This window comes from Scomber scombrus, chromosome 19 (genome assembly GCF_963691925.1).
Source record: "Scomber scombrus chromosome 19, fScoSco1.1, whole genome shotgun sequence".
NCBI lineage: Eukaryota > Metazoa > Chordata > Actinopteri > Scombriformes > Scombridae > Scomber > Scomber scombrus.
This window is the reverse complement of record NC_084988.1, coordinates 16,745,975-16,805,613: the sequence shown is the minus strand read 5'-3', so window position 1 is coordinate 16,805,613 and position 59,639 is coordinate 16,745,975. Positions and strand designations below refer to the sequence as shown.

The 59,639-nt window shown below is 39.3% G+C and overlaps 4 protein-coding genes across 6 annotated transcripts; 2 read left to right on the top strand and 2 right to left on the bottom strand.

Moving 5' to 3' along the window:
• The first annotated feature begins 13,979 nt into the window (after positions 1-13,979).
• chrm5a (cholinergic receptor, muscarinic 5a) lies at positions 13,980-16,413 on the top strand. Its single transcript, XM_062440421.1, has one exon. The coding sequence runs from the start codon at positions 14,810-14,812 to the stop codon at positions 16,388-16,390; it is 1,581 nt and encodes a 526-aa protein (XP_062296405.1). The 5' UTR covers positions 13,980-14,809; the 3' UTR covers positions 16,391-16,413.
• Positions 16,414-16,511: 98 nt separating this feature from the next.
• zgc:194887 (uncharacterized protein LOC571819 homolog) lies at positions 16,512-20,583 on the bottom strand. Of its 2 annotated transcripts, none has more exons than XM_062440423.1 (3): positions 20,316-20,583; positions 20,017-20,177; positions 16,512-18,623 (listed from the first exon to the last, which is right to left on the bottom strand). In XM_062440423.1, the coding sequence occupies exons 2-3, from the start codon at positions 20,159-20,161 to the stop codon at positions 17,929-17,931; spliced, it is 840 nt and encodes a 279-aa protein (XP_062296407.1). In that variant the 5' UTR covers positions 20,162-20,177; positions 20,316-20,583; the 3' UTR covers positions 16,512-17,928. The 2 variants fall into 2 exon arrangements, with proteins under 2 accessions (XP_062296407.1, XP_062296406.1); XM_062440422.1 differs by having other exon boundaries at positions 16,515-18,623; positions 20,017-20,174; positions 20,316-20,581.
• Positions 20,584-20,830: 247 nt separating this feature from the next.
• On the bottom strand, positions 20,831-25,410 carry LOC134000659 (KATNB1-like protein 1). Its single transcript, XM_062440082.1, has 10 exons — positions 24,983-25,410; positions 23,623-23,735; positions 23,501-23,538; positions 23,129-23,405; positions 22,898-23,013; positions 22,754-22,804; positions 22,582-22,671; positions 22,349-22,453; positions 21,947-22,040; positions 20,831-21,169 (listed from the first exon to the last, which is right to left on the bottom strand). Exons 2-10 carry the CDS (start codon positions 23,728-23,730, stop codon positions 21,137-21,139), a joined length of 912 nt encoding a protein of 303 aa, XP_062296066.1. The 5' UTR covers positions 23,731-23,735; positions 24,983-25,410; the 3' UTR covers positions 20,831-21,136.
• On the top strand, positions 24,574-37,812 carry acp7 (acid phosphatase 7, tartrate resistant (putative)). 2 transcript variants are annotated; one of them, XM_062440081.1, is made up of 14 exons: positions 24,574-24,623; positions 25,839-25,975; positions 26,609-26,809; positions 26,912-27,094; positions 28,648-28,673; positions 29,691-29,788; positions 33,801-33,863; positions 34,833-34,947; positions 35,190-35,303; positions 36,032-36,098; positions 36,533-36,600; positions 36,689-36,760; positions 37,251-37,388; positions 37,482-37,812. In XM_062440081.1, exons 2-14 carry the CDS (start codon positions 25,867-25,869, stop codon positions 37,545-37,547), a joined length of 1,320 nt encoding a protein of 439 aa, XP_062296065.1. In that variant the 5' UTR covers positions 24,574-24,623; positions 25,839-25,866; the 3' UTR covers positions 37,548-37,812. The 2 variants fall into 2 exon arrangements, with proteins under 2 accessions (XP_062296065.1, XP_062296064.1); XM_062440080.1 differs by having other exon boundaries at positions 24,578-25,648.
• Positions 37,813-59,639: the final 21,827 nt, after the last annotated feature.

Here is a 59,639-nt window from a genome sequence, read left to right as displayed (position 1 = left end):
TTTAAATCTAAAGAAACCTAGTGCAATAATCTAACTCTAATTAATAGAGCTTGGTAAAATGCTTCACATGATTAGTGCATGTCATCTGCAGTATTGTAGGCAATGATATATTGGAATTATTAGTGTAGAATATATTCAAAATAACTATGAAATGAATCTATTGTATTTCATGCAGTTACGTACAATGTAATACAGAGAAATGTACAGGTAGATACAGTTACAGTAGACAGGAATTTGTGGTATTGTAATACTACAGATATATCATAACTCCACAATAAGACTTGCCCAATTGCCCAGGGTAAGCAAAATGCTATGTCAGACTAGTATATCTAGCCCAATGGCTCACTTGACTGGTCAGGCAATTGGTAAGAAAATAAATCATTTAAAAAAAATAAATAAATAAAATAAAATAAAACATGCTGAATTGATTTGTTTCTATCATTGTCTTAACATAAATTATGTTCTCATTCTCTAGCCCACAGCCTAGCCCCCTCCCCTTGCATGCATCAGAGAATATTGGCATGTGCCGTTGGCCAATCAAGAATGGAGTAAGCTAGCAGTGTGATGCGTGAAACAAACATCCCTCAGGATTATGCGAGCACTGTCAAATAGAGGAATCGGTGGAGCATGTAATTTTTCACTGCCATAAATACTCTTGAGAACAAGAAACATTAAAGAGGGAAATCAGGAAGACTGGAGTAGAAGAAATGAGTCTAAAAAATGTGTTTGCCATCGGGTTAGGGAACTATTCCTTTTCTTTGAAAGAAAGTGGGCTGAATTTAGTGTTTGGTAAAATATAGAGGGTGTGTCATACCATTTTCAATATCCAGGAATGTTGCTGCGTAGCATCTTTGACATCTTTGACACTATATGTTTGACTTGATCTGTTTCATTCACCTTAATAAAATTAAACATGACAATTAACTTTAGTCTGTACTACTGATAAATAAAACAGTTGGGGTGAGTAAAAAATGTGACTTAAGGCAAGTAGATTTCTGACCCACTTATCTGATCAGGCAGGTGGAAAAAAACAAACACTGAACCCTAGATATTTGGTGAGCTTATTAATAAACACAAATTCACTCTTGATGTTATGGTTTTAAAAGTGCAAGTGGGCAGTTAACATTATGAATGCAGACATACCTACATGGTTCAATAAATCTTTTTAAAATTGTTATTATCATTTACATTCTGTCCTTTTAAATGGTGTAAATGTCTTTTCTTCACCACTGACCAAGCAGAGAACATGATTGCAAAACTTTGCCTTGCAGGAGAAAACAGTCAAGCTACATTAGCAGAAACTGTGGCTGGTGGCTTTCAGACGTCCACATTGAGAAATAGTGGATTCATTCACTGTAGCGTGTTTTGCTGAAATATACCATTTGGGATATTGCATGATAAAAATCAGCCCTCGTACTAAAATGAATGTAACGTGTGAATAAAGCAGATTAGAACAATGTCCTGAGGATGGACATGAGAAATCATCTCACCAGGGGTAAGAGTAACACGCTTTGTAAGCTTAGAATTACGGAGCTGAACTGTGAGTAACTTATTTGAAAATAAGTTTAAGTTACAATTAAAATTGAAATACAATTTTCTAAAATTTGAAAATGAAAATGGTATTTAACATTTCAAAGACTTAACCTGCTTGACAGTGAACAATGTTCAAATGCAAACCCCAAAACGGTGCCCACCAGTCTATTGCCTTTATATCTACAAATCACCACGCTCTTTTTGGGTCAAATGAAGATAAAATGCAATTTTCTTAATATTTGAAAATTAAAATGGCACTTGACATTTCATGTGGTCATAGATCACCCATACGAGTGGAACATTTTCATCTTCAAATTTACATTATCATTTAATAAAGTTCCCTATGGACTTCAATACTGCTGTTTTGAAGGATTTTTCTATCTCTCACCTCAGAGAGAGGCAGATGGAAGCATTCAGCGGGTAGTCCTAAATTACAGTAATTAAAAAGACACAGACAGCCCTGCAAAGCCAGCCCAACATGAGAGCAGGGCACTGCCCAGACAGAGAGACAGAGTCAAATAAAGAGAGGGAGAGAAAGAGAGAGAGATCAGATGTTGAACACCCTTTATCAATTATTTTCAGTCTCTTTTCTCTATTTTTCTCTCTGGGGTCAGGCTGGGGCTAGCCTCATTGAAAAGGTTTTTCCTCTTCACACAGTGGAAATTTGGCTGCTGCTGATAAGATTCTCTGTGGCATTGGCCGAGCTCATTTGAAGCCTTCACACCATTTTTGGTGACCAATAATTAAGATGGATGGTGACTGGAGGTCCTGATAGAGAGTCTGGACATCTTGTACACGTCGTCCTCAACAAGATCTGTGTCAATATGCACATTGGTACACACACATATTACGTCCTTGCAACAAACAAGGACATCGGCAAATCAGTGATGTCATTTCCATGAATTAACTCTGGTTGTTGTTTTTACAAATATTCCCATGTGAGGGTGTATTTTTACCCGTGGTGTATGAAATTTAACCTTATCTCCTCCCTGAATTTATCATCCATATTATTATTCTCACACACGCATATAAAGGAACATGAACCACATACACTCACACGTGCTCAGCTCAGCTTTGGCCTTGTCCAGACAAGGTCATTGTTGTTGACGCAGGAATGTCTAAAGAGATGGTGTTGGATGTCCTTAAAGGAGCGCAAACCACAGGTCCACAATAGCGCCTCAATCAGAGCTGCCTACCACCCAATCCTCTTTGTCAAGGCAACATTAAAGTTGTATTGAGTTGTATAGAGAGGGAGAGCTCACGTGCCTCCCAGGCCCAGCTGGTTGGCACATAAAGTAGGTGTCCAGAGCTTTTGGCTCACTCATTTACTGTTTCTCAGTGATATGGATACTGCTCAGACTTTCAAGATTCTAATTTCAGCAAGCAATTATGTATTCATGACCCTAAACATAACAGCTTTGATATAATATCGGGTCGGTTTTTTAAAATTTAAAAATCCCATAATCATCAAAAGGGTATTTGTGCGGTAAATGATTGAATCAGGAAAACCCTGTGTACCTTATCATATGAGAGCTTCAAACAAACCAGTCTGTACTGTATACTCTGGGATAAAAGTGAGCTCCACAGCAGGGGGACTTGTAAATCCACTGAAACAGTACAAGGTATTGGCAAATCATTGTGTCTAAAAGGAGTTGCTGCTTGGGGCTGCAGGGAGACAGAAAAAAATAAAGGCAGGCACAGCGGCAGATAAACATTTGTTGCACATCAAAGCCTAGAAGAGAGAGGGACACCAGAAGAGTCGATTCTTTCAGGCTGTGTGGAGAAATACATAGGGATCAAGTAGATTAAAGGAGGCTCCGAAGTGAGCCATTGATTGTTTCAGGTTATTTTGCTAGATCACTATCGTCTGCTGTGGTTGAAGCTAATCTCTAATTTGTCTAATAACAAATCAAAGTGTTAGAGGAGTGCTCAGCTAAATTAAGGTCATATACCTTTCAGATTGAGCATGGATAGAGGGAAAAAAGAAAGATAAAAGAAAAAATATTAGAATTGCACCATGTAGAGGCAGACCTTTTTGCCAGCATATGGGTGCACAATTGGGTCAGGAGATAAGCAAGCCCCTGTGGACCATGGACAGATGCAATCCATCTCTAGCTGTGTTGATGTCCTCCCCCATCTTGTCTCTCTCACTGGCACGCAGTGATCAGACTGAACTGTGGAGAAACAGCCATGCCTTTAGGATGCAGATGAGCGGAGAGGAGGATGTCTGAATGATAGCAGGCTTCAGTGCATTCCTGACATCTACTATCATTAGCTATTGTTAGGAGCCTGGCAAATGTTGTTTTCCTTAGCGAATGGGACAGGGATGATCAAAATCAGAAAGATATCAGGAGAAAGCACTTGCAGGTTTAGTGAGGTGCATTGGAAAACCATAATTTTGCAGTGTTAAAGGTCATATGCGTCATTTCCACTACTGATCCATTATCAGATTTCAGTATTACATTAACTCTGTCATTATTCTTAATAGACTTTTGTGGTTTAATCAATGACGCACAAATAATCAATATGAAGGAACTTCAGAAGCGGTACAAGCATGACATTTACATGCCTGTGGGTGTGTGCAACTCTGCTTTTGTGTGTGTGCTTGTTAATGTGTGAATTTATCACATAAAAAATATGACTCTGCTGTAAACTTTGTGCAGGTCAGCGATTCAACTGTAATGATGAGCCAGGTGTCTGTCCTTTGGCCAGCTGCCTGGAAATGGCATTAGATTAGACTGTCGGGCAGGGTGGAAGGTGAAGGGGTGTGAGTGGGGATATACTGTGCTTTGTCGAACAGACGTGGCAGGATTTTCATGAAACGCATCAATCATGTCATTGGCATATTGCTCTGACCTAGTAGCAAAATCATTTCAGGGTGAGAGCTGCATTATGACAAATGTCGATATGAAATATAGGAGGGAGCATCATCTATTATCCACTAACCAGCTTCCTCCGCTCTAAACGGCGAAATGCATTTCATTATTCTACATGTATGTGTGCCAACATAGAAATAATAACAACTCATTGGACTATCGCATCTTAAAGGATATGCTCAAACATTTTCAGATCTGTTGTAAAACAATATTCAGGTGGCCAAATGAAGATTGAAAAAGTATTTTTGTTATAATCTTTTAATCATTCCTCCTGTTCATCATTCCTCCTTACAATATAAGTGATGGGAGCACAATCCACAGTCCTCCTTCCACCCCAAAAAATATAGCTAATATGAAGCCTCAGCCATCCAAATCAGTGAGATAAAGAAATACGGTCAGGAAAAACATAGAGGGAATACAAGAGGGAATTTTATACTAAAAACACCAACTCTGGAAGATATCCACTTGTTTTTATTAAGCCAGATGGCTGAAGCATCATATAATCTTTAGATGAATTTTTAAATATATTTTTGCACACAATGTGAACTGTGAATTTTGTCCCCATCACTTACATTGAAAGCACATTTAGAAGGGATCGTTTAACATCACGATGAACAGGAGGAATAATTACAGCAAGCAAAACCTCTTTCAGTGTTCAAATGGGCACCTTATTATTGTTTTAAGATAGACTTGAAAATGTGTGAACCTATCCTTTAATATAATTGTGTGGCCACCAAATCCAGATAGCTGTATTTCAGGCAGTTTGCAATTATTCAATTCATTTTAGTTCAGTAAGTGAGAATAGTGGTTCCCAACCTTTTTGCTAGAAGCAGCCGCTATATGTGACCACTTGTCACAGGTTTATATGAAAAGTTCAAAAAGAGTGATTTCTTTTCTCATATTGTTTTACTTGAATAGTTTCAGATGTAAAAATATCCAGTATGGTATAAGCAAAGTGTAATGATTAGAGAAAAGCTGGAAAAAAAAATCTTAAATGTGATTGAATTTTTTAATTTCCTCATCAACCCGTCACATTTATCCTCCAAATTCTCAGGGGATCCTGATAATCAAGTTAGCAGACTACTTTATAAGACTATACTGTTAATATAACAGATTATATTAGTATATAAAATTATGACAACATTACTATAGGCAATATGATAATCCTTTGATCTTGTGAATGTGAGCTGGTGCCATAAATTAAATGACGGAAAATACCTCTAATCTACAGTTCAACTATATCTGCACTATACAGCAACTGAACTTATTAGTGAATATGTGTGGTGATTTGAGGGGAGCTCATGGAACAGATCAGCACCCATCATCCGGATTAAAATATATGAGGTCACCCATCCAGGACAGCTGCTTAATACTAAGCAAATAATTCCCCAATCAGCACAATGACATGCACGCTATATAGCAAAACACACACACACACACATACATAGACACACACACACACACACACACACACACACACACACACACACACACACACACACACACACACACACACACACACACACACACACACACACACACACACACACACACACACACACACACACAGAGAGAGAAAGGTCCCAGAGAAAAACAGATGTCACTTCAGTAGTCTGCTTATCTGGCCCGGCCATGTCAGTGCTCTCCCATGTGGGCACAAAGGCAGCAGAGGTGTTTTATGTTCTGCAGATGAGTTTGCTGCTAGCCACACTGCCTTAGCCTCAATGCTTTTCAAACACTGAGAGAGCCGGGAACTGTGATAACCAGTGTCTTCTCCTGCCTTTCTGTAAAACACAGACAAAAAACATGCCATTGGTGGTAATTAATGGTTTGTGTGACACACTCATACAACTACACATAAACAACACTTGGCTTGATTGGTCTGACCACCTCCACACACAGACACTCCCTCCCACACTTTCCCTCCCTCCCCCACACCTTCCAAAACGAACCCCTAGAAGCCACCCAGCCACCTCCTTTCCTGCCCCCTCCTTCCTCCCTCTCACACTCTGTGGTCTGAGCTGCATGCTCACTGTCCCGAAACATGATGAACCGTTCACCCCTATGGGAATTTCTCCTCCCAGCCAGCTAGCGTCAGCTACATCTGTGTCTGTCAGCCAGAGTAGATGCAACGCAGCAGTAGCAGTGACTTGGCTCAGGCGTCAGGCAGCCTCTCAGTGACATTCTGCTTCAACTTGACTGAGAGGCAACACAGTTCTCAGCTCAGAGTGGGAGGAAAAGTTCTCTCCTGTCTTCTTTCTTTACCTCCTGAGCTGATTCTTCTCATTTATAAATGACCGAGGAAGGATGCTGTGCAACTTGAGGATACTTTTCCCATCTGGACACACCATGGCTCTTTTGGATGGCTAAGGGTAGAGTGATGCTGTACTCTGCGCCCCTTGAGCAGGGATGACCGAAGCGTCCTGGTGTCCACCCTCCTCCTGTTCTTTGTCCTCTTTCTCCTCTGTCTCCTCCTTTGCCTCTGTGATCACACTTTTCCTTTGGACCCCTCTGGCATGCAAGGGTCAAGTCAGCAGGATTTCTCATCCACCTCAATCCTCTCTCCAACTGTGTTATGATCCTGTCCTCAGTGCCACACTTGACCTGAAGGCTTCCCAGGCAAAACAAAGGGATTAACTATGAACTTTGCTCTAACCAGGCGACACGATCTGTCCTTAAACAGAAGGCTGTGAGAACTGATGAAAGTCAGCTGTAAGTATGTATGTCTTTATTTTTATTTGTATACATTAATGGCTTATTTCACCGTCTCTAGAGAATCTTAAGCGAACGAATATGCACTTTTATATTTATACACAAGCATGACCTGGATTTGAGAGGAAATAGCATCATGTGTGCACAAGTGCATGTCTGAGAGGTCTCAGCATGTATTTTTAATGTTGCCTTTTACCTTAATGAAAGCAACAGAGGCAATGCTCCCAGAAAAGAAGTGTGTGCATCTGTTCTTTTGGAAGACTTGCTATATAGAAAAGTGCCATACATCAGTTGCATATGTAACAATTTGGTCACATGTCAGGTACATTTTAAAGCTCATTAATTATTGCTGAATAACTTGAATAGATAAGCATTTTCTTTGGTTGTGAGTCAGTAAACCTCTTGCCTCCTCAAATGCTCACGTTTCTATTTTTGACTCCATTCTATGTCTCTTGTAAGACTTAATCTCAGATTCACATCTGCTGTGATTACGTTCATCCATCTTCCACATATTTCTATGACCACTCCTTACCTGTCAGTAGTAGACGAAATATTATGGCACAATCATATTTTTTCCACACACTGTCTCCCCTCTACTACTTCTATCTCCTTTTAGAATTGTATTTGAAATGTGTGATAATATCATGCAAAATGTTACAGTGGCATTCTTGTTTCTACTGCATGGTGCTAAAATCCTGCAACACAGGCACATATACACACACACTCAAAAAACTATATTTTTCTTCAAAGGCTGTAGCGCTAGGCTCTCCACCACCCCCCTCCTTTCCTTCGATTAAGTGGAAATGACAAAACAGGGAAGGATTAAGCAGTGAAGCATGATTTTAACGAGTTCATCCAGTCCCCACAGATCTTTTGAGGTGTTATAACAATTGCAGAAAGGTGCCGATGTGCTTAAAAATCCTGGAACAGAACAGTAATGATTTGGTGGCTTTGCAAAAAGTCGTGACTAGATTGTAGACCAGTTTACCACGAGATCCCTTTATTAAGCAATAAAAAATCAAATTCTTTTGTCAGACCTGGGCTTAATTTCCTCTAATTTCATTGTACAGTCAACAAAGGTAGATGTTGAGCATTGGGGAGAAAAGAGAATAATTTGAGTACACAGATATGTGCATTGTTTTGTGTTCCCTCAACCATCCATATATGCTTAACTTCTACCATCTGTTGAAAATTAATATTTGAACAGTTATAAATATTCAAACTACAGAATATTCAAACTAATATCTTTGTTTTTTTTTTTTACAAATGTCTCAGCATAGAGAAAGCTGGGTATGTTACATGCTGGAATCAGACAATCTAGAGGCACAAACAGACACAGACACATGCTCATATCTAAAAAAAACTCTTCACACAAGAACACAAATGAGCCAAGCCATATCATTATCTAAAAACAGGGCATTAATGACATGTTCTCATGAAGTGGAACTCCTCGGGGCATTAAATATTATCATTTATGCCAGTTAGCAGTTGCCAAAACCATTATGGTGTCCATAAGCAAATCATAACATTCCTCTAATGCTCATATTCATAATTTTTCATCAGAGCACAGATGTAGTTTAAGTTTGCTCTTGTTTTAAATCAAAGTGGAGAAATGTTATGGATTGAATAAACAAAAAAAAAGGAGACATACGTAAGAAATACACATTTATACACATCTATACTTGACTCTGCCGTAATACATTCCACTTTGATTTATATGGTTGTATTCCAACCTTGGGCACCAACATAGACACACTGATGAATATTTTAGATTGCATGTTTTGGAACGGCTTTAAGCACCTCCTTCATAGGAACATTAGCAATCTGCTTACTTTCTTCTTCAATGACCAATAGGCTATGCATAATGATTCAAACATTTCCTAGGTGCTCTTCCAGAAGGCTACATACATGTGCAGAAATCTTAACCATGGGTCAGTGGACTGTCTACAGGATGCACAAACCATTGTGCCAAAGACCTCTGGGCTGATTTGCTCATCATAAATACTCCCCACGCAGATACACGGCGTCCTTTGCCTCATTTGCTTTGACTTGTCTCTCTTTTTCTCCCCCCTTCTTCTTCTGTTGGTTTCTCATTTTCTGTCTTTTCTTTCACAAATGTCACACACCTCTCCCGTTCTCGTTTCTGCCGTGCAGGGCAGTTCTGCTGCAACCAAAGGTTATGTATGACTGGGAGGCCCAGTGGGGACCAGTGCATGGAGCTACAGCACAGGAGTACTGATGGCCAGGTGCCACAGCACCTGCAGGAATCCAACATGTCCACCTCTGCACCCAGTACAGAGGTTCAGGATGAATGTGTGCTACTAGACTGTCCTCCTTTGCACACTGGGCACTGTTAATCACTGGATCAACTACCATTGCTTATGTATACAGAGCTAACACAATATTTCAGGAGGCAGTCTGATACTCTTATGATGTACAGTTCCAGGCAAAGTTTTGGACACACTTTCTCATTCACATCAATGAGAAAGTGTGTCCAAACTTTTGACTGGTACTGTATATGCATTAAAAAATATTTGGTTTTCTTGAAAAAGTTAGAGCAAGACTTCTTTGCACCACTGTTTGGCACTGATTCATAATAATGACCTTTGGCTATATTGTCATATATTGAATCACCAAGTCACAAATACAGGCATTATTCTACTAAAAGATCTGCATTTCAACAAGGCAGTTCCAAGTGCTTTACATAAAGGCATCAAGACAGAAAAGAAACAAGGCAATATAAAAAACAATTACAAAAATGTAAATACAATAAAAAACTGTTGAATTGGAAATAAAAATAATTTAAAATAGAATAAGACTACTAAAACAGGATAAAAATACTAAAGTAAAGTAAAATAAAAATGACAGTGCAGTGTAAGATATTAATCAAAAGCCTCAAATTTGATTTATTAAAAGGCAGCAGCAAACCGAAAACACTTCAGCCTTGATTTAAAAGAAATGAGAGATGCACAGACAGTCATGAAGCTCTTCCTCCCTGTATGTCACATTTGATACCAACTGCATCCATAAAAAGTCCAAAAAAAGGGCACAACAGACTATGTTCACTATTTATAGTATTCATATTTACTCCACACTCTGAATTCTGAGTGTACCATTAAAGCACTTCCTGCTTCGATTTAGAAGCTATTAGCAGGCTTGACTTGTTCTACCTCTTGAGGTCAAGAGGTAGAACAAGTCTATTCTTTGTGTGTGTGTGTGTGTGTGTGTGTGTGTGTGTGTGTGTGTGTGTGTGTGTGTGTGTGTGTGTGTGTGTGTGTGTGTTTGTTTGTTTGTTTGTTTGTTTGTGCGTGTGTGTGTGTGTGTGTGTGTTTTCTATATTAGCGTGTGTGTGTAATCTTAGCATCACAACGATCATCGGTGAGTCAGTAATATCCTTGTTTCCTGAATGCAATACTGTCATCATTTATTCTTTTTGTGGCATAATAATCAGTGAGGGTTCAGCCCATCTATGTTTTTTTGTAAAGACTCTTTTATATGACCTGAGCTTCAAGGAAAGTGTGTCTGCAGTGTAAAATAAGTCATAAAAGACAACAAAAGAAGAAGGGAATACACAAAAAAAATAGAATAAAGGCTTTGATGTAGGAAGAACGTTCTCAATCTCTTAGACTTAGAGCCGACAGCAATTCTGTGAAGCTGACACAGTGGTGCTTTGCTTTGAACTAAATGCTGATGTCAGCAAGCTAAGCTACTCACCTAATGACAATGCAAACATGATGTTTAGCAGGTATAATGTTGTACCATGTTCACCATTATTTTAGTATGTTAGCATGCTCACACTTTGTTGATTACTGTAGCTGAGGCAGGTGGAAATGTAATTTGATCATAAACCAAAATATTGGATGAATTAAAATGTTTACCTGTGGATAGCATTGAATGAAAAGTTACATTGTACCCTAAGAACACATGTGGACCAAATTTCATGGTGATCCATTCAAATAGTTTTTGAGACATATCACAAAAAAACCTAAATGTTAATCTGCACGTGGTGCAATAAAAATTTCCTTGAGTTTTACACTCAAGGAAATTTTAAGGATTTGTCCTCTGGAGACCATAAATGTCTGTATGTAATTTCACAGCAATTAATCAAAGAAATAGAGATATTTCAGTCTTGACCAAAGTGGTGAACTGACCAACTGGCAGACCGAAATTGCCATCCCTAGAGTAATACCACTTTGCAAAACATTGCTTTAGAAATCATGGTGCCATTTTAACTCATTACAAGAATTCTGCAGACTAATTCAGGTGCCATCTACATTAAACAGCTTATTCATGTGAGGATTTGAGTAATGTGATATGAAATGCCATTTTGTAAGAAGATGAGAGACAATCCAAGCTGCAGGAGGACCCCCACAGTGACTGGAATGTTATTTGTGTGGGCCTCAGCTTGCCCTGCTTATCTTGCAGAGTTGAAAGGATGCCAGTGCATGAGGAAGTTATTTCTCAGTAGTGATTTCGTCGAAAGCATTGCATTGTTGCCAAGAACTGTGATACATTTCCCAAAGGAGGTGCTCTCCAGGTGAGAGAGCAATTAATAGAGACCATGTGAATGAAAGAAGCAGAATCCAACAATTTTTTGGTTGCAGAAATGTTTTTTGAGGGATAAGACTGACTAAGGGAACATGCACATGTGTGGCAGCACATCCACACCCATTTTCCAGCTCTGGCTGACGGCCTGAAGGTTCAATAGTTGCTACCCACATGGAGGATTTTCTCTGTGAAGGTGATCTGCCCCTGAATTCACTTTGAAATGATAGCATCAGAGAGTCTGTACCTCCCTGATGGTGGATTTATGCCACTGCTATCATACCAGCAATTTTCAAAAGTAAGAATTGATTCTGGAGAATTGCAAAAATAGAATTTGATAGCTTGGAAGGTCATATGCAGGACAGAGGTACTGAGCTGTTATGGCACTGAAAGCAGACCAAGTGGCACAGCTAACAGTTCAGCTGCAATATAGTGCTCTGCTGGCTGAGGTATTTTCTGAGAGAGAGAAGTGTCCTCTCTGGAAACCTGGAAGAAGGGGATGAGAACACATCATCTCAGCTGGAACAGTATGACACAGAGACTAGCCTTATGCCTACATATTGCATAGTCTGAATTGGTGAAAGGCTGTTTTTCTCTCAGTTTTGCCTGAACTCTTGACAGAACACAGAACATAATTGTGTGCATATGCCAACCTTCAAGGCAAGAGCAAAACCAAATGGCACTCCCGTGCATTTGTAGGTCATGAAAGGCAAGGCATAGACATTTCCATCTAGAACACACAAACCCAGGATGGCATGGGTGGACCTTCACCCACTGTTGATTGTAGTGTCTTACAATCAATACCTACTTGTAACTTGTGGGTTAGTAAACCCAATGTACTGAGAACTTCCCTATGCAGAGGGCCTGTGCTGCCCTCCACTGGTGCAGGGGGTATTTACATGTGAATCTAGGTTTGTATATATAGCAGACTGTATCCATGGCAATAAACATAGATGTGACTTAATAGTTAATAGAAAAGGTGTGCTACTTGAACACTGAGCAATGATTATAGAAAAATACATTTTGGATCAGGAACAACTTCTGTTCTGTGGGGCTTTCTTGAGAAGGATCTTCCCATCATACAGTTGTCTCACCTTTCTATCACACAGACGAGGTTAGCATGAAATACTGTGATGGTGCACTGCAAATGAGTGAGTGGGAACTCCATAATACTATAGGGGCAGAGTGGGTTGTTCACTGTTAGGAAGATCAGTGGTCATGTCGAAGTGTCCTTGGGCAAGATATTTAACTCCAATTGCTCCAGATGCCTGCACCAGCGATGTGTGAATGGTTAGTTCTTCTTGATGAGCAGTGTGTGAATGGGTGAATGTGACAGATAGTGTCAAAAGTGCTTTGAGTCGTCAGAAGACTAGAAAGGTGCTGTATAAGTGCATTCTATTTACCATTCGATTATAGTGTTTGAATGGCCCAATAAATGAATGTGTTTCAGAGAATGGAGTATATTGCAGGACAAGGGAATTGCAGAGTCTCTCTACACAGCAAATGTTTGCTTATTTCACAGTGCCATCCCTCCTAAAAAATAAGTATACACTGCAGTATTTAATGCATGGCTGGCAAATAGGCTGGCAGTGAGTTTTTTTTAAATGTAGGCAGATATTTGTAAGTTCCATTAACCTCAATGCCAGGCACAGATTGCTGCTGTCATTCTTTATATTTTCTACAAACACATGGCTGTATTTATAGTTTGGCTCCATGCATATGATAGTGAATTAGAGTTGGTTTCAACCAACACTGTATAGGGTTTATATCTTGGTTTCTTCTAATGTTATTTCTGCATACAATTTAAGGGAAATTTTCTTGTCATATTTGATTCACATTGATAGAGAAAACCAACTTTTCACCAGTCTGCCATTACTATTTCATTTTATCAGCCCCTTGTGATTGCTACTATACACCCGGTTTGTGATCAAGATATTGAAATGGTCACACAGGTTATGCTTGTCCATAGAGAATGTATTTCAATAACTAGTTAAATGCATGATATAATGTTGTATAGTGACCATAATAACCTTTCACGAATTCTCATTTAATTTATCCATCCTTCAGTTAATTTATTTCCGGCCCAGTCCAAGTCCAAAATTATGCAGGTCAGGTGACTTGGAAATTGCTAGATGTAGACGGTGTGAGTTGGTATAAATTGTATAGGTGTAAATGTGACTGTGAATACACTTTTCTGTCTGTATTAACTGTGTTCCTAAATGGATGGATTAATCAACATGCATACATTTCAAATAATCCTGCATTAACAAACTGACATTTGTAATGAGATTTAAGATAAACGCTATTTGTGAATGTCATTAAAACAAGAGACAAGGTGTCAAGTACTTATCAACAATCATACTTTACAGACAGTTTTTTTATTAAAGACAAGAAGACCAAATGCTGTACAGCTACTAAGCAAATATAACATGCTGTTTTATTGGGGGCTGGGTAAACCCATGTACAGTAGGTAGAAGCAGACGGTTCAAACAAGGACAAAAATAACCATCAGCATCATTTTCCCTGTTGGATGGTTGAAATTTTGTCACAAGCTAAAATTATTGGACATAATTTCAGAGAGTTTTACTGAACCATACACTGACTTTACACACTATTAGTATAACAGCACAGATTAAGAGCAAGGAATACAATTATGTAATGGCCTGGATTTTTTAAATGTGCCACAGATGTTTGCAGAGACTGCCGAAAAAAGCTTCATATGGGATACTCACTCACACAATCTTGATTGCGTGTACTGCGTGAAAACAATTGCTTTTTGTTTATTGATGCCATTGATAACTAATGTTTTTTTCACCAAAGTGAACAGAATGCTGTTATCTATGAGGGTTGAATGACACACTGATGTTTTACATTCATTGGTTTTTTTTGTGTAAATCATTAAGCATATTAGGCTTGTGTATTATCATCCTTAACAAGAGTTTCAAGCCACAAGGGTGTCAAGCCATGCATGAATTTTTGACCCTGAACATTTTGAAATAACACCATCTAGTGTTTGACCAATAGAACTTTTTTTGCAGGGATAAATAATCTGACCTTTTCTTTCTTTTCTTTCCAGGAGATCTTCATGAAAATGACAAATCCAAACATTCTTGTCATGGTTGGATGCCAGTAAACTTAAGACAATGGAAGGAGAAATCACACTAAACTCCACTGTTAATACCAGTACAACGGACATCCATCTGGCCACCCACAGTCTCTGGGAGGTAATCACCATTGCAACTGTGTCAGCTATAGTCAGCCTCATCACCATTGTGGGGAATGTTCTGGTAATGCTCTCCTTCAAAGTCAACAGCCAATTGAAGACAGTGAACAATTACTACTTGCTGAGTCTGGCAGCTGCGGACCTCATCATTGGTGTTTTCTCCATGAATCTGTATACCTCTTATATACTGATGGGCTACTGGGCTTTAGGAAACCTTGCTTGTGATCTTTGGTTGGCACTGGATTATGTAGCTAGTAATGCCTCAGTCATGAATTTGTTGGTGATCAGTTTTGACAGATATTTCTCCATCACCAGGCCTCTGACTTACAGGGCCAAACGGACTCCCAAACGAGCTGGGATCATGATAGGTTTGGCATGGCTGGTATCTCTTATTCTGTGGGCACCACCTATCCTCTGCTGGCAATACTTTGTAGGAAAAAGAACAGTGCCTGAGAGACACTGCCAGATCCAGTTTTTCTCTGAGCCTGTGATCACCTTTGGGACAGCGATCGCAGCCTTTTATATCCCTGTGTCAGTCATGACAATCCTATACTGTCGAATTTACAAGGAGACAGAGAAGAGGACCAAAGATCTGGCAGAGCTTCAGGGGATTCATTATCCCACAGACTCAGGGGTCATTCAACCTCAGAAGACCATTATTAGATCCTGTTTTAGCTGCAAACTAAGGTCAACTTCACATGACAGGAATCAACCCTCTTGGTCATCCTCAAGCAGGAGCAATGCTGCCAAGTCAGCAGCAACCACCAATGATGAGTGGTCCAAAGCTGGTCAGTTGACCACCTTCAACAGTTATGCCTCCTCAGAAGATGAGGACAGACCCGTGTCTCCGGGGGCCTTTCAGCCCTCCTTCAGGAATCAGGCTTGTGAGACCAGCAAGAGTGGAGTTGGAAGTGAGAATGAACAACTCAGCAGCTATGAAGATGACAGCTTCTTTCAGGCACCACCCAAAAATAACTCTCAGAAGAGCAGCAAGTGTGTCTCCTACAAATTCAAGCCTGTGGCCAAAGATGTTCATGTGGAGCACCAGAGCAAAAATGGAGACACCAAAATGGCATCTTCAACGTTCTCCTCGGCTGAGTCCATGAGTGTCCCATCCACGTCCTCGACGTCTAAGCCCATAGATGTCACACTAAAGAACCAGATCACCAAGAGGAAGAGGATGGTGCTGATCAAGGAGAGAAAGGCAGCTCAGACTCTCAGTGCTATCTTGTTTGCCTTCATCCTTACATGGACGCCTTATAACATCATGGTGCTTATTTCCACGTTCTGCTCTGACTGCATTCCCCTTTCACTCTGGCACCTAGGCTACTGGCTGTGCTACGTCAACAGCACAGTCAATCCTATGTGCTACGCCCTTTGTAACAAGACTTTTCAAAAGACCTTCCGCATGCTCTTGCTCTGCCAATGGAAGAAGAAAAGAATTGAGGAGAAACTATATTGGTATGGACAAAACCCAATTGTCAACTCCAAACTTACATGAACTTTTTTTTTTTTTTTAAATGGTGTATGACGATGGCTGTATATGTTTGTATTAATAGCCGTGGCTTTATGAACTTGAATTCTACATAGTAGGTGATACTGAAAGTAAAAACAATATATCAAGCAGTTGGTACAATTTAAATAGAGCCCTCATGAATCAGTAGGTCTGCTTTATTCTATGTTAATGACTGCTCAAACTACAGAAAAGGTGGAGCATCAAAAAATTATCCCAATATAATTAGTCACACTATAGATTCTAAAACATAAGAAATGCTAGCATTTTCCCCAGAGTTGATACTCTAATGTACAAAATGCCATAGATTAACATACAGATTATTTCATATTGTACTGTGTTTGTATTCAAGATTTTGATATTTGGAGACCACAATAAAGTTGTTCCAATCTAACAATTTACGCTGTATATTAGCTTAAAAGTGTGACAAAATGCCAGTGTCCCTCTGAGGTCGATGCTCTTACTCACAAATAGTCATGTACAGATATGTTTTATTGTGTTTGTATTGCGGATGCACATTTCGGAACTGCTATTTCATTTTAAAAGGGCTAATACAGTGAGTGTCGTCCTGATGTCAGAATCTGCTTGCTAAGTCAAGATTGTAACTTAATGATAATCAAAGCCTTTTCACATGTGCCATTGCCATTTGTCAGATTAATAGACATAAATTCAGTTTAAGTATTTTCACATACATTTTTTCCTGCCATTTCTGTGCTACTAAATGTCACAGTAAAAAGTAATGATACATTAATTATATTACTGGCATTAATAAATCAACCACAATAAAACCTACTGGTTAAGGGTTCAAATACAAACTGAAGGACATGGTAGTCATTTTACTTACACTACATGATAAACTTGCTAAACAATGTCTGTGTTTACAAGGGGAATGGCGTGGATTATTTAAGAGCACACATTGTTTATTATAATCTGTTTATAACTTTCCATCCTCAGGACATTCTCTTTCTCTTTGAGCATTGAAATACAGTATTTGTTTTTCTCTGAATTGCTGTAGCTAAATCAATATGCCGGTATTTCGTCACTGTATTTCTGCAAACTTGTAATGTACTGTGGCAAAGTTGATTGATTGTTTGTGAAATGTTTGTTTTGAAATTATGTGAGCATTGGATGGGAGATATTTTCCATGTGTCATAAGCTATAATGTCATGAAACACTGTAACTGTGATAAACCTGAAATCTGCACTTGCAATCTGGGAAATGAAAGAGACGTTTTGCTTCAAGTATACTGACTGAAACAAAGCTAGAGCTAGTATGTACCACATTTTTACACTGTTTCAAGTTTGTGATTTTTTTGTTTGTTATCTTCGGTATTTTGTGATCATGTCCATGGATTTCTGAATAAAATGTGGTGAATTGAATGTAAAGCACAAAGACTATGAGGAGTATGTATTTGACGTCATGCACTGTAGTATTTGCTGGATCGATAACCTAAAAAATCCTAAATTCTTGGCCCTGAATAGTAGCCCTATGTCACATAGTATGACAGGTCCTCAAAGATGCTGTCCTCATAGCTCATCCTTTTTGCAGTCTTTACTGGGAACCAGTTTCACGGTGTCTGAAGGTCTCACCATCATCCATGCATACTTGCACAGTCGCTCCTTGTTGCAGTCCTTTTGCCAGTAGATGACATTCCTGCGGTTCAGATTGGCGCCAGCGCAGGCGTCATACCACCAGCCACCTCCTGCCACCCCCTGGAACTCCAGCTTGGCGCAATTCTGGAAGTAGTTGTCATTGTCTCTGTCTTTAGTTGTGAATTTTTGGTTGTCATGTAGATAGTTCTCTGTGTCTAGGGTCAGGGCATCAATGGCAGTGCCCTGGAACAACCCCAGCCTCAGCCTGTATGCTGAGGCTTCATCCTCCACCAGAAAAGGGTCATACTCCCCCAACTTGGTGATGGCATCTCGATCTACTAGTTTTACTCCCAGTTTGTAGCGCCCAGGGCCACGGGTGAGCTGATGAAGGTATTCATTCCCAAGCCAGTGATCACCAGTGACACCCCCAAACCCATGCTTGTATTCAACCCAGGTACGGTCGAAATTCACGCTGCTGTTCATGGTAATATGCTGCACAACGGTCCATCCGCCCTCCTGCATGGCACAGTAAGCCACTATAGGGGAGTCACCTGGTTGGATCAGGTACACGCCATCTCTGGCCTGGCCTGAAGAGGTCATCAGCATTTCATGGCAGTCTCTGGGCAGCACTGTTGGGAAAATTAACATATCAGTCATAACCATGAATTAGTGAAAGGATATTGCACTCACTTCTTCAATCTGTCCTATCCATTTGATGGCACCATATTTAACACCTCCAAATGAATACTTTGACTTTAAAAACTATAATGTAAAAAAAGGAAGTACAATGACACCATTTTACCAGCTTTTTGTTGCAGTATGTTAAAAGGCCACTAATATTACAGATCAAAGTCAGTGTACTTATTATGAGTAGTAAAACTTTTGTGTATAAACATTTGTATAATGTCTTATGTGGCTCCGTAGTATCATTGTCAAGTCTGGAAAAATAACCCAGACTATGTCATAGTGATGCCATCAGGGTTATTTACATAGAAATTTACACCAGAAAGCCTGCTTAACCAACCAGGGATGTGAAAATTAAAGGTCCAGTGCAAAGAATTTAGTAGCATCAAGGTTGCAGATTGCAACAAACTGAATACACCTCCCCTCACCCTCCACTTCCAAGCATATGGGAGAACCTACGGTGGTTCTGAACAACACAAAAGGCCCTCTTTAGAGCTGGTGTTTGGTTTTTCCATTCATGTGTACTGTAGAAATATGACAGCCTCCATGGAAAAGGACCCGCTCCCTATGCTCATTCTAAGGTAACAAAGACACAACAATTTTTCGTTTCTTGGGATTATACATTAATTAAAACATACTTATAAATATTATATTCCATTTCTGCCAAGTCTGTTCCACTAGATGCCACTAAATTCACACACTGGACCTTCAAAAGATGTGGGCATTTACAAAAGAGATTTTTCCTGACACTGACTCAACAGATTCCTTACTTTATAGAAATGCTATGTCACAAAACATTTACCTAATACATTTTTTTTTACACAATTATGTTTACAGCTAAAACATAATTCATTTTAAAGTAACAATAAGAAATTTGGTTCATTCAAATTAAAGAATGATGTAATTATAAACCACCATTAAAATAGTGATGATGCAGATTTGCAGACAAAGGTCAAATCTGCCATGTGTTTGCTTGTCAGGAATTACTCATTACAGTACATTGATGGGAACAGCATGCAAACACTGTTTTGAATGTCTCCCAGGTAATCATCGTAAAGCCTTGATCAATTGCTAGTCTTTTACAACTTTTTTTCTGACAACACTTATCATTAATGAGTCACTAAGCAATTTGGGTGTACCGACTGGAATTTGACCCACACCCACAGGAGAATCCATACAGCATGTAAAAGCAATCACTGGGCTGTCACACACAAATACAGATTATCATCATCAGCCAAAGTTAGGAAAATTCTCCACAAGAAGCATTTAAAGTCCTCAACAAATGCAAACATAAACATAAAGTAATTGAGAAAAGTGAAAGACTTGACATAGTTATACCTCTCATTCCACGATTCAGGACCAAATTGTGCTCATCTAGGGGAAGGAGATTCAGGTTCCCCGCTTGGAGATGCTCCATGTCAACTCCAGCCAGACTAAGCAGCAGGAGGAGCCCTGCTAGCAGTCTGCATTTCAAACACTTCATTCTTAACCTTCACCTGCTGACAAACCATCAGTGTTTAGCAAATGATACAGCAATCCTCTTTTTTAATTCAGCAAACTTAACTAAAAAACACAGAACAAAACTGTTAAGAAAAAATAACTGAAGATGGCTTGAAAAATAAAATGAATGAACTTACCTTCAGTACAGCCACCTGTATGAGGTGATAGAGAGTAAAAATATGTTTTCTGTACCCAAATCTTCTCTCACGCTTCTATTGTTTTACTCCACGCTGACTGAATGAAAAACACTCAAATACAAACAACGCTGCTGAGTGCTTAGTTCAGATTCAGAGTTCACTGAATTGCAGGTCCATTCACAGTGTCTCCTGCCCAGTCCCAGCTGGACTTCAGCCTCAGGTTCACAAAACAATGGCAGACACCAACCCTCCACTTATCTGTGTCAAGTGAGATAAACCCATGTGTAAATGGGGAGATATGAGCCATGTAAACGCATATCTCTCCCCGACTTCAATCACTTCAACTGAATGAGGCCGAAGTCCAGCTGAGATTCAACCATAGTGGTTCAAGTTAAATCTGCTGCTGGTGAGCTGACAGCTCAACTCAGTAGTACAGTGTTAAGTAGAATCATATGTATAGTTTCACTTGTGTTGGGTGCAACAACAAAAAAATCACAAGAACTCAATTTGAAATACAAACTGTATTCATCACAAATGGAGTGTTCAAAAGTATAGACAGAGTTTCTGTGGAATGATTGAAACTAAACAGTAAATGACCTAACAAAATCCTACTTGGTCAATGAATACAATCATATCTAATTTACATTTCAAGTCAGTACTTCAACTGTTTCAATTACTCTGAAAACCAATAAATACATCAAGTTTCACCAACATTTTACTGCTACAGTACATCTTAATGGCACCTCTCTGTGGAGGCAACTGCAGCTCCTACATGAGGGGGTTACTAAAAGAGAAAGATGTAATCTGGTTCTTCATTGCTGTCAGGTGAGTTGAGACAGGAAAGAGTCAATGACCTGAGGGAAAAAGATGATTCATTTAAGACAATTTCTTTTTGTATAATTAAATTTAAGGCAAACAATGACTGTGTTTACATGCACACTAATATTCCACTATTATTCTGAATATAACAATATTGTGAATTTGTCCTTTGTCATTAGTCATGTGAACAGAATATTTAGTTTGGATATTCCAAATTAGGCCTAATTCCATATGTAGCATTTTCCAATTAAGACATGCAGGATACATTTAGGAGCATTCTTTGGACATATATACAGCCCATTTGGAATATGCATCTCAACTGGGTTTTTTATTGCTATTTGTGACACATGGCTTCTTGCCTATTTATGGTCAGTTCTGTGTTCAGTATAAAAACTGACTAGCCAACAGTTTGCAAGGCTGGGGTAAAGACGCATGCTCTAAATGAAAGCCCACATTTCTGCTCAGAAGGAGAAACATTCCTACTTTTCAACCATTTTGAAAGACTTCAACAACTTGCAACATATCAACAGGTTTTTGGATATGCACAAATATTGCAAGAAGGTGGTTGAGCAAATTATAGCGGGAGGCTGTGTTCGCACGGTCAAACAAGTCCGTCGCTGGTGGAAAACTTAGAAAAAATGTGTTTTGATCGGCACAGCTGCATGTAAACAGGAATATTAGTGTAATATTCATTTTCATTAGCCATGTAAACAGCTTAATAGCAATATTGTCCTTTTCAGAATATTTTGTGCATGTAAACATGTTCAATGACAGTACAGTAGTAATCTTCTTTTCATAAATGCAACACTGACCTTTGCCATGCCTCCAGCAGGTCCAGGAAATGATTTCAATAAAGGCTCCTGATGCCATAATTCCAATAGCTGCTGATTAAAGACTTGGAAATTTCTGCAATAATTGAAACAATGTTAAATAAAAGATGTATACCACAACAGTTATATATCGTGATCTACACATTGATTGTGCATAATTTTGAAAATGGTGGCAAAGTGTGGCTATATGTGTATATGTGCAGGGTTCACTATGTAATATAACAGATTATATATAAGATTATATATTTTTAATTCTTTATAAACAATATATTTTGTTCATTGTGTCCTAAATTGTTTTCTGCTTTGTTAACATAACCTTTCTTGGATATACAGCATTTATCAGTTAAAAGTATCTTGCAGCTCATAAAACACATCATCACTTACTTATCCAGTGGAAGCTTTGTTGATCCATTACAGCCACTTGCTATGAGTTCCTCCCACCAGTTTTTCAAAACTGAATTTATCCACTTTAAGCCAACAATGACGTAGCTGTGAGATCAAAAGACAATCTTAAATTATTTACATTTCTGTAAGTATCCTACTACAAACTGCTCTTTCTTCTTTGTGCATATTAATTTTAATATGGTTGCATGCCCGACCAAAATAGCAACACTCACTCTTCATATGGATTGCTGAGTACTTTCCTCACTAAAGGAATGAGGTCAACACAACAGCCAATGGTAATCACGGGAGAATCCTCATCGATGCTGCAGAGAAAATTACATTTAAGTAACAGTTTCTTAAGTCATAGTCAGTGTTACTCAGGATCTTGCAAAATGTAACACTTACCTTTTGCTTATCAGGGGGAGAAAATCAACAAACACACCAGTGTCTTGGATTCTGTGTAAAGACAGTGAGGTAATGACAGTATTATAAATGAGTGAACATACCGTAGTGCATGTCACATGTACAAACCAACTGCACACTTTGTACCTCAGGAAGTATGTCAACAGCTCTCCAATATTTCTGTGCCATAATGTTAAGGCTACTTTGAGCCTTAGATGTCTTCCGAAGAGCACATTAGTCATTGTGTTATGATCCCTTGTGAGCTGAAAAAAACAGTACGGTTCAGTTAGTTTTATCTGCATATTAGTAACAAAGTAATTCCTTTAACAACCACAACACAAGGGACAGAGACATGGTCTGCACTATATTATTTCTGACCTCAGTGAGTGTAGAGTACTCGGGTTGTTCAGAACCAGTTCTCCCTGTCCTGTCATTATTGTTGACATTAAGTGGGAACTCCCAAAGGTCCATATCAAATATCTCCTGTTTCATGTCCTGCAAGCAGTTCATCTCATTCTCCTTGTTTGCCGCATCATAATTTCTCCCAGACCCGAGCTGCTTCTTTCGAACCACCGTCAGATGATGGGTCTTCCTTTTACAAGACACTACCCGCTTCACTCTGCCAGGGTTGTTGCCTGAGCGACTCACTGGAAACCTGGGTGGGAGGGAGTAATTGTTCAAAAATTCTGTAGAAAGCCAAATGACACAATGCACTTGCTGTCATGTCAACATAAAACATGAATAACATACCTTTTTTTGTTGAACTCCTCATTTTTATCACAATCCCCCTGTAAATAAAATAATCATAAATAGCAGTGCTGGTCCAGAATACAGAACAATCTCTATGTATTACAATGTGCCACCCAGCTCACCTGTTTTGTGTTTCTCCCATGAGGATAGCTCACTCTGTACTGGACTGCATCGTGCAGGAAGGCATGTTCAAAATGTTGGTACTCTCCGTCTTCACTGTTGGAGTCCATTAAACCTAGAGAAACAGAAGCCTTTTTAATTGCCTTTTTCAAAGCCCTTTTTAATTGGGAGTGGTGAAGGAAGTATAGTTTCCTTACAGAAGTATTATCAGAAAAAGTACTTTTTAATAACTACTATACAATTAGGTAGTTTAGTCCAGTGTTTCCCAACCTTGGGATGGGCCTGCCTTCAAAGGGTCCCAGGAGAAATGGCAGGGTTGTAACATTATTAAAGGGGGTTGAAAAAACAAAGTTCTGCTGTCTCTGAACTTTAAAATGTTACCTCTTTGGACTTCAAACTGTTATTTAAATGAAACCATCTAAGGGGTTAAGAGGGGAAGTCACTCTTAGTGGAAATGCAAAGAAATCATCTGAAATGTGATTTGGAGCACCACTTAGATCAAGCTTTTGGTAAATGGTAGCAAGCCAAAAAGGTTGGGAAAGCATTAGTTAAATCTTTAACAATGCATCTTTTATAAATGTAATATATGTTTTTCTTTTATAAATGTAATATATGTTTTTATATAAAATCTTGAACTGAAATGTTTGAGTGACTATATCCATCAAATAAATGTAGTGGAATATCAAAAGTAGCCTACAAAAATAAATAAATGCATGTGATTTGTATTGCACTTTTAATTTAAAAAGTGTTACAGCATTACAAACATAAAAAGAAAATAAGAGAGAATTCTTTATCTCTATACATCTAGTCAGCGCATGTATACAGCATTGTGTTGTCTTTAGTTGGATACAATATGTTCAATCCTTCAGTTTCATGCTCCAGATATGTGCGCCGAGCTCAACTTCATAAAACACCATTTCCCATAATTCACCTGGACATTGTTGTCGTCTGTACATTGACGTAATCAGGAACCTCTCCTCGAGCCAAACAGCTGAGTTGTGTTGTGAGTGTGTTTTTAAGTTACAAATTCAACATTGAGCTAACATATTCAGGTCAGAGAGTGTCTGTGCTTTATGAGAATCTCATCCATCATCGTTCAACTGTCAGGGTAGTTCAAACACAACATAAACGGCTCTATTGTGTGTAGCGTTAGAGCTAACCTACCGTAGATGTAATTAACTAATGGCAGCCACAATAACAGCTCATAAAATAAAACAAAATCACTTGGTCAATACGGTTTAATGTCACAACCCGCGGTCAACGAAAGTATTTTAAAAGTGCGCTAACTTATAATTGCATTACAACACAACACTTTAAGCGAAACAAATTGCGTACCAAAAATATCTATAGTAACTCACTCACCTTGTTTTCCTTCCCTTAAACAGAGATAATAGAGTTAGACTTTCCCTTTGATTAGTTTAGTCGACTGCCAACTAGCCAACAACCGATGATACCACCCAGTTATAACAGAATAAAGCATCCTATTCATTACGCAGCTGATTTAATCAGCGCCCCCTAACGATTATATTGAGACAAGCAAGAGTACTAAATTCAAAACCAAACAACTCATTAAAGCAGATGTCCAGACTAGTTCAGTCATGCTCCCAGCCACTCATCTGATCTAACTCATGAATGATAATGATGTTAGTACAGCATCAACTGGAAAGACAGCTGTCTGATAAATGGGATCAGCTGGTAGGCCTATGGTGTTTTGGCTCAAATGAAACTTAAGTTCAAACCTAGCCCATGACCCTGATGGTGCCCTTTATCCTGATCAGAGGAGCGTATCAGGTGACTGCTGTAACGCTTCATTGATTTGAGGCAAACTGTGGCTTGTGGGCTCACCTCTGTTGTACCTGTGTTTACTTTGGCAGCAGTGTTTTGCTGAAAGGTCAATGAAAATCAACATCAGCTGCTTTTATTGACACATCATCTCTTTCCGTGCTGTTCTTGCTGACTCTGCTGTTTTGATTCTGCAGTTTCATCATTCAGGTGGGGGGGGGGCGCACAATGTAAAGTGGCACTGAGGTAAGGTGTTTGACTGGAAGGCTGTACAGATATAATTATATGATATGATTTAAAAATAGTACACTAATCCACTTTGATTTTTATTAATGGCTAGGGTCATATGATGTTTTGCACACAAGCTTTGGAGATCATGTGATTGCAGTAACAAAACAGTTTCATTTCCTGGCTGTGTGTGCATTGCTTTCACCAGGCTTGCATCCCTGCAGTCAAGTGTTAAAATGGTGCCTGTTTATGCTGCCTATGCCTTGTTGAGCCTTGCACCCCTGTTGGTGCTCGGTGTTCCTCCCATTTGGATCCAGCCAGAGCAGGTGCACCTCTCCTATCCAGGTAAGTGTTTGAATTGTTTCCATCAGCCTCATGTGTTTTCATTTAAGGGCACTATTTCCCTTTAGTAATTCATACCTATATCCAGGACATGTGGATTGTATATTTATATATGTTTTGTGCAAAATACTCATTTGATACAACAACTTAAAACATTGAAATTCTCAGAAGTTTATTTTCAGTTATCAAAAAAGTAATGAATATGTAGCTAATTTAATGGTTGATAAAGCAAAATTTCCTGCTGAAGTGTGCATAAACTCCTATGCATAAATCATTTAGAGTAAAGGCACCAGATAATTTTCTGAACTTCCACACATATACAGTAGCCAATGTTAACCTTGGTTCACACAGCTGGTGCAGCATAAATCTGTGTTCATTCCTTATGAAGGTGAAACATGTGGTAATCATTTAATGAGTAGATGTCCCGATGAAATGAGCACCTGGCCAATCATCAGCTTAACTCAGCTTTCTGACGGTTATATCTCGCCAAAGGCAAGATCAAAGGCGCCGCTCTTGCACAAGGTCAGCATTTTCATAAACATCTCTTGGCTATTATAAATGCATCGGTAAGTGAATCCAGTCGTTCTGTCAAATCAATTTGCATCACATTTTCAGTAATTGAGCTTTTCTTCACAGGAGAGCCAGGTTCTATGGAGGTGACCTGGACCACTTTCAATAAGACAGAGAGTAAAGTGGAGTACGGCTTGCACGGCGGTCGCCTCTTTGAGTTTACAGCCAAAGGTGACGCTACTCTATTTGTGGACTCTGGAGAAGAGAAGAGGAAGCTCTACATCCACAGAGTCATTCTCAAAGGCCTCAAACCTGCTGCTACTTATGGTGGGTGTGGCTTTAATGCTGCTGACTTTCTTTTATTGTCCTGCCAGACTGTCTCATCATACAAAAACAACATGACAACAACATAAGCTTATTTTATTTCAGTGTACCACTGTGGCAGTGATGTGGGCTGGAGTGACGTGTTCTCCTTCATTGCCTTGAATGACAGCACTAGTTTCAGTCCCAGGTTTGCTCTGTACGGTGACCTGGGCAATGAGAACCCCCAATCTCTGGCTCGACTGCAAAAGGAAACGCAGCTCAGCATGTATGACGCCATCCTACACATAGGTAAGCTCCACACTGATAAAAATATTACAACATTTCACCGATGCTGTATTAACAATTAATGGGGCTCAAAGTCAAATCAGATGCTGCTCATAGCATTAGTCATCCACAGGTGTTTGGCACAACTTACAACAGATTGCAGTTATCATAGCTCAAATCAAGAAAACTACCAAAGAGCCAACAAATGTCTAAAAGACACATTTTATAGCATGATGGTAATTACTGTAATGTACAAAGCATAATAATACCTATTCATCATTAGTAATTTTTACTTTTGAACAATATGGGTTGGATGCCAGGGAATACAAAGTTTCCCTTACAAACATAATGCATTGTGCCAACATTTGTTTGCCCAAAAAGGTGATTCTCTGGCTTTGTAGCTTTTGGACTCTTTAAATTACAACAGGAAGGAAAAGCAAAGTGTTATGTTTCTGTTATAAGGAGAAATGAAGAGGCCAAGAGCTCAGTTTCATGTGCAAGTCCAGGAAACTGTATGGTGCTCCTTGGAAAAGAAAAAAAAAGACTACAGAAAAGAAAACAATCTTAAGCACTCAATAGTTGGACATATTGGCTAAAACGCTGACCAGTTTCCACTTCACAGGGTCTTCATCAGGGCGGAAATAGTGAAACAAAAACCCTCTCAGGTGGTTTTAACCAATATGCCCAACTAAATAAAGACTCTTAATAGAACTTCTCTCCTTGCTCTGCCTATTGAGTGCCTGAAAAATGTTTTTTAGACACTGAGTTAAACACAATTTTCATGCCACTTTTCAAGTTGACAGAGAATCAGAATATAATATACTTTAAACAGTGAGATCATTTGTTTGTGGTTAACAGCAGTCCATGAGATCTATTGAAGGAATAGTTTGATATCTCGGAAGATATGCTTAATTGCTTTATTGTGGGTTAGATCACAAGATGGTTGTGTCTCATGACTAAATATGGCTGAATGTGAATCTAGAGCCAGCAGATGATTAGCTTAGCCTAACTGGAAGCAGGAGGAAAGCCTGACACTGTCCAAAGGTAAAGCACCTCTAAAGTTCACAAAATATTCAGTTCCAGCATGTAAATCTCTGTAAAACTACAAATTGTCGTTAAACCTAAGTTCTTTCGCCTCAATTATAATAAGGCTTACAAACAAGATTTACTGTGTTAATTAGCGAGCTGTGAGGTAGGTTTAGAGATAAGGTTTAGTTTAGAGGTAGGCAGATATATTTACGTTTGAACAGCGCCAGGCTACCTGTTGCTTCAAGTCTTAATGTTAAGCTAAGTTAATTGCCATCTGGTAAAAGTGTTATTGATTTTATTTAACTCTCTGCAAGAGAGCAAATATTTCCCAAAATGTCAAACTTATCCTTTCAGTCTGTCCATGTTTGATGACAAAACAAGGGTGAAATTAAGGAAAACTTTCAGGTAAACACAGCATCTGGGGGAATAATTTTTCCACAGTTCACCAAAGATATACATATCGTTGTCATTTTTACAGTGCCAACAAGTAAAACTCCTAAAAAACTTCAGCTATATATTCTAACCTATGTGATTTTTTTGTTTAACAGGGGACTTTGCCTATGATATGCATGAGGTACTCTTCTGTCTTTCTAATATCATAAATTCTGATTGAACCTGTACCAAGCTAAGATCACTGACCGCAAATTTCTTTCAATACCTTATACTTTTAAAGTCACTCTGATATTCCACTAATGCCACAATGACAGATGAGATAAGCCACTTCACCTTTCTCCAGTGCCCCCCTTTCCTAAACCAAACCACTGTTTATTATCAGTGCATAAAAAGGCCCCCAGCTGTGGTTTAGACACACAGTTTATAAGTAGCATTACTGTGAAATGCCATAAGCCGCTGGTGAAAGATGAGCGCTAGGGTCATGTCACCCAACTATTTCATGAATAAAGTAGCACCATTCATAACCCCAAATCTTAAATCCCAATAACATATTTGCTCATTTGAAAAGCTCCCAGCTGTCATCTTCCAGATTTAGTAGACATAACCTTGTCTTGGATGCTAATATCATTTTTCCTGAATTTATTAATGCATCTTTTTAAATATGGAGGGAATGCTAAATGCAATCAGCAGACTTCTGCAAAAATTAATAACCGTAATACATCCAAGCTGTGTCTTCAGCTGGAATGTGCAAGTACATCCTGCGGCTTCACTGATATTATAAATAGAAAAACAGAGAAAGGGAATTTTGCTGCTTGTACATCCTGGGACGCAGGATGTGCAAGTACATTCTGCGGCTTCACTGATATTATAAATATAAAAGCAGAGACAGGGAATTTTGTCTAAAAGGTTGCTAATGGCTATGGCAGGTAAAAGCCATCAGCCCAGCAACGAACCACAGTATGTTTTTAAAAGCTCTGAAGCCAGTATTAGGATATCTAAGAAAAAAGAAAACACTGCTGGTTTCAATGAGGTTTGTTTGGTATGCTGGTATGTTGCCGAAGCTGTCTGGAAAATCGACTTATGCAGTTTCTTAAAACGAATTTGGCTGAATGTGGATGAATGGAGAAAAATGAAACAGTCTTGTGTAACGGGAAAATCTTTTTGCGTCATGTTTAACGGCTGAATGACACTGTTCCAGGATAATGCCAGGATTGGAGATGAGTTTATGCGGCAGATCCAGTCCATAGCAGCCTATGTGCCCTACATGACCTGTCCAGGCAACCATGAAGCTACATAGTAGGTGGAACTCAAATTAATGTCTTTCTTCTCCCTCTCCCACAGCAGTATAATTAATGGGTTTGGGCAAATACAGCAGTACATGTTGAAAGACTTGCCTGACGGCCCCCTGACAAATTGTATTTAGAACTGGCTACTGTAAATGTGAAATGTGTGCTTGTGTGAAGCCCCAAAAAATAGTTTTTCCGCCATAGAGAACACTTTGGTCTGCCGAAAACTCTTCACTGTACCATTTGAACAGATGGGAGCTATTTTGGTCTTTAAAGGCTGGAGCAGCGTCAGGAACCACTAGCATCTAAACAAGGCAACGCTCTCCAAAACAAACATTTATCTGACTGGGAATCATAAGCTCACTATCTGTTTTTTTAGTTCCCAGAGACGGCTTGTGGTGGTGGGAACATAGCATTTTGACTCATCATCACTGAATGTGCTGAATGTGCCTGGGAACTTTTGTGGGCTGAGAGACAGATCAGTCACTTCAGCAACATAACTCAAATTTAGAGTTGAAGCAATTAGTACATTTAATCACATTGTTGATTCAAAATTATCAGTGCATTTTTATTATAGATTAATCAAGCCAATTAAGCCAAACATTTGCTGCTTACAACTTCTTAAATGGGAGGATTGGCTGCTCTTCTTTGTCTTATATCATCGTGAATTGAACATCTTTTGGTTTTGGAGTGTTGCAAGCAATTTTAAGACTAATTCACAAAATCACTTTGGGGATTGATGGAAGACATTTTTCACAATTTTCTCACAGTCAATGCAGTGAGTTCAGTATCTATATTTTGCTGTATTCATATTTTAGCTTTTTAATTATGTCTCTAAAATGCTGCCTAATTAGGCCATTATTTGAGTGAATTTGAGTTAGCTTGCAGCTGTTGCAAAGAATGAATCCACCTGATTCCGATCTAAATTGCAACACAGTCCATTACCTCTGGCCTATTATCTGGCCCTCAGATAACTGTGATAGGCCACCTTGTTAGTCAGAGTTTTTTTTCAGTCATTCTTTCCATTTTGGAAAAAATGTGCAAGATCAGTTCAATGGTATTTTGTTTAAAATGATTAAAGATGATGTACAGAGTAGAAAGAGCCAATCTTCAGCACACTTTATCCTGAGGATCAGCAGCTAACATGTCCTAAATTCCAAGCACATCTGCCTATTTTACTTGTGTACATCTATGCGTTTTGAAAGGTTTCAAGGTGCCTGATGCTGGACCATAATATTTACTTGCCCTTAGAGACAGTCCTCGTCTGGCCTCACCATGTGTAATGTGACTACTGCCTGGTCTTCATTATGGAGCTGCTAACAGTAGTCTCTTTTTCTTGGCGCTGCATCTTGACATAAGAACCTGATATCAAGAACCAGCTCACTACATTACATAACCAGAAATCCATCTCCCTCTCCTATACCTCAATGTGTGTTTTGTTCCGTGGTGTTGTGAAGAATCCAAAAACTCCCAGCAGCCGACCTCTGCTTTTCTTCCTTGCTTTCTGTTGTGCTCTCACTATACTTCTCCTGTTCCTCGCTCTTTCCAACCTCAAAACCTAACGGCTAAAAGGCAATTGAAACAGGGCAGACCACAAAAGTTTTCAGTCAGCATTCCAGCAGGATGAGAACAGGGGGTCCACAGAAGATGCTAAGACCTCCATCAAGACTGTCTTTGTTTACCAAGCACAATGTATGGTTCATCAGGCCGTAGGAAGAAAAGGGAAATAACTGTCGCTGTTTGAAACAATGTCTTGTGATGGGAGTTAGTGGTACGCTGACAACCCCTGCAGCTGCTTGGATTAAGCAAGCACTTCTACGATTCCAAAACTCATCAGATGATGAAAAGAAAGATTTGATTAGCAGGGAAAATGTTGTTGGATCAGTTTAAATGTCATGTCGTTCACATTGAATTTGACATCCACCAGATTTCTATCTCGATCTCATTTTAACGGAAAAGCGAACACACATGGAAATAAGCTTCCTATGGGTTACAGAGAATGACTCACATGCTGTGTCGGATTCCCATTGTGCAGATTAATGAGACAATTATAAGCTTATCATGTTTGTACTCAATCAGATTTTCCACAGCTGAGCCATGAAACAAGAAACTAAAGCCTACGATTGACTATATTATTTAACTTAAATTTATTATGTCTGCCTGTTATTTATTTCTACTGACCAGACAGTGCCTACTCAGGTTCCTTTAAATGTTTACTGGTACCCTTCCTAGCCACAAGATGGGAGTATACACCCATCATATGACTGTTTCAAGGCCAAAGTCAAAACTTGTGCCACTGAGAAATACAGATCATCACAGGAGCAATTCTTACCATGTTACTCTTTACTTAAATAAGTTTATGGTTCCGTTTGGATATAATATGAATCACAATAATTACAATTGATGCATTGTTGTGAATTATGTTTTTATCTTTTAAAATATTTTTCCTACAATTATAATGAGATTTTAAATTATGGCCATTTTTTTGTTGAGGATTGGAATGATTTGGAGTAATAATAGTACAAAGAACGTGTCTAAGATGAACATAAACAAGAGTAGTGTTTCAAAGGCAGTGCTGAAAGATCACAACTCACAAACGTTTGCTGGATTATCAAACTGGCCTCGGCCACTTATTCCTGACCTCAGTGTCCACACAAACTATAGGTTTCATTAGCTGTACTTATTTAGCATTAGTGAAGCTTTCTGCGATCCTCCTTTGTCTACCGACCTCTGACCCCACCGTTCTCCAGTTACCCATAACCCTACATTAACCCAGATTCAATGCAGAGATCTGAATTGTCCTAGTCTGTCCTGGGCTGTTGTCCAGAATATTGCCCTTTTTTCTCCTCCTTACATAAGATAGGAAAACAATCATTCCCATCACCTTGCTTAGTAAATGGCCCGTGGAAAAGACTGGCTCCGGCTTTCATCCTGAAAATAAAAACCTTGAAAAGAGACTGGCGGATTGGCATCAGGGAGAGTTTTCCATGCAAGAGTTTTTCCCTTTTTGCGTTGTGCACCCATTGTAATTTTTGGACATTACTGGTTTAATGTGGACAATAGTCCTCTTTGATATGCTTCTCCTGGGGTTTGGCTTTCGTTCATCTTATTTTAAAGGACATGTCTGGTGCAGTGAAAAGAGTGAAATTAGGAGTGGCCTGGTGGTCACATTGATAGATAAGTGTAGGGGTGGACTGATCACTGCAAGTATCCTTCTCATGTGGATCAAGCAGGAACCAAATGGACCTGACGCTAAAACCGCTGTGGAAGTGCCTTAAGATGTGATGCCTCTAATGACGACTGGATCTAAAATGATAGTTTTCTTTTATGTCATGGTTTGCAAAGGGTATATTTTGAGGCTTGTTTTCTTGACTGACAAGTGCATCAGTGTATGAAACTCAGCTGTGGTGGCTGCCACTGGCTCATACCATCTCGGCTCCACCCAGGGCTCCCCCACTTTGTCCAGATTTTGATTATCTGGCTCCAGTAACTGACCGCGATGTCAGAAAATGCAGTAAACACAGATCCTGAAGTTTAAAACATCCCTTCAAAAACATATGAGTGAGGTCATGAAAGCCATGTCCATGTTTTCCTCCTTTAATTTGTAGAAGCAGCCAGTGATAGCCTGAGTTCAGCACAGTGCACGCTGTTTCTGAAAAGGCTGGTGTTCGTTTTTTTTAAAAGTTTGAAGCAGATGTTACCACCACAATTTGATGGTCATCTTTATCCGGTGATATACCTCCCTGAGTTTTCTGCCAAGTTGAAATGAAAGCTAAAAAGAGACCCATGACAATAGAATTGCTCCAAAATGAGAGTTATTGTAGGAATTGGTGGTTCATTTTCTTTTATAGAAAAGCTGAGAATAATGTGATAGATTGCAATTAAGCTTTTCTTCAAGCTTGCCACAAATTAGAGAGGAGAAGTCTGTGGTGTAAATTGCTGTTTGTTACATATATTCAAGAAAAGTAGATTGTGTGATCCGCCCATCTTAATTACTTTGTCCTTATCTCTTTTGTTCACAGCAACTTCTCCAACTATAGAAATCGCTTCAGCATGCCAGGCCAAACCGAGAGCCTGTGGTACAGGTAAGGGAGAAGGAAATATCTCAGTACTATGGAATAACAGAATATTTGAGTTGTTGCCTTGGTTAAGATGGAGTGTAACATTTTTAAGCAGGTGAAGGAACCACAAGCAGTTTTGGTCAGTAAAAGAATGATCCACATCAAAAGAGGCTGCAAGCCGCACAGAGAGGGGAATCATTTTTTCCAACATGGGCCCCATGTGGAGTATCATGTGAAAGTTTGCCAAACCTCCTACTGTATTTGAGTAACCATTAATGAGCTGTAAGAGGCAGCTCAGGGGAATTGGTAGCAGGGGAGTGCAGAGCTCCCCTCTTAGTTTAATTTACCTCTCCAATCTCGGGGACTATACAAAGGAACTATACATATGACTGTCTGACTCATAGCAAACTACAGACCTCTTTCTCTCAGACAGTAAGATAATACCTTGCTAGACCACAGACCAGCTGCCCGCTCTTCAGTTCCTGCACCAAGATGCAGACAGGCCCACTGGCAGAGAGCCCTTCGGTCATGTGCATGGTTAGGAACAAAGGGAGGCAGAGGGAAACGCCAGAGAATCAATCTGAAATCCCATGATCAACACTGGAAAGTGTTCAGTTTTTAACAATAAAGTGCACATGTACAGTGCACATGCTTTTCCATTAACCCTATACATACAGTGCAATAAGGTCCTATGAGTAGGCCCATAACAGAATCGCTCCATCTTCTTACATCAAGTAAAAAATACAACCCTACCTAACCTAACCCTACCTCCTATGCTGGCTAAAACGATTGAGAGACATAAGTGTGCATTAATTCAGAAAAGTGAATCATCTGGCGCCACATTCAACAGCAACATGCCAGCCACACAAGTGTGGAGTGTTTTTCACACTGATAGTTAAAGTGAGGCCTGTTCTTGCTTATCATCCAACTTCCAGCATGCCTCCTCTACTGGTTCATGGTCATGTGTATCACTTTAATGTTGTGTGTCCACAGCTGGAATCTGGGGTCAGCTCACATCATCTCCTTCTCCACTGAGGTTTATTTCTATCTCGAATTTGGCATGGACCTTATCTTCAAGCAGTATGAGTGGTTGAAGAAAGACCTGGAGGTTAATTACCATACCACTTACCATCTGTTGATGATGGCTAAGTGTCCTCTTTTGCACTCCTCTCTGTCTCCTTGTAGCATTGTTTTCCTCCATTTTAATATATTATATACTGTAATATATGTCAAAGGAAAGTAACATAAATATTGCTGGTTTCTAATTCTGTTCCAAAAATGTTGCATTACCTCTGTCTTCTCATCTAAATCTAGTACAAATTTACATTGCGTGTTTCCTTACTTACTTAGGAGGCCAACAAGCCCGAGAACAGAGCAGTGCGTCCATGGATCATCACCATGGGACACAGACCCATGTACTGCTCTGATGACGACCAGGATGACTGCACCAAGTTTGACTCATATGTATGTAACCACAGACCACTTAATGTACACAGAGCAATGGTGTAAAGATTACTTCTGATTTTGTATCAAAATCATGCAGACAGGTAGTTTTATAGATTCTGTAGATGCGAATGAGTATGTACATAGCACAAGACATTAAGAAATGCTTTAAACTTTGAGTGTCAATTGCACTCCTGCTTGGTCCTCAATTGGGGAAACGTACTTTATAATAACTAAACAGCATTCCTGATGGCAGACATGTTATATCTAAGCATAATTATTCACTTTTTGTTAATTCGACTATGTACCTGATGTGATTTTATTTGATTTAGCCAAGCAAGAGAATCCACCCACAAAGCACCCTGGGCTTTTTTTGCAGTATTTTCTTAGTTATGCAATTGTCTCGTTAAAGGCTTTACTGGATTATATAAAAGGTATTTGCAGGATATATTTTCTGCTGTGTTCCCCGACACTTTAAATGCCTTTAAATGACGTGTCACACGTGTTGCAGGCTGGCCAGTCCACATTGAAACCCAAAAGTACGTTGAGTACGGTATGCTGTCATAATCACTGTAATTTGGACCTAATAGTTTCCACTTAAACTTATTTCTGTCAGCACTTGGCACTGTTTTGAGAGAGGCTGGCATGGGCATGATGGAGCTGTATCAGGTAGTGTATCAGGTATCAGGTAGTTTTTTGGATGTGGATGCCAGTTCATGCTGTCAATGCTTCTCTCTGTTATATCTCAGGTTCGGCTGGGACGAAAAGACATCAAACCACCAGCTCCTGGTCTAGAGGATCTATTTTACCGCTATGGTATGGTCTCTATTACACAACCAGCTGTGTACCACTAATGGGTGTTTAGGATCACAAATTTGCGCGCTCAGACAGCCTAATGTCCTAACAGTTGCAGAGAGCAGAGCAATCCAAACATCCTTTATTAAAAAAGCAGGCATTTGGTCTGGCTGACATCCCAACAACCCGTTTCCAAATGTTTTTCCTGTATTACATTTCTCAGACTTTTGTTTGTTGCATTTAATTATTTAACTTGTGGTGGAACTTGAAAGTTTTGGTTGCTCTGATCTTAAGCTTTTGTTGATCGCTGAGAAATCTCAAAATTAAATGGGCAGTGGATCTGAGAAGCAGGAGATTGCACAGCAAAATATGTTTAATTGAGCTCTTTTGAGAGTTATTTTTTCTATATTTGCACACAACGGAGGTTGCTGACTATCATCAAATGTCTTTCACAGGCGTAGATGTGGAGTTGTGGGCACATGAGCACACGTATGAGAGGCTTTGGCCAGTCTACGGTGACAAGGTCAGTCCGACATTCTTAATTTACAACATTCTTACTTTTTTTTAGTTTTGAACCAGCGAAAGAGACTTGCTGTGTTTTTCTTTTTTAGGTGTACAATGGAAGCAAAGAGCAACCTTATGTGAACCCCAAAGCTCCAGTGCACATTATTACAGGCTCTGCTGTGAGTACTTTCATGTCACTGTATCACTGTTAACAATTATCCAGATGAATCAATGTATGAATTGACTGCACCATCAAAAACAATGTAGTGTATTGTACACAGTCCTTTCTGTGCAGCAGTTGTTCAGCCACATGAATTTAGCAACAGCTGTTCAACTGGTCGATTGTTTTCTGATGTGGTGGAGAGGAGCGCAGGGCATGCTTCATCATTTGACCACAGAAGGATTAGTCATTGGCATATCGAAATGCAGACAGATTCACACCGAGGCACAGCCACAGTAAATGTCACAGAGGGCTTTGTGGACAGAGAGAGAGAGAGAGAGAGAGAGAGAGAGAGAGAGAGAGAGAGAGAGAGAGAGAGAGAGAGAGAGAGAGAGAGAGAGAGAGAGAGAGAGAGAGAGAGAGAGAGAGAGAGAGAGAGAGAGAGAGAGAGAGAGAGAGAGAGAGAGAGACTAACAGATTCAGTTAAATCACTGTTGATTCGTTTGCAGGGCTGCAGAGAGAGGCATGACAAGTTCAATCCAAACCCCAAAGACTGGAGTGCTTTCCGCAGCACTGACTATGGCTACGCCCGCATGCAAGTGGTCAATGCCACCCATCTTTACTTGGAGCAGGTGTCTGATGACCAGGTGAGCACACAAGAGAACTCAAGCACAAGCACTACACACCAAAGGTGAAAGGAGGGATTTTAAAGTAATAACAAAGACTTTTTTGTGTTCCAGTATGGCAAGGTGATTGACAGTATATGGGTGGTGAAGGAAAAGCATGGCCTGTCTGCCTGGTTCTGAAGAAAATTCTGCTGGGGAAATGCACTTTAAAATTGAAACAAGCACATTTTGTCATACCAAATCATAACAGAAATTACAAATGTTTTCACTCCTGGTCAACCAGCTATTCAAATTAAGCAGGATTTAATCTTTTGATTTCTTACTTGGTCCACATTGTTTTATCCAGTTTAAAGACCCATTATTTGAGGACCACTTGCTGTAAATGTACATAATGTAAATGTGATTTGCAAACATGGCATTAAAATCTGTTTTATGTTTTAATAAATCCTGATTTTTATATGCATGCAAAGTTCTTCCTCCAATAAATTATTGTTCATCACTGTAATTTAACCTTACTTCTTTCAATTCAGGTAGATCTTGCTCCATTCTGTGCTAACTAAGTAATGTATTGATAATAGCCAGACAGCAAGAGTCTGGTAGACACTCAGCCACAGTCCTTTCTGAGCATATTTTTATGTTAAAACCTGGAAATACACTTAGACAGATCAGGTCTCTCTTCTATCATCCTATCAAGATGACAGAGTCTACCTTGGCTAAACCTATCAGGATATTGGAAACACATTTAATTTGTCCATCTGTGTTGCCGCCCAGACCTGACACAAAAAGACACATGGAAGTCTCCGCCTACACATAGGGTTATTATGTAACTCAGGGATGCTTGTGGCTTGGGCACATGCAGAGTGAGAGAAGATGCTTTTCCCAGAGGAGTGTTGCTCACGCCATGACTCTCACCACAACGGTGGTATTAAGTCCCAATAGCAGCACGCCACCACTGATTAATGTTGGCAACAACCAGTACGGCTCTGTATGCATCTGTGTTTTAGGTTGACAAGCTGTCTGTTATTGCCAGAGTGTAATCATCTCTGCATAATTCTGTTGATCCAACATAGTCTACATATACAAAATAAATGATTCATTAACACTACAAACATAAGTTAACTTACAGCATGTTATTTGGCAGACATCTGTATCTAAAGTACATGCAATACTATGAGAAAATACATGTTAATCAATAATAGAAATGCCAAAAAAACCAACCAGAAAAACACTATGAAGACACAACAGTAAGTCAGAGAAGTCAAGAAGAGGTGGGTTTTGGTTGAAAATACAAAAGTAGCCAGGCGTCAGTAACATGTCTGCAAATCCAACCACAGATTTGTTGAACTTTTCTCTGATGTCGACACCCCACAGCGCAGTGGTGTCTGGCAGAGGAAAGAGACACAAGCATACAGTGATCACACCTCACACTCACATGCTCTTGGTGTGCCTACTCACTGCTAACTGCCACTTACACACAGCTCCATGACTGTAAAAGTATCTCTGTAAAGAGGTCTCACACCACTGAGTTCCTACCCTTTGACCTGCTCATGCTGTACTCAATATATTGTTGTCACCCACTGAGTGAGAGACACACAAGGAAGAGGCGCCGAGTACAGACTGCAAAGGCCAGCAGGGGTGCTGGAGAGGATATATAGTATGTGCTTCCAGACTGCAGGCTTGATTCAATTATTGTATTTGTTTACAATTGTTAGCAACTGCATTTATAGTCCAATAAAAGTTGGTTGTTTCTAGTTTGTCATCTATATACAAAGTATGGTACAAAAAATGGATAGCGAGTTCTTGCCTGAAATAATGAGCACGTCACGTGGCGCACACGTTCCTTGTCATTTACTTCATGTGATTTCCTAAAATGCAGAAGAAAACATTGATCCCAATCCAGGAAAAAAAGGAGCAAGGAGAAAATAACATGTCACTCCAGATCGCATGTCTGTTGCTGAAATATGATATACTTATTACCGCCTATGATAGAGGCACAGCAGGATTGTGGTTTTGTGGTAAAAGGCCCTTTGTTGACAGAAATTGATTCTTGCCTTTCAGGCAGGACAAGGGCAAGACAACAACTTTTTAGCACTTCCTTGTCTGTTTCATGTTAGCCAATTTATTTCCCACCACCATGGCCTTAGGCAGGTCAGAAATGAGCTGTTAGCTTGTTCCGACAAAACTCTCTTTGAGAATTCTGTCTTCACAGTTTCAGACATTAAGCATAAAGATAACAATCCTTTAAAATACCCTGCTTCTCACTTTTATTTTGTACTGATCAGTGAGGTTGCTGTGGTTATAATAGGTCAAGGAAATACGGTGCTTTCTGCTACATTTGACTGAAATTCACTCTCTTAGTCTTCATAAGGTTAGTTTAACATTGGAATTCACTGCCAGTTAATGACATACTAAACCGGACATTTTATCTGATTAGACTACTAATCTTCCATAAATCTTGACATGACCACATAGCCTTCTCCCATCAGTAACTTCAACACCACCAGCTAATTTGTAATGAAACATCTACAGTAATGTCCCCTTTCTCAAGCTTATTACATTTAAACCCTAAATGTAGTGAGATTGTATGCGAGACTGGGAAGCAGATGTCTTTCTCTACACAAAACAACCATGAACGCTCTCTATAAGACCTCAGAATTTAAGTCTGCGGCTTACCAACATTATTTATCCATTTTCAAGTGTGTGTTTCGAGTGTCTAGTAGCTCTTGCGCGCAACAACAAACTCCCTGAGGAGACAGAAGTGGGCTTCTGTGTGGTATTTCTCTCCACGGGTGATCAAGGGGCAGAACATGATCACATGGTTGAACTGTGGAGACTGAGGACATGAGTAATGAATCCAAGGCTCTCAGATGCAGGATCTTGGTAATATTTCATCAATCCAGAAGCTCTCAGTGTTCTTCCAGAACCAAAGCGCCACTATTAAGCAGCCTCAGACCACCACCAAGACAAACAAGCACAGTCTGCCCAGACACATCATTGCACATTCTTGCCATAATTCCACTCTCAACATCAACACCACAATGACTAACAGGGCTTCAGATCACGGCATCAACAGGAACACAGCATGTGTGTTGTGAACACACTATATTGCCACAGTAAATCTGAGGTAAACACCAGTGCGCCACACTGAAACAGGTTTTTTTTTTATATATACAAAATGCGTGAAATACAAAACACATTTTCTCCATAAGAAAAACATAAACCGAAAAATATATCAGACTGGGTGTTTGATGAAAGCTGCATATTATTTTTGGAGATATGGGGGCAGGCCGCCTGGGTCAAAATAACACTGAATGTGAAGTCTAGGAATCTTCACTGATAAACCACCATAGGGACTCAAACAGCATTGTCCAGCACATGTCCTGTCTCCACACAGCACACAGAGGTGTAAATCACATCAATATAACAAGAAGAGACATGCCCACTTTCAAAATGTGCACAGTTTTGATTGATTACCTCAGACACATGTACTGTAAGTTGTTACCATAAGAAAGACTCAATATAGCAGATGCTGTTCAAAGATAAAGTTACCATGTGTGAGCGTCAGTACACTGAATGCTACAGTTTTGGCTTCATCTGGGAATGATGTAAAGGATCAGTCTGTATAATAGTATGACTGAACCTTCACCCCATAAATACAAAGTACTGTGTATGATTATTTACAGATGGAATTGTTTCCATGCAGTTCTGACCACAGAATAGGCAACAAAAAAATGAGTTTGCAAGCATCAGTGGCAGTGCTTCTGCAGTCATCCATCCTGATTAGTAATGCTGCAATTTATCAGGAAGACATTAGGTTAACTACTCTTAAGCTTAGCAAGAAGAACTCTATTTAGTGCAGGACCCATCATCATCTTTCTGCAATTCTCCTCCTATCTTCTCATTTTAAAGTCATCAATCTTTCCCTTTGAGCAGAAGAACCTCAGGATACACGGGTCATGTTGTTCTGCATACAGGCGAGGTTGTTCTTGAATGCTACTGAGACTACTCTCAGTCTGCAGGAAGTGCTGGTTTGTGCCAGGGGAGCAAAGATTCAACTCATTAACTTTGAGCCTTAGTTGAGGGGTCTTGAGAGCTGAGCGAAAACACGGGTACAATACCAAATTGGCTGCTTTTGGCAGGCAAAACTTGGGAATGTCACTCGGTTCAAGAAGTCCATGGTCACGTCTGTTTAGTTGTAAAATTTCATTCAGCAGCCTGACTTCTTGCTCAGCCTGATGTTGTCTCCAACACACTATATGATGTCCAGTTCTTGGTAATTACTGATGTTTTCCAAAGTGATTTATCTGTCTGTCTTGTGGGCTTTTTTATCTTCTGTCACAACAACAACCTGTTCTGTGATCACTACTAACCTATTTTTGAATTCTGCGTTGCTACTGCATAGCAATCACTGCTGAAGACATTTACCCCTGTCCATAAGTCACCTAAGTCAGCACACAAGGATCCAACTCATTAAACTACTGCAAATGCTCTCAGGGCTCCGTCATGCCTGCCTGGTTAAGACAAATTGTACAGCAGAGCTGTCTTCCCTCACAGGCTGGCACTGCTGACCAACTGCTCTCACAGAATGCAACATGCTGTTGAGAACAATGCCAAGCTCATTATGCCTATCCTGTGTCCTAAATGTTGCACATGCCAGGCAGTCTGTCTGCCGCCTTTAACTTTGGTTACTGTTATGTTCTCACACTTGGCTCCAAATATCAGTAAGGCCTTTCATTGTTAGAACTCTTGCTAAGAATGTAAGCATCTTGTTGATCCTTGTCCGTTGTCAGCTCTGCATTGCTGAAGAGCCCAGGCTGTGTTGACTGAATAGCCCACCTTTGTAGTTCTGGGTACAAAGCCATCACTCTATCAGCATTTGAGATCTGAGCTCTAGGAAAGGAAAGGTCACTGGTTAGCTTTCATGTCCTGTGTTTTACAGGAATGGTAACACAATAACTCCTTTAAAGCTCTGGTTTTAAAAGGAATGAGGTGATCAACAGCTATAATGGATTTTGCACTCAAAATTGAAAACTCTTACCTCCTTAAAATGTCTGAAAAACAGAGGACTCTTTGAGTGTTCTCAACCTTCCAGGCACGTGTAGAGACCATACTTCACACGCCTCACATTGGGAAACAAATAAGGGGGTTGAACCGCAAGCCCTCTTGAGCATTTTAAACACATGCCTGCTGCTACTATTTGACATGACACTCAACCAGTAGTAAGCTGTCCCAGCTATGCCCAAAGGAAATCATTTAGCTCTGTAAGAATGTTATGACAAGGGCATAACCTGTCTCTAGACATAAGATGATATATCAACACCTTATTTCCCATGGGGAGTTGATCGTGCTTTAGCAGTTCCATTTTCTATCCACAGTACTGGTAGAGCAAGCAGTGATGGATCTTTCAGCACTCTGCAATGTCAGGGAAAGCAATCAAAACGGCTTTTTTTACTATTCACCTGAAGTAGTTCAGGAATTAGAGACTGTCGTCTCACCTTAGGTTCATGTTTCAATGGGTCAGACCTCCCTTGGCTTTAAGGGCGAAAGTGAACACTCAGATGGCCTCAAACACTCAGTAGAGACCTATGTGGCCCCTGGTTTTGGCTCACACAATGGTCAAAAAGGGTTCAAGAACTTAGGTTTGTGTGTTTGGGAGGAGGGAAGGTTGTAACTGAGCAATAGGTGAAATAAAAAGAGATGAGGGACAGCACTGAAAGCTGTCTCTGTCCTCAAAGCCACATTTCAGGCTGTAAAGGTAATCATCTTGGGGAGACGGTATCCAGTGTTGTTTTTGAAAGAGCGATCATACTACACTGTCTCACTGACGGTATGTCGGTTTTCAATGTTTACGGAGAGCTCAGAGATCCAAATTAATGGGCAATGTAGATCTCCAATGTACCTTAAAAAAAGTAAAAAATAAAAAAGTATTCAGAGAATCTATCCAGCAATAGCAGGCGGTTTTGTCATTAGAGGACATTGCTGTCCTTGGCTTTGTGAAATGCTACAATTGGACTCAGACAGAGAGGTATGTCCCCTGTCTAGACCCATGAGGATACCTTTCGTCTATATGTAGACCATCTGGATGAATATGTCTTACCTAGACTAGACACTTTTTGTGACACTTGCCATGGGTGGGTTAAAATGTAACCAAAGAACAAGACATTGCACTGTTCTTTAGTTCAACTTAGAAATATGCAACCATTTGTTAATAAAAATGTTTTTAGCCATGCTAGTGGCAAGGCTCCAGGAATGTCAGTGTCAGTTTCAGCAATTTGGTCCAGATTATAAAATCTCAACAAATATTTGATGGATTGCCGTGAAATGCTTTACAGATATTCATGGTCCCCAGAGGGTGAATCCTAATGACCATGGTTAACTCCTAACTTTCCTCTAGCGCCACCATTAGGTCCGAATTTTTCACATATTCTGTGAAATATCTCAACATTTGAAGGATAGATTGGGACAAAATTATGTACATGGTTCCCAGACAATGTATTTTACCAACTTTGATGTTGGCTGGACTGGTCAACATTTTCACTACCAGTTTATAACCAAATAAACAAATGACTTTCCCATCACTCTTAGCTGTATTTATTGTTTTTTGTAATAAGCAAATGTTGGAATGTTAACATACAAAACTAAGATGATAAACGTGGTAAACATTAGCATGTTGATTGTCATTGTGTGCATATTAGCATTTAGCTAAACACCTCTATGCCTATGTATAGACTTTGAGTGACTAGTATGGCTGTAGACGTGTTAAATCAGAAATGATATTGATGATAAGGGTATTAATATCTGAGTGAATACACAAAAACAAATTTAATGTGCATTCTGACAGCATTACATTTTTCTGTGATAACAGAAGCAGGTGGTTGTAGTTTTTCTACCCTTTCATCACAAGAAGCCAGGAAAGCTTACAAAAACATGACTTGGAGTGTTTGTTCTACTTTACAATAAGTATGTTTGACCACCCATTAAATGGACCAAGGCATGAATTTGGGCAAACCATCCCGTGGCTGGGAATTGGTTTTGTGTGGCCACTGGCTGCCGGAGCAGCTTGTTCAAACAGACCCAGACTGAAAGACTTAATGACCATGCTGACAGCAGTCATACGAGATGTCTATTGAGGCTGGTGTGCTGTGGCTGAGGGGAGAGAGAGTCCTACAGCTGCACAGAGAAAGGGAGGGATGTTGTGGTCGCCGTCTCTTTATGTAAGCTCCAGAGAAATGAGGAGCACACGATTAATTCTAAATCTGACTTCAATATTTATTCTCCCACCAAACCTAAACCAATAGAATTCAGGACATACAGTGCTGAGGCAGCCTGCTGTTTTTCCTGCAACCTCAAACGTGTTCTGCTGTTTGCTCCAATGTCATCTCAATTTAACAGGAGCATGTGGAAGGAGAACAGTGCAGACTTAAAAGTAGGCTTGTGTTTTCGTAAGGTAGTGGTGAGTTTGGATTGCATCCTAAATATAATCACACATATTTTGGAGTAAACTTTGCTGATTTGATCAATTCACCAGAACCCATGAGCTGTTTCACGTGCTTGACATGTGCTGACCAGCAGAAGATGAGCATGTGTGGAGAAAACAGTAATGGGGAATGTGGCGCAGTTACAAATAAGTGACTTCTGGACGTTTTGTTAAGTAATCTCAAGATGCGAAAGAGCTGTTTATTTCTTAAAAGAAAAGAATGATAACACTGCTATCATGAAATGAATTTCTGATATTCCTAAAAAATGCTTGGAATAGTTAGATAATCTCAAAGTTTTTGATGCAAGATTCTATGAGTAAATCTTATCGTCATTCCCACCATTCCCCAGCTTTAACTCTGCAGAGGAGACCACATGTGCGTGAAAGGTCTTCAGGTCTTTATCTGATAGAGACTTGGTCTGCTGCTACATTTTGATCCCTCTAATTTCGACCAGGCCAAAGCGAAGAAGAGGATCCAAATATCAAAAGCACTCAACATCCTCTTCATCTGTACTCTGCACTTTATATATAGTGTCACTGTATATGGTTAAGCAATATAATATTTGATTTGTTTGTTGTTGTATTTCTACATAAAAGTACCCTGCCATATACAGTAGACTTGGATATACTGACCCTACAAAGAAAAAATAAATAATCAAAAAAGTAACTAATCATCAAAGTATTATTCTTCAAAATCTCTGTTGAATACAAACAATGTTTGTCTTGAGCATATTTCAAATCTCAGGACAGACGTAAGATTGATTTTAATTTGATTTTAAAACAAAATATTCAACTAAGTTAATAAAACCTTTCACATCTACTTCCAGATGTGAAGAGGTTACCAAAATTAATACCATGCTCAGCTTTCTAGGGTACTTTGTGCCAAAATAATAAAATTCCAGAAAAGATTCAACATAAAATGCTAAAATTTCAATAAATTTTCCAATAATGAGCTGTTTCTCATTAATCACTGATTCTCAGGCAACTGGTCAGATCATGTAATTTCAGTGAAAACAGTAACTCCTTCCTGCGGACATATTACATAAACTGCAGGGATAAAATAAAACAATTAAACTTGTAGTAAATGATCATTTGGCCACTTGAAATATACATATACATTTAAGGTTAAGTTAGGCTTAGGCACAAAAATGACTTGGTTAGGTTTAGGCAAAGATCATGGTTTGGGTTAAAATCAGTTCGTAATAATCCATGTTTAAGTCTGGTGTTTTCGTGACCCTGACCAAATCTCTACAGGCTTGGTCAGCCTATAACGTCACCTGATTTCCTCCTTTGCGCACTCTATAATAACAATGGCCACTATATTGCTTTGTCATTTGAATGTAAAAAGATGTTTTTAGGCTCAACAAACAACAAATTCTGCTATTTTTCTGGGGAGGAAAGTTTCTTGCACTATGGTAGCCTACAGTCAGTTTTTTTCATTGAAAACATCCTTCTGCTACATCTGGAAACGATGCTGATGGAAGCATTGAGAGTAAACAAAAACAATAAGCTGAGAGACGAAAAAAGCTTTACAAAGGTAAAGGTCACAGCAGACTAGAGTGATAATTCTTGGTGGGTTCATCACTACAAGTGAAACCTTTTACAGATCGTCAGTTGATTCCTTCTTAAGATCAAAAACAGTCACTGACAGATGTGTATGGCCAAAGCATGATGGGAGAAAAAGCTAGAACATTTAGGGGGGGGGGGGGGGGGGGGAACGTGAGTCTGCAGAAAAGAGAGTGAGCTTCTGTTGGTGATTTAAGACTTCCCAGACTGAATAACCATGGCTATCCTCCACATTCCAGCCTATAAGAGAACAAGATTAAATACTTTGGGAGAGGGGATGCTGGCTGCTGTGGTTAGTGCAATCTGCAATCGCCTTCAAAAGAAAGTCACAAAGGTTATTGTGATGAAACTGTTTCCCTATGCTTGTGGAAATCTGTTTCGCTTTATCTCAAAGGTCAATCAGCGTTTGTCCCAGACTCAACAGTCTGCAACAGTATAACCCACGCCTCAGTAAGAATGCCTTTATATGAGAAGTTTAATAATATGATCTCCGCCTTGACTTCTGAGCATCTGGTTATTGTGCAGAGAGAAACAGGTTGATTCTGCAGCTGCCTTTGAGCAACAAAGATACATCATGTGGGATGCACATGATGGACTAGACATAACCATGGGCAGCAAGCAAGAAAAAACTACTACAGACACCATTACGCAGCTAAACTGAAACACAATATATCTGAGAGCAGACATTTCTAGGTCTACAGGAAGTAGAGGGAGAGATAAACAGTGTCAGCAGCTCATCTTTTCATCTAGCACAGTCCTCTCATATCCCCTCAGTGTCTAATTTTAGCTGTTCTGTCCCAACCTGAAACTGGCATGGGGTTATGGCGGCTATGGGTTTAGCATTAAGGTGCCATATTCCTCTTGTGTTTGATTTAGTACTTCCTGTCTTTGCTCTGTGTGTACACATAATATGTCTCCTCTGTGATATGTAAACTGCCATAGGCTGAGAAGGTTTTTGCACTTTTACCCTTCATGAAAACACTTTCTTTATAACCAAACTGACGAAAGCTCACAAAAATATTTGAACCTATAGAAAAGTATTATTTAAGTCCTAATGACAACTGACTTTTAGCTATCCCAGAGATTAAATGATTGCATTTTGAAGCAACATCTCAAATTTGATTTGTCAAATTTTCCTGCACAATTTAAAAAGATCATAAACCAGACATTGGCCTTTGATGTGCATGTGTCTGCCTATTTGTGTGCATGTACATATGTGACTTTTGACTTAATGAGTGTGTGGGCTCATCAGCACACGCCTGTCAAGCATGCAGATGTGGAGTGTCTTTCCAGTCATGGCTTAGATTCCAGCCATTTCCGGCTGTAACAGATCCAAACACCAGTCAGTCACCCGACCCTGCAGAGAGGTGTGATTCACTCCTTTGTGCTGCCTGACTCAAAGGCCCCTTCCCTGCCTCCTCATGTCCTTCTTTCACTCCCACTGTCCTCCATGGACACTGGCTTGCCATTTGACCCACTGCCAGCTTGGACACAATCCCCAATGGTCAGCTGTGGGATCATACTCCAAGGCAAAAATGACAAACAGATGGCTGAGGAAGTAGATAGATTTGCATTTTTCCAAATAAAATCACTGTTTGCCCTTCTACCCTCTACACATTGATACCATATACCCCCAATCAATATTGAACCAAGGAAGCTCCTAAATCATTCTGATAAAGGTACAACGCTGTCAGCTTTAATGAGAATCAACACGTGCAGATTGTTGCCTTTGGAAGGTGAAGAATTGACTCTTTCATGAGGTGGCAGTCAAAAAAGGACTCATTGAAAATTCCTTCAAATTGTTCCAACAATGAAGAAAAAAAATCTACAAGTTGCCAAGTCCAGCTGAAGTATTACACAAAGACAGAGCCCAAACGGGCGGGTCCACTGCCGGGTGTTAAAGAGGACCAGATGATGGGGTGAAGGTGTTTTCGGCTATGGGACTTCCAATACTGCCATATTTTCTGAGAAGAAGGGAAGAGAAGAGCAGAGCTGCAGATGTTGAGGCTTGTTCTGCTGCCCTGAGGTCTTATTTGTGTTTGTCCCAATTCATATTGAGCACTTACTGACAGTGATTACACAAGAGTGGCTTCACTGCTCAGCCTTTGTCGGCTCCTTTATTTACGATCTCGCTGGACTCGCCACTGCGGGATATTTAAAACAGGGTGTGAGGTTTTTCTCTGGACAGAAAAGACCCAAGGTTAGACAAGGTTTAAATGAAATGAACTCAGAAAACTTTGCTCGAGACACGTTTTCTCTTGAGGACGTCGTATAAAGCGTTTCCTGTTTCCTTGTGAGTTTTGAATTAATTTCTTCACTTTCTCACCAGTTCTATGCAGAATAGAATATAAATATTTAAAGAAAATAAAAAGAATAAGCAGCCACTGAACTCAAATGAAGGGAATGTTAGTCCGGCCAGTTTAATTAGGCATGGTGTCATGTAGGTCTCGGAGCCAAGCACCACATAACAGCTCACACAGGGAGGGGTCTCCAGTCTCTGAGCATCCCAAAAGACCAGAAAAGTCCCCTTAAACATACAATAACCCACATAAGGACATTCTGTGTTACACTAGTCAACATCCAACAATAATATCTTGATTATCAGTAACTGTTCTCTACAAAGTCAACCAACCACAGTCAAAAATTACACTTAAGTGGTCATTATGTGTTAATGGATGAGCAATTACAGTTGAGAACAATCAGCATGCACTCGGAGCATGGCAGAGCTTCTTAAATCAACCCTGACGCCATAATTATTAAATCCATGCTGACGTCAAATTGTTGTTTAACATCGCTATCCCTGGTGAATTATTAACACCCAACACAAATTCTCCAAGGCTTATGCGATATCCAATGCAACCCAAAAAGGTGTCTTTAGCATGAGTCTTGCATGAGTCTGCTAACTTTATTATCAGTGAATTATGTTTTCTCTCTCCATAATATTGTAAGCTATCAATATCACTTTTAGCAGCTGATTAAAGCAATAGTCCCACATTTTGGGGAAAATACTTACAGTATTTCCTTTCTGGAGGAGAGTTAGATGAGAAGAGCACTTTGCCTGGCAAATCCTCCCATACAAGGAAATCACACCTCCTGTAAAACAGCAAATTGTCAATTTTACATTTTGGCTTTGTACAGATTAAAGAAACAAGACATAATGTGTTAATTAGAGCATTTTAGAGGTCTATCACCTGCCACTCACAGCTCACAGCTCACTGTGACTGCTCCTTCTTTTTCAGTTTTTCCTGTAGTATTTAAAAACAATCGGCTGCCAGAAGATGCTGAAAATGGCCATGTCTTGTCTGGTCAAAGCATTTTTGATATTCAGTGCTAACTGTGGTGACAAATATATTGTGTTTCATATGAATAATTTGCAATAAAATAGGTGATTCTGCCATTAAAAATTAAAACAACCATATAGAAAGATAATTACATACATTGAATAGCTATTGCTGAAAAGACACTGGTCAAAATTACAATCAAAAACAGGGTTTGACTCAGTTCACAAAATCTTGAGGATTAAAACTCACTAGCTCACCAGTCTCTATCATAAAAGCTAAAGTAATTTGAATTTCTTAAAACAATGGCTACTTATTTTGAAGAGTATGCTTTACTCACTCACTATGGGTGATTTCTGCAAATCTTTTGGTCATTAGAAACTAATTGCTCTGAAAAAGTGAATCATTTGTTGCATTAAACTGTGTCCAGTCATCCTCTTAGTTAATGTTTTGGATCAATGAGTATCTCTGCTTCAGACGGTCCGGTATTGAGCTGAAAAACAATGGTGCCCTGTGCTCTGATGCAAAAACATCTTCAGCTTGCCAAAGTCAATACATGTAGACCTTTTAAAACTAGAGAAGAGTTCCCAAGCTACAATTAACAAGCAGTTAGATTGTATCTCCAGGAAGCAAAACACACATTTGCTTCTTTCCACTGGCTTTACTTTTGTTAAAAAAAAAAAAAAGCTGACAGATGAGGTAGAGCGATAAACTGCCTAAAATGAAGTGGAGAAAAGTCTAATGGTACTCCACCTGGAAAACAAAACAGGTGAAAGGATGGACAGAGAGCCGTTGAAATCAGGCTGTATTTTCCACTGAGACCCATGCATAAACGTCGAGTAGAGAGGCCTGTCTGATACATAACTGTCAGTGGGTGGTGACCCCCCAAGTCCAGCTCTCATCTCTGCCTCCATGCCTGCATGGTCAAAATAGAAGGGACAGGAGATTCCATAGTGACTCCTTAAATAAGCAGCACACAGCAAGACAACTCCCTTCACAGGAAAATGGGAAGATGAGATGGACCAAGACAGAGACCTGCCTTTCCTTCCAGCCAGTGGAATGGGAAAACTAAACACCTCAGTTTAAACATTCAATAATGGAATCCACTCAACCGTCATCAACAGCCCTGACAAAAGTGGAGACCTCCCTTTGTTTTTATGATTCATTTTTGTTCTATCCAGTAAAAAATAGTTCTAGCTATGAGGGTAATATGGCAAAAGAAAGTTGACCAGTTACAGGTTGTCCACCTCCTCTTTTCCAAGTCAGTGTACAGCTGCCTCGTGAATGCCAGTCATGCTGTGGTAAGGTTTTAGGCATGGCAATCAGTCAGTTTGCTTTAGTACAGGCTGAAATATCTCAACAATATTGGATGGATTGCCATGAAGTTTTGTCCTCATGTGATGTATGCTAATGACTTTGGTGATTCCCTTACATTTCCTCCAGTGTCACCATGAGGTTGATGTTTGTGGGTTTTTATTGAAATGTCTTCATTTCAGTTTGTCCAAAGCTTTGGTTAATAACCTGCAAAGCTACACTTAGTAAATGTTGGCATGCTGACATACTCAACTAAGGCAGTGAACATGGTCAATGTTAAAAGTGCTAAATATCAACATGTTATTGTTGTTGTGACCATGTTTCTTTAGCTTAAAACACCACTGTGCCCATAAGAGCCTGCTAGCATGCTGTAGACTCCTGTTTCAATATGGCGAATGTTCCCCTTCTGCATCAATGAAAAAGCAACAATCATAGGTGATAATGATTTATGTTTCCTATACTTCCATGTGTGTGGTTTGTATATATCACATATGAAATATGAAGGGGATGCTTAATACAACACATAACAACTGATGAGAAAGAAGTCACTGTAAAGATGCTGTAACATATGGAGGTCCTCAAAGAGTTATGTATAGGCTTCTGCTTCTTAAGAGTGTTATTTTAATCCCCTGGCCTGAAGTTAAAGCCTGTTTCCCACTGATGTAGGTGGCCTCTGAGAGAAAAATAGCCCTGACCTCAATAATGTACATCTTCAGCAGCTTCAATAGGGAAAACACACTCTTGAAAGGAGGCAGTAAAATTATTTTACAGGTTCAAACACACAGTGTTTGTTTGAACAAAAAAAAAACATGTACATTACTGATTAACTTGCATGAACAAAAATATAATCCTCAGAGATTTAATCATTACAGACCTTTTTAACAGCATTGAATATGTCCATAAATGGCTAGGGGGAAGTGATGTTGTCAGATTGTAGCGATTCGGCAGCTGGTCTGCTGTGGAATCCTGGGCGATATTGTGGATGACGGGGACCAGCTGCTGACTCAGTGACTCATTTTTACCTCAGCAGGGAGAAGGAGAGAGGGAGAGAAGGAAATGGGAAGGCAGCAGCTCTCGCCCAGACGAAGAACAGACACGGCCAGCTCCAGCAGGAAGAGCCGCCAACACTTCACTAAACAATTTAAAGTCTGCTATATCAGTTTGTACCGTACTTTTTCCTTTGTATCATGTTGCAATCCAATCATTTGGTTTATAAACAAGATATGATGAGCTAGTCATCGTAAAAGTATTCTTCCTGGTTATTTTTCTGTAATTAGTGTATAATAACTGTCCGTTGAAACTTGGTATGAAGAGTTTTGCGTGTATGCTTTATCTCTGTGGTTAAAACACAGCAAACCAAATGTCTGTTTCTCTTGTTCTCTGTCCCTGTTTCGCTCTAAAATGATGTGTGCAAGCCTGTGTTGTGTCTGGCAATTGGTATTAGCAATGATTTTATATTCTGACAAATGAAAAGGGATCATCTCATCTCAGAGATGAGACTGGTATGTCTTCAAGTAGAAGTGCATTATTTTTTTTAAATTGTACTTAAGTAGAGGACAAGTAGGAACATTTGTATTAAGGAACTGTTCAAGCAAAAGTATATTATTATATTATATATATAGACTTGTCTGAATAATATGCTACATATTGTAGCAAATCCAGCTAGTTGGTTAAGTGTATATGAACCAGGCATTTTATATTATTATAACATGGACTTAAACTTTACTGGGGCAGTGAGAGCGTAGACCTTAAGTAACAAACAGGCAAATTAACTTCCTCTATAGCTTTCAGCTTGGCTTGTGCAGTCGGTGGCTCATGACAATAAAGAACACCAGAAACAATCAAGAAATGTAAGTTGTAGTGCTCTAATATAACTTTGCACTAGAGGTGCAGGAACCCAAGATATTACCCCACTAAACTTGTAGTGTAACTTGCTGCAGTGTATAGCAATTGCCACTGTTGCCATTTGAAAATCTTGTGTGTTCAAGTTAGTTGATTTAAAGTTAGGCTATAGTTCGACATTTTGGGAATTACAAGAAGTCACTTTCTTGCTGAGAGTTAGATGAGAAGATTCATACCATTTTGGTGTCTGTGTGTTCAAAGACAGTTGCCTAACAACAGTGAAATGTCAAGACTTCAGGAAGTTACATAACCCCCTGTAACCCCCCACAACACTTTCTTTCTGTTCTTTTAACTTTGTTTTGTTGTACGGATTAAACAAATTAAGTTTCATTAATTAGTGAGATTTACATGTGCTGGTAGGAGGATTTTGTTACTGCTGGAAAGAGCCAGGCTTGCTGTTTCCAGTCTTTGTACTAAACTGGAAACAGCAAGTGTCAGTTTTCAAATCTGCTGCAATTCTCGTCATAGGAACAGAATACCAATGAACATGCTGTATTTTGCCAAAATATTTTTATTCCTAAACAAACAGGGAGCAGATGTACGTAAATCATAACATTTCTAGGAACTCACTAATGCGAAAAGAGAACTTTTTCTTCCATATAGCATCGTTTTTTTCAATAATTGCATTTCATTCTACAACACAGTAATCCAGTATAAACCTTATTTATTAATCTAATATTTCAATATCGATCCAGTTTATGTGCTCCGATGGCAAATGGCCGGCTTTCACATAGCTGGTGCAACCCAGTCCAGTCTGTCAGACAAGCTAAGATGACCAGCTGTTGCCTCACCCATCTGCAGCAACAGCTGGCTGCTCTGACAATGTCAGTGCAGCTTTCCAAGTAGGCGTCATTTGGATAAACTGACCACATATTAGCAATATATATGGTTACTTTCTCTCCTGAAAAAAATATTAAAACTTAATAAAGTCACATATTAAAAGTCCTACACTGAAAATTTCAGCAGCATATAGTCTGGCTCCACCATTATGATGGCAGCGCTACTTCTTACAATCTGGTCACTGTATTGACTCATTATCGCCCCCGTGGTGCAAAGTTAGAAACAGTATGGGTCAAAGTTAGCTGGTTAGCATGCTAACATCAGTAGATATCTCTGGGCAGATATGTAGATTTATAGGCAGAAGACAACATGTGTAACAAATCAAATGAATGATGGGTCAGTTCTATGTTGTATCTCAATAAGTCATTCCAGTGAGCAAGCATGCAAGATACCAGCACAGTGTAACTGGCTCACCTAAATGGAATGCAGCCATCATCAATGTTATGAATTATACCTGTACTTTTCCTGCTTTGATATGCCAAAAGTCTGTCCTGACAACACGATAACACAAGTGATTGTAAAATTCTTTACAAAACTCTCTTTTCAAAAACACTTAAGGAGTGAGATCCACTGGTGAGGAGGCATTGTTGACAACAGCTAAACCCAATCTGATTCATGACCCTGGCACACACTCACAAACACACATTGTTCAATGCCACAAATTTGATACAGATCTCGCTCTCTTCTGAATCCGGGAAAAGAGTCCGAAGACTGTTGGAGTGTCACAATGGTTTTTATCCCAGATGTTTTGTCTCACAGATCTAATGATAAGTCATCATAGAAAATGTGTGAGGTGTGTGAGTGTGTGGGTGTCTCTGAAGATGAATCCAAATGATAACAGTCTTGACTTCGAGGCCCTCTGCACAGTTGGCCCATCACAAATAAAGGGAGGCTTTGATTACAGACACGTCATTTTTTGATCAAAAGCTTTCCACTATCTTTCTGAAATGTCCTGTCTTAATCATCTTCAGACATTACATTGAAATGTCACTGTGGCTCAGTAGCATGTTTCCTGCTACCGCAGTGAATATGACTCTACTTGAACAACAATAAATCAATGCATTCAGTGAGCAAAAATCTCATGACATCAGCTGTGACCACATTGGAAAGAACCTCTTAAGATAAACAAATTGCAGGCTCACAGCCCTCGCTGTCTCACAGACAAAAAACTACTGAGGTAACTACTGAGGTCCTGACAAACAAATGCAAAAGAGATAAAGCGCATACAGATACATGTACCACCTCGGATAAAAGAAAGTTGAAAAGTGTGAGTCATTATTTTTTCCAAGTACATACCGTTTCTGTCTTGGAGCGTGTTTTCTGAAGATTATGGGAAATTAGGAAATTATGCGACGACACAGTTGCCTTTCCCTTATATGGCAGCAGCTATCCTCTCACTGCGTCTTGCTGACAGGGAAAGCCACTGTGAAAATCCAGAAAAAGCAGACCTCAATTACATAACAGAGCGTGTATGCTAAATGCTTAGACCTTGAGCCATGCAGGATTTGTCAATGGAGGTGGCTGGAATGTCTGGTATGGCTGGTGGTACCAACTGCATACAAAACAGAACAATCTGCTGTTTGTTAAGCAAAGAACAAATAAGACTGTGTTGTTGTCCAAGGTTAATAAATACAGTTGTGTAACCAAATCAAATAAATAGACAACCATATAAGTAAATATGAATGAACACAGCAAACTTCGAGTTCTGACACTGATACCAGTAATCATTCTTTTAAGATGTGTTGTGTGCAGTCAAGAGTCAGTGGGTTGACTTTTTGAAAGAACATTAGACTGTGTTCCCAGCCAGAATGCAGTATTTCACAACAGTACGTTTCAGTGAAAACAGCTTCTATCTTTTAATTGGACAAGTCACTCTTTTGGAATTTGCCTAAGGAAGTGCAAATGTTTGATGAAAAGTTGCAACCCGCCTTTTTTCATTATTTATTTGATTATTTGATTACTCGAACTGATTCTCCATAATCCAGGCATTTACTGAAACCTCTGTGTGAAGTTCAAAGTGTTCTTCTGCAGAAGTGTTAACGGGATTATCATTTCATGGTTGTTGAGTAGTTGCTGGTTGTTAAGAATCAATGTGTAGGATTTAATAGCATCTAGTGGTGACGTTGCAGATTGCAACCAGCTGAGCATGTAGGAGAGACTACGGCAGCTTTGAAACTTATGAAAAACATGAAAGGCCCTCTCTATAGCCAGTGTTTGGTTTGTCCGTTCTGGGCTACAGCAGAAACATGGCAGTGCAACATAGTGAGCTCTGTGGAAGAGGATCTGCTCTATAAAGGGTAATGATAGACTCATTAAAACCTGAATATTATCTTCTACTTCTGCCAATAGATACCCCTAAACTTACACACTGGTCCTTTAACAGTCAGAGCAAAGAATTTGTACAAAAAGCTTTAAAAATGGAATGCTTGCTTTATATGATAATTGAAAAACAAATGATTCTAATAACACTTTACATGACACTGATTTTGAACTTCAGACGTTATCAGTGAATAGTCACTGTATTTATTACTATTCCTATGTTAAAGAGGTCACACTGAATATATCATAGAGAATTATCACCCAGCTCTGTGGTTCCCCTCAGCTGTGCTTAGAATTTTCAGTACATTGTTTTGAATTTCTGACTTGCAACTTAAGGGTTTTGGTTGACTCTCCCAGCTCTCATCAGTATTGTTTCCAGCCACAGCAGGTAGCTGGGATGCAAAAAAGATCTAATAAACAAAAAAATGTGACTAAAATAAATGTTCACATTAGAATAGCGGTAAGCCATACTAAACTCCATACATTCACTTTTACAGCCATTTATTACAAATATGTATGTTACATATACGTTTGAGCTAAAGTCCTTTGAAGTAAGGATTTCAAGGTTGGATGTGACGCTTTGCATTCAATCTGAAGAGGGGACTGCTGAACTAGGTGCCCATTTTAGAAATAAATACAGCTAAAATGCTTCACCAAGTCGACACAGCAAAATTCATGTTGAAGAAAGAGACTTTATTTTCCTCTCAAACTGTGGCTGTTCTTGTTGGCAACGTGTTTGTTCTTGAGAATCCTGGCTGCGATGTGAACAGTCTATCCAGCTGACGTTTGAACCCTGGGCTGTGATAAATGAGCGAGAGGTGTTGTAATTCACTGTAACTCTCTGGTGGGTCCTTAAAGACTGGTGGTACTATTTTCACTCAGACTATTTGCCTGGTTGCTGATGTTGTCTCATCAGAAAGTGTACCCACATAGAAGGCAGTTTAGGATTAATGATTAGAAAGTAATTCAAACTAAATGCAAAGAAATGAAATGTCGGTGATCTATTTTTCAGAGTGAATAAAACAGGCTGCTGTTTGTGAATCAGTGGAGGGTCCGCCTGTAAACGTTGGAAAGGCAGACAGTTGACTTTAAGCCCAGAGATCAGCCTGACATGATATATATATATATATATACAGTATACACTGTTAAAACTGTCTTGTTTAAGATATATAAAGCTGCATTAAAACAAGGCAACTGTGTTTATGGGAGGCTTCTCTCCATTCATAGTTGTGGTTAGCCACAGTATTCCTGCCACAGATAGCATTCTAGTCATACCTGCTTATACGCACAAGCCGCAGGAGCAGACAGACACCCAAATAAATATTCCATTTGCCCAGATGACGATACCATACAGTCACCAAGTTATGGTGCAAAGTTGAAAACTGCTTATATTTGACTGTAGGAAAGTCTTACATTTTAATCCCGATGCAAAAGCTGATGAACTATTTGTAACAATTCCAGCAATGCTTCATCACAGTTAAGATGAAACTGCAATGGTTTTGTTCCACATGGGAGTCTAAGCTGGTTTTTACAATGGATTTATGGAAATGAGAATTCAATAATAACAGGTCCATAAACGAAGAATTAGGGGAAAAATAAATCTTGGTGGTGTGATACGCCTTGACTTTAAAGGTGGTACGGTTTTTAATTCCTGGTGTGTGGTGCACTAATAAATGTCAAAAAGTATTTGATGTCTGAAAGCCAATATGCTATTTGTGGGCAAGTAAAACAGATTTCCAAATTATTTTACACAATTTATACAATAACAGTCAAAAGTTTGGACACACTTTCCCATTCACTCAAATGAGAAAGTGTGTCCAGACTTTTGAATGGTACTCTATATTTAAAAACATTCCTTCTTTGAACTGACTGAAGTAGTGAATTATTGATTGTTAAATGAGTCTAAAAGTGTACAGTTATGCTAGCAGTTCTGTGTCAGATCTTTTTAAAATGATTAGTTTCATAAGGCCATGACTTAATGTGTGAACAGTGATAGGTGCGAGGCGTACATTTGTAACTGTAAAGAAGTTATTGTGAATGTCACTGAAGGACATTTCACGAAATAGAGCAGGGCTGTTTCAGTGAAACCTGTTTACAATACAATAGTACCTCTGATGTCCAACAGGGATTGAAAGGTTTTAATTCAAATCTACTGTAGCACCTTTAATGTCATGTATACGATTATGTGGATTATTTGATCATGTGAACTACGGGTGACAGGAGAATTAAAGAGAGAAAAAAGGGTGTTCCCCTGTGCTCATTTTAAACATCTGATTGAGGGAGATCTACTGAGATAAAAGAGAGAGTGAACACTTGATGATTCTTTAACGCCTGAGAGTGCATGTTCACATTTGTACTGTGACACATGTAATTTTGTATGTTGAGGGGTCAAGGTCGCTCTGCCCCTAAACTGCAGAATGAACTGAAGGAATACTTGCTCAAATAATTGTCTTAACTTCTTTTTAACCCATATCTCACTGATTTAGCCTGATTGAAATTTATTCTTCATTTATTTTCTTTTTCAATTTTTTAAATAAATACTACAAGTGGTATACTCAAGTTTGAGTGTGTCTCTTCTGCTTTTATGTCAGTATTCTTCGGACAAATTAGCTTTCTGTTAGCCAGCAACTACTACTACTACTACTTTCTCACACAGGCATACACATGTCTGCATGTACCTTTCGCACACCGATAGTCCTGTCATTGATGTATTTCTGTAAACACACCCTTTTGTTTTAGATATTTACTTACTGACTATTTAGTTACTGATTTCACCGCCAGATGGCGCCGCATAATCAAAAGAACCAGAGCCGATTGATGCACAGACACCGGGAAGCTTAAGGTAGGTCGAGCACTGTCACAACTAAATGTTCAGGACATTGTTACTGAAAATCTAAATGAGCATTTAATTAAATGTTGGTATTTAACTAAATATTAGTATTTTAGTTGCCTTTATGTTTCTGTGACAAAGTCTCTACACAGACTGTTCCGTTACCTTACTGTTATGAAGCGCTAATGCTACATTAGCAAATAGTGAAAAGACGAGGAGGACAGTAGTTTTCATTTGGTTGTTACTGTAGCGAGGACTGGTCTGTTTCTGACTGACAGGCTCTTGGTTTGATGTTTGCTCCCACAAACAACATGGACATAAAGAAGAGGAAAGTAAGTCATCACTTAACTTCATCTAACTACACCTGAGTCTCTTACGGACAGGAGCTGACTACTAAAAGCCTAGCTGCCTCATTTATAAACTGGGTCATAAAATTGACAAATATTCTACTTTTAGAGGAGCAATCTTTGGCCTGCTGCTGAGGGATTTGGGTAAATTTCCAGTTCCACAGACTGGTACTTTACAGTCTGTTGTATTTACTTTTAGTATTTACATTCAGTATAATTTGCTCTGATTATAAACATGAAAGAATAGATACTGCTCACTAAATAATTATCACTCCACCACCTCTTATGTAATCAAATAGATCAAATAAAATAATGACAAAAGCCTGGCCGCAACTTTTCCTCAAACATTTGCACTTCCTGTAGGTTCTCCCACTACTCATCGCCCACTGCTAGATGTTA

Excerpts from the sequence above, each read along its gene's own strand:
- chrm5a (XM_062440421.1), top strand. The coding sequence starts at position 14,810 with ATGGAAGGAGAAATCACACTAAACTCCACTGTTAATACCAGTACAACG.
- LOC134000659 (XM_062440082.1), bottom strand. The coding sequence starts at position 23,730 with ATGGACTCCAACAGTGAAGACGGAGAGTACCAACATTTTGAACATGCC. Across the intron at positions 22,672-22,753 it reads CTCCCCCTGATAAGCAAAAG|CATCGATGAGGATTCTCCCG; the intron begins GTAAGTGTTACA and ends TTTTCTCTGCAG. Across the intron at positions 21,170-21,946 it reads CTGCTGGAGGCATGGCAAAG|GTCATTGACTCTTTCCTGTC; the intron begins GTCAGTGTTGCA and ends TTTTTCCCTCAG.
- acp7 (XM_062440081.1), top strand. The coding sequence starts at position 25,867 with ATGGTGCCTGTTTATGCTGCCTATGCCTTGTTGAGCCTTGCACCCCTG. Across the intron at positions 28,674-29,690 it reads TTGCCTATGATATGCATGAG|GATAATGCCAGGATTGGAGA; the intron begins GTACTCTTCTGT and ends ACACTGTTCCAG. Across the intron at positions 33,864-34,832 it reads ACCGAGAGCCTGTGGTACAG|CTGGAATCTGGGGTCAGCTC; the intron begins GTAAGGGAGAAG and ends GTGTGTCCACAG.
- zgc:194887 (XM_062440423.1), bottom strand. The coding sequence starts at position 20,161 with ATGAAGTGTTTGAAATGCAGACTGCTAGCAGGGCTCCTCCTGCTGCTT. Across the intron at positions 18,624-20,016 it reads CCTGAATCGTGGAATGAGAG|TGCTGCCCAGAGACTGCCAT; the intron begins GTATAACTATGT and ends TTTTCCCAACAG.